General features: G+C 38.3%; 4 protein-coding genes and 1 long non-coding RNA gene across 5 annotated transcripts; 3 read left to right on the top strand and 2 right to left on the bottom strand.

Moving 5' to 3' along the window:
• The first annotated feature begins 1118 nt into the window (after positions 1 to 1118).
• On the top strand, positions 1119 to 5233 carry LOC134005501 (uncharacterized). Its single transcript, XM_062444427.1, has 5 exons — positions 1119 to 1290; positions 1385 to 1518; positions 2697 to 3614; positions 3920 to 4049; positions 4305 to 5233. The coding sequence occupies exons 1-5, from the start codon at positions 1119 to 1121 to the stop codon at positions 5231 to 5233; spliced, it is 2283 nt and encodes a 760-aa protein (XP_062300411.1).
• A 4633-nt stretch (positions 5234 to 9866) lies between these two features.
• LOC134005621 (protein mono-ADP-ribosyltransferase PARP14-like) lies at positions 9867 to 18134 on the top strand. The gene is made up of 7 exons (XM_062444548.1): positions 9867 to 10113; positions 11347 to 11495; positions 11733 to 13802; positions 14209 to 14445; positions 14623 to 14847; positions 15761 to 15821; positions 16158 to 18134. The coding sequence occupies exons 1-7, from the start codon at positions 9939 to 9941 to the stop codon at positions 17225 to 17227; spliced, it is 3987 nt and encodes a 1328-aa protein (XP_062300532.1). The 5' UTR covers positions 9867 to 9938; the 3' UTR covers positions 17228 to 18134.
• Positions 18135 to 19909: 1775 nt separating this feature from the next.
• Positions 19910 to 24990, bottom strand: LOC134005500 (basement membrane-specific heparan sulfate proteoglycan core protein-like). The gene is made up of 10 exons (XM_062444426.1): positions 24753 to 24990; positions 24187 to 24462; positions 23506 to 23808; positions 22260 to 22526; positions 21434 to 21673; positions 21116 to 21126; positions 20955 to 20974; positions 20767 to 20864; positions 20456 to 20506; positions 19910 to 20007 (listed from the first exon to the last, which is right to left on the bottom strand). Exons 1-10 carry the CDS (start codon positions 24988 to 24990, stop codon positions 19910 to 19912), a joined length of 1602 nt encoding a protein of 533 aa, XP_062300410.1.
• A 2673-nt stretch (positions 24991 to 27663) lies between these two features.
• Positions 27664 to 29881, bottom strand: LOC134005682 (uncharacterized). The gene is made up of 3 exons (XR_009927883.1): positions 29817 to 29881; positions 29540 to 29572; positions 27664 to 27696 (listed from the first exon to the last, which is right to left on the bottom strand). It is a non-coding gene; the product is annotated as an uncharacterized LOC134005682 (long non-coding RNA).
• Positions 29882 to 43164: 13283 nt separating this feature from the next.
• LOC134005499 (obscurin-like) lies at positions 43165 to 51341 on the top strand. The gene is made up of 14 exons (XM_062444425.1): positions 43165 to 43261; positions 43672 to 43947; positions 44507 to 44779; positions 45497 to 45763; positions 46339 to 46605; positions 46890 to 47159; positions 47687 to 47989; positions 48981 to 49247; positions 49834 to 50073; positions 50231 to 50344; positions 50483 to 50498; positions 50593 to 50690; positions 50838 to 50888; positions 51274 to 51341. Exons 1-14 carry the CDS (start codon positions 43165 to 43167, stop codon positions 51339 to 51341), a joined length of 2607 nt encoding a protein of 868 aa, XP_062300409.1.
• The last annotated feature ends 1817 nt before the right edge of the window (positions 51342 to 53158 follow it).

The following is a 53158-nucleotide window of genomic DNA, read 5'->3' as shown; positions in this document are numbered from 1 at the left end:
TTTCTTTAGAAATGGTCGACAAACAAGTTAAACTAGTAGAAAAGTACAGTCAAAGCACAGCTGGAGAAGAGGAGCAAAATTATGCAGCAAGGACATCAAGCAATCCAGATAACTACAGTGTTTTTTCTTTTTTTTTTACAGGGACGGTGAGTTAATTTTGCTTTATGGCGTCAACACTTAGTAATGTGCTGCGTATTATTCTGTTAAAAAGAAAAAAATAGAACAAAACCACTTCACTCCTTTTTCAAAATAGACAACACCATTAAATAATACAACAGTGACATCTACAGACTGTGGCAGTTTTCATTCCTCATTGTTAATGTACCCGTTTCCTATTATTGTCAGCCATTGCATACAGTCAGGAAACCTACTCTGCTGTACATATTCAGCAAATACCAACTACTCCAGTCCAGTTACTGCTGGTTCCCAGTTAATATTTGTGGCCCTAGTTCTGTCTGCCTGTCAATTAGGGCTTTGTTTTGTTTTTTGAGTGAGATGTTTTTTAAGAAACTGTCTTAATGTCATTTTTTGGTGAATGACATTATGACCTATTGTGTCATTTTTCTTGGGAGGATAGTCTCATTTAGTGCTGACTGACAAATATGGCAAAAGATGGTGAACATGGTAAATATTACACCTGCAAAACATCATTGTGAGCTTGTTAGCATGGTGACTTAAGCTCAAAGCACTGCTGTGCTGTGCAGTTCACAAGATTGCAATGACCATTGTTCACTATTTTGTGCTATTAGAGAAAAAGCAATGAATTGTTGAAATTGTTAATGAGCTCTTGGCAAATAACTTTCAGGACCTAAAGGACAAGCTAACACAATCAGCATCATATAAAGACATCATCATCAATGTTATTCCCATCATAATAACACTGATAGCAATTCCTGCACAACAAGCTCAACCATGAGAATATCTCACTTAAAGCTAAACATTAAATAGTTTTGGGGGTTTCCATTTACAAGCAGTCTAGCGGAGTTGAACAGGAAACCTTTATAGGTGAAAGTGAAACAAATAAAAGGCACTTCAGAGCACTTTGGTCACTCGGGAGGCAGGGTGGTATATAGCAAAGTGTCATACTTATTGAACATTTTTCCATAAGTTTAGGTAAAATGGAAGAATACCAACATCCATTATTCTTTGAAGCTAAGGAGCTGACAGATGGAGAGAAGAAGAAAATCAGGAGACACTTTCAGAAAAGGCGAGATTCTGGTGGTGGTGATTGTGGAGTGATTGAAAAGGTTAGAGACAACACCTATAAAATCTGCTTTAAGGAAAAAGAAGGTAAGGCATGACATCAGGTTAGAGTTGTGTATAGAATTTACTTTGTATTGAGCTAAAATGTATGCTTTCGCTGCGACTTTGTTATGTTTTACAGACCAGGAAAGGGTTTTGCAGAGGAAGTTTCACACTATCTCACTTCCTTCTGGGGAGCTTGATCTGATTGTGAGCCGAACCAATTCACCTCAGACCCCTAAACCCTCTGACAAGCCATCTCTTAGTCACTTACAGGTGAGCTAACTGAGTACTATCGACTTGGGGTGTAACGGTACACAAATTCAGTTTGATATTTGCCTTGCTTTTGGGGCTAGGGTTCGGTATGATTTCGGTACAGAAAAGAAAGAAAATAAAAAGAAAGAAAAGAACATTTTGGTCCTTTATTTAAAAAAAGAAAACTTTCAACAATTGCTCATTGGCCACAATTATTACTTAACCAGTTTAGTTTCACTGCAGTGGAAACTATTACTGAAACAGTTAAATTTTACTGCGGTGGAAACTGTTACTGAAACAGTTTAGTTTCGCTGCAGTGGAAAATGAAAACCACTATTTTGTTTGTTACAAGTAGTCAGGACAGCTGCTTTATGCTGATTTATGTGTCTAGCAGTGTATAAAGTTGTTGAAACTAAACCAAACCATTACTTCTGCAATACTTGAACTACATTTTGCTCTGTCAGAACTGGTTCTCACAAGTCTGACCACGTTAGAAGCCAAATGTTTTTTAATCATTTTTCTCAACAGCAGAACTCAAGGAATTTTAAAATGTTTTTATGGGTCTCTCTGTTGTCATTCTCACAGCATTGACACTACAGGTTAACTAGGATAACCAGGGTAACCAGGCTAGATGGGCTAGCATATATCCATGCTAGAGCTAAATGGTACCCTGCCAAAACAGTCTGGGTGGAATTTGCACACAATTATTGTTCCGCACGTCGGAGTAAGTGGATTATTAAACTATTTTGACAATAACTGCTTGGGTCATGGAGAGTATATCCTTACAATTACATGCACCAAACTGTAACGTCCGTACCGTGACAGTTCAGGACGAATATATGTATTGTTAAACCTCTACTACTGACCTTTGGTAACCTAAGTGGATGCTTGCATAAATATGGTAAAAACAAATGTTGTAAGCAAATGACCTGGTCATACCAGTTTGGAGCGATTTCCTTTTTTATGACATCTTTTTCTCATTTATAGAAAATCCAATGCAGCAGTCTGATAAGACTTACAAAGGCTTATTGAAAGTTAATTTGTTTATTGTTGCTTTTCTTCTTTAGACATTCAAAAAATACAACACAAAAGGCCTTGAGAAGATTTTCAAGATAGATATTTTCCTCCTGTATTACCTAAGAGACAGCTCCCAAGCATTCAAAGTCTTAGAGAAGCAGCTTTCTGCTATTAACTGCAAGGTAGAGTTGGACTTTGATGAAGAGGAGGCGGTGGTTAGGGGGGATGTTGAGATGGACCCTCGAGGAGCTCTTGGCAGTGTTGCAGAGACATGGGAGCTACAAGTGGATAAGATCTTCATCAGCCTTACTGAGACGTACCTCTGCTATCATGGGGTTGAGCCAAAACTAGGGAAAATCCTACTGCAGGACCTCAGCTTTCTGACTGATAATATCAAAGTATACACAGAGGACGGTTATGCTGTGGTTGTGGGAGAAGTTCAGGCTGTGAAGGAAAGAATTGCGATTCTGGAAAAGAGACTGCCAACCCGTAAGGAACTCCCAGTTGAGGAGAAGCATGTCAAACTGGTAGAGGAGGAGTTTAGTAGAGAAATGTGTGCACATTGCCCCGAAGTAAAAATTCTCAGAGGTAATGTGAATGTGATCATCATGAAGGGTCCTGACAAGGAAGTGGAGCTAGGAGTGACAAAACTGGAAGAACTGATGAAAAAGATAAAGGAAAAGAGAGTTAAGCTCTCTACAGCTTTGATGACCTTCATGACATCCAGTGGTGTCATCTCCAAGTACCAGACTCACTTCCAGCACAGCCTCAGAAACCCTGTTGCCCTAGATGTTGGGTCAGACCTGGTACTGTCGAGTTTGTCCTCTGATGCTCTGGATGAGGCTGAGACAGCAGTGCTGAGAGAACTGAGTGAGGTCAATGTGCAGCTGCAGGGTGCTTCAGCTGTACCTCCAGATCTGGACCAAGTGAAGGAAATCCTGAACAAAGCCAAAAACAAGGCAAACTTTCGAGAGTTCAGAGTGGATGTCAACTTCATCCCAGATACCAGTGGAGCTGCAGTGACCAAAGTACGACTGGTGGGCTACAATGAAAATGTGAACAAGCTGAAAGAGGTCCTGCAAGATTACCAGATGAATCAGGTCAGTACGCAAGAGATTCTGAACTTACCAAACCCTGATGTGATTGACGATTTTGATCAAATCTTAAACCTGACTGGGATGAAGCAGATTTCTCTGGTTTTTACACATTTCAAGTTTGGTTCTCTACCTCGAGCAGCATCGCTGAAGAGGAGCACCAAGCTTGAAATCTGTTTTTTGCATTGAACAGCTCCCATCTGTCCTCAACATGATGTGAATATATTTTATTTCAATATGTTTCCATAACACTCCTTCGATGCAGTTTTGGCAGGTTACTTCAATGTTTTCTTGTTTTCTTTTCTTGGTAGATTGACTTTTTGCAGAACGTTGATCCACCATGCCCCTGTGAAGTGCAGATGAGGTGTATTTCTGATAACAATGAGCAGGCCGGGGGAGCAGGTGAAAATGTTATGTACCACCAGACAACCCAGGACAACTGTGACTCCTCCTAAATTATCCATAAAATACATTACGTGACACAATACTTTAAAATGAGGGAGATCTCAGTCAATGATGTGTTCTGTGTTCATCTTTTCATGTGTTCATCTCTAAAACTTACTCACTGCTATGACACAACTGATAAATTAAAATTTTCAAATGGTCGTTCCAGTATGAGACTCAACATGCCAATGTTTGTCACAGAAGTAAAAGTGAAATTTATACTTTTCTAATATAGTCATTTTTCTTTTCCAGTGCCAAGGAGGATTGTCCTGCTGGGAAAAACTGGAAGTGGGAAAAGCAGCCTGGCTAACACCATATTTGGAGAGGATGTGTTCAAAATCAGCCATGGTGCCATCTCTGAAACCAATAGCTCTCACGCAGTAACCAAATGTGCAGATAGAAAAAGCATCACATTGATTGACACTCCCAGTTTTTTTGACACATGTAGGTATGAGAAGGTGCTCAAGACTGATATAGTGAAGTGTATCACTGAGTGTGCTCCTGGGCCTCATGCTTTTCTCATTGTGCTTAAAGTGGAGAAATATACTGAGCAGGAGAAGGATGTCAGCTCAAGGATAAACCAACATTTCTCAGAGGAAGCTTTCAAATATGCTGCAGTTGTCTTCACTCATGGTGATCAGCTCTCTGAGGGAGTACGAATTGAGGAGTTTGTCAATCAAAGTGAAGATCTGAATGATCTGGTGAAGAAGTGCGGGGGCCGGTGCCATGTCTTTGATAATAAATACTGGAAGGATAACAAAGACAGCTACAGAAGCAACCAATTCCAGGTGGCAGAGCTACTCAAGACCATAGATAAAATATCTGAGGCAAACAAAGGGAGTTGCTATACCAACGAAATGCTAAAAGCAGTCAAAACAGAAATAGAGAGAGAGGAAGAACAAATTAGACTGTCATTAGGAAACATGACACAGGAAGAGATACGAAATCAGACTAAAATCAGTGTTTCTGACAGATTGTGGGTCAGATTTGCGGGTGTCGCAACAGGTGCACTGTTAGCAGCTTTACTTGGCGTAGCAGAAAGAGCAATGGTTGGATTGGCTGTCAAAAAAGATTTAATAATGGGCGGTCAGATAGGATTTAATGCAGCAGAAAGAGCAGAAACTATGAGCGAAGCTGCACAGAAAGCAATTGAGGCTGTTTGCAACCAAGCTGCCAAATGAATTACGAATAATTGATAGTAAATTAGAAAATGTTATTAAAATTATAGTTTGCACATTCCCATTTTATTTTGGGGCTCTACTGGAAAATCTTCATCAGCACGGTAGAAACAAATGTTGCTATGTATTCAAAGCCTTCACTTTTAACTTGCAGGGACGATTTCTAAATGCATTAACCTCAAGCTTGGGAACTTAAGCCATTTGTAGCATCGAAATAACAAAAACAATAACATGCCCCCTTTACAAATGTCTGATAATCAAACTGTATATCTATTAAGAACAAGGTTGAAGACATTAATTGTGAATTTGACAATCATCAGACAAACTTTGACAGGACAACAACTTTGTCACAATGGAGCCAAACAGTACACAATAACATGTTCTTGAAATAATGTAAGGCAGAAATAAGCAATGCAGAATCTTGATTCATATTTAAGCAGCACTGATCTGCGTTTCATGACCTGTCAGTTCAGGGACCACTTTATTTTCTTTTTTTCCAGTTTTATTGAGTAACTGACACATATTTGTTTTGGTCTGAGAACTTTAACAGCTGTGTGTTGTGTTTTGTTTTTTTTCTTTTCGGTTATTTTTCGTTGCACCAAATAGAATAAATTCACAGACCATAAAGGTAGGGATTTTTTTGTTTTGTTTACTTCTAGCTTATGTTAATGAAAATTATAATATTGTAATGACTTCAGAACTTTAATAGAAAGATTCATTTTATACTTTCCATGACTTGGAGATGCTAAAAGATGTTATGTCTTGTGTTATGAGTTATTTAACCATTAAACAGCTTTGTGTTTATAAGTGTTTTCCAGTATCTGTTTTGTTGTTTGACAGTATACAAAGGCTACTGCTAAAAATAGCTGCTCATATAAAATGCAAGCTGTCACACTGAATTATAAACACCATTTCTACAGTTTCGAATGATTGCAACCTGTTCTTTAATGCTTGAGTACAGTAAAGAAGAAGAAGAAGAAGAAGAAGAAGAAGAAGAAGTTGTTTGTGGGACCAGAAAATGGGAGTAGGCTACAGCTGCCTTCAGTCCCAGGCTGTAGACATGTTTTAAGATGTATTTGCAATAATTTATATCTGATACTTTTTTGTTTAACAAAAAAAAAAAATCCTTAAAATTACACCTGCTCCTTCTCACTCATTTAAAAAAAATACAGTCAATAAATATGCAAATTATTTTTTCCCCACATGAATAGGCATTAATAAGATCTACATTAATATCGCGGTATTTGCATTTTACAAAAGAAAAACAGGGCAGATAAAGATTTTAATGCAGAATTTAAGAGAGAAAACAGTAAGTCTTACCTGTTCATCTGGTACCACAGCCGAGAAATAGCTGACAAACAAAGAAACTGAAGACTACAATATGAATATTAGCTCAAGAAAAGAAAAATATGGTGAGTTTCATTCATCACACACATAGAAAGTCACGAATATTTCTTTCAGGTAAAGTTTTCAGCAAAGTTTGATGTTTTCAGTCACTTCTTCTGCAGTCTTCACTTGCGGAGTCAATGAGCAGAAATACGAACAGCGCCGTTACAACATACTGTGGTCAAATGGGGAATTACATGATACCTTCAAGTGCTCCTCGTAAACTCCAAATTTACTCAGAGTCTGTAGTGTTGACGGTAATAAAAATATTGAAAAGCAGCATACTCCAATACCGTGATAGTCCAAAGCCTAGAGGATTATCTTGAATAGTTTGAGACGCTGTTTTAGAAAAGAAAACTTGCTGTTGCGTTCATTTACATGTATATAGTTTAATGCTCAGAATACTACAAATGATACTCCTTTTACCTTGTGTGCGGGTAGCAGCACAAATATCAGACCATCCACATGTTTGTGTTGATGCAATACCACACCAATCAGATAGTTTGTTATGTTTCTTTGTCATAACTGAGTCAAATACATGCACTTCATTCAGGTACCAGACACACTTTAACTGTCTGAGGTGTGGTCTGTTTTACCTTTTCTACTACCTTGTATAATTTTTAACAATCATATTGACTTATCAGTAGGTCACACCCAACAGCACTGCAGAATGCATTTACCAAACCTGACATCTGCTGGCCAAAATCAACATAGCAACAAGGGATAGTCATTGGAATATCACATCAGGCCTGTAGTACATATCCACTCTTACAATACTGGGAAGATGCCCAATGTATGTGTAATAGTTCTAATAATTGCTAACCATGCCCAAAAAAGTGTGAAAGTTAATGAACATGCTTAATTAATGAGGCCATTCTGTCCTTCACACATATAAGTGGCTAAATCAAGCTCAGATGCTTTGTTAATTTCCACATAATGAACAAGCACTTAAATCTACTGTATATTAGAAACATAATATGATATACTAAAATTGTTATATTTGTATTTCTCAACATATTTAATGAACTCTGTGATTTAAATTGATGATATCAGATATATAGTATGATTCTTATCATTCTCATTATCAGGAGGTCAGTATGGTGATTTGTGAACTACTTTTCCCATGACATAGATATCATCATTGGTATTTCTTGCTTGTAGTTTTTTCTTATATTTCTGTCTCTGTCTCATGGATTTCTCTACACAGTTTCCAGTCTTTCTCCATCCCCTGTCAATCACCAGACTGCAGGGGGCGTCATTCGTCCACAGCGTTCGTTCAAAACTGTGACTGACAAAGTGTCTGAGCTGGTGGAAGCCCAAGTATTTAGGTTGTTGTTTTTTTTAAAATTTGTTGGTGTTGCATTTACAGTGTCTGGAGAGCATTTTATTCCATGCAGTTTCACAACATATCAGTGCACTAATCATGAACTGAATGTTATTTGGTTGATGTTAATAATTTATCCTCTATCAGATTGCTGTCGTGTCGCCCTGAATGTGAACTCCATTTCAAGTAATTTCTACTTGTCAGAAGAAAACTATCGAGAGACGTATACAACCTGTGAGGTGTGTTATACTCCTCACTAAAACAGGTTCACTAGTCTCAGTCAGGTGTTGTGCAGAGAGGGTTTATCACAGCAATGTTATCACGAGGTCATTTAGGGCAGTTCAACTTGGTCTGTGTACTCTTTACAGCGGCGCACAAGAAGCATGACAGTGTCCTCCAGGATTGTAGTGCACCTGGCTGTAAAGCAGGTGTTCTGTGTTTTATGACACCATGACTCTGCATCACAAAGTCCACACCACATTGACTCGGCCTTGGGCTGAAAGGTGGTGGATCTTATTCAAGCAGTGCACTTTATACAGGACTTAAAATATTATGGTGATATTATTATATTGAGGTGTTTTTCTTTCTGTGTCAATGCTGGTCATGCTACAGCTGGCCCTCAAATATAAATAGTGGTCATATGATAGGCAAGGCAAGTTTGTTTGTACTTTATAGCACAAGAGCAATTCACGTGGCTTTACATAATTTATGACCTATACTGTGCACATAATGTATTTAAAACACGAAAAACTGAGAAAATGTGATTTTGTGAGAATTAAGCATTGTGAAATGAATGTTGAAGCCTCATCCCAACTGTAACCCTTCTTTAATTTTTAATCTGTGGCTTTTCAATTCAACCAAAAGACACAGTTGAGAAATACTGGCAACTATTTTGATGAGATATTATTTTTAAAAAATAATTTTGAACTAGGAGAAAAACATTTTTGAAGCCCTGTATCCAAAATCATTCAATAATTCACTACTCGTGTTGTAGGGAATGTTATCTACAGGACAACATAATCTCTCTGATAGAAATACAGGAAGCTGACTCATGGTAGAAACTGGCAGACACACTGTTTAGTGGTTTTGAAAACAGCCATTGTTTTTGCCCTCTCCATAGAAAGGTCGAGGGTCGAGGTCTACTATGCCCCAGGACCCAGGCCAGCAGCTTATAGAGGTTGACCCTGTTGCACTGAGGCTGCACGGTTGAAAAACCACAGAGTCTGAAACCTCAGCAGGATGCATGCTTACCAACACAGGAGTTGGAACTCTGCTCTCTCTATATCAGGTTACTCGCTGCTGAGATAGACAGAGATAGCTGCCAGTTTACTAGATACAATCTCCAGTAGCTAAAATTAGAAAAATGCCCCACTGGCAATGTGACAATGTATGAGGCAAGACTATTATTATAAGAATAACCCCTTACTTATCAATGAGCCCAGTGTCTTTATAGCAAGTTTGGCCACTCAGTCACTCTTAAGTCTCTTTTTTCTTTTAAAACGTTTTTCTTTGTGAAAGCTTGTGTGCATTTTATTGTTTTACTATTATTAATTTGTATCTTTTATTGTTACTTCCGTGCCTCTTTGCTCATCTTTGCCTTATATGTCTGGTTTTATTTTCTTTTGTAAAGCATTTTGAAATATTGTTAAGAGACGTGCTATATACACGTTTATTCTTATCACTTTATCATTATTATTATTATCAGTTGCACTTTTTATACTGCCAATGTTATAATGAGTGTTGATGTGCTGCAAGGCATTTTTCTACCTTGATGGACAAGAAAATCCTGTTCTCCCCGCATATCTGTAATGAACTACATAGACACGTGGTTGGCACCTCCCAAATGTTGCCAGTCCCTCCCATGTTATGATTTGCCTCTTCCTCTTCTGTCGTCATTCAGTGTGCAGCTCAGCTTGCAGGGGAAAGCAGGCCTGCACTGCGCTCCTCTAACTGGATACTGTAAATGTTTAGCTTTACCCATCTTTTCACAAGAGGACGATGGGTGATTTGAACAAATTTCCCGTTTTCTTCGACTGCCGCAGCTTGCCCCCAGAGCAGGAAAAGAAGATAGAGAAGTATTTCCGTATTCACCGCAAATCAGGTGGAGGCGACTGCGGACAACTGATACGAGTGAATGATGAAATCTACAAGATAGCTTTTAAATATCAGAAAGGTAGGAGACATGACGTACAATATATTCATGTTTTACATTATTTCATTTCTGTTAACAGTGCCATGTTGACAATAGTAGACAAGTAAAGGAGAGTATTATATAACTAGTCTATAAATGACAAGCCCACGATTAGACTACTGTCGTATCATTCCAACCGATAGCAATTAAAATCCTAAATAACAAAAAGGTGTTGACTGTCAAGGCGTATTTATCTATTGAAACGTTCAACGTGCAATATCACATGTAGTCAACATTATTTTCAGGGTGACCCTCCTGAGTTTCAGTTTCCTGGGAAAGTGAAACTTATCGTCAAGGCTGGCTGAGTTTTCCGTTTTATAAAGCATAGGTACAAAAACGTCCTCTTTTCGTACAAAAATGTTCTTAAAAGTTTATGTGAAGCTAATATGATGCTTCAGCCATCTGAACTAGTCAAATCATGTCAATGCCTTTCAAGTTAGTCTTTTTAGTGTCAAATTCCCTCTTTTAGTTACAGTCCTTCCACTGCAGCTGAGCAGGAAAACAATCACAGAGGTCCTCATATTATCCTCTGTAACACATCTTTGCTCAAAAGGAGTCTTTGAAGACTTAGTCGAAATGTTGGCAATTAAATAATTAATAAAAATGAAGTATGCAGCACTTTTTCCTGTTGATCCTATCTGAATTCTGCTGTTAGTACCAGCATCTCACAAAGACTTTGGTGTGTGTTTGCCGACTCTTTTACTATTTTCATGGCGTTTGTCCCCCATCACTTACATTGTTAACATATTAAGAGGACATGAACAGGAGGAATGATTACAGCAAGCAAAACACAGCAAGTTCCAAGACAGAGTGGAAAAATTGGAAATGCACTGCAGAGATATCAAAGAAATAGAGCAATAATAATCCACAGCAAAACACAAAGTAAGATCAGTTTTCATTTCCTACAATGACTGATTTGAATCTACTCATGACATTTTAAGATGAAATCAGCTTTACCTGAATACCTGTTGACACAACTACATGACGCACAACAAAGCAGGACCTTATGACTCATGATGAAGTATTGTATTATGTTGCACACTGTGACAGAAAGGGTGTTTGATGGATTCATTTTAGTCGCCAGGCAAAGCCAGAAATAGGTAATGAGGAGAGAAGTAAGAAAATAAGACGGTAGATATGACAAATGTAAGAAAAAAGAGAAAAAGAGTCTAAATAAGAGTCTCTAAATAATCTCTCCTGTTTTTTCTGTCTCAGACCAGCAGGCAGTTCTGCAGAGGTCCCAGCATTCAGTGGAGCTTGGAGATGGTCCACTGGTGTTTACTGTCCGAGGCAGCCTGGAACCTCTCTCCTCCTCTCCCAAATCCACCCCAACTCCAAGCCAGAACTTCACAACTACAGCACAGGTTAGTACAACATTTCTGTCATTCAATTAAGGTTAAAAACTATTTACATTTCCTTATTTCATGTTGTTATGTTGTGTCAGTTAGGCTGTATGCAGCTTGATAAATGTTGTATGTGAGAATTTATTATCAGATTTGAAATACAGGCTTTGTGTTTACATTTAAACTGTTTATATGCATTTTGGGGGGAATGAGAGTACACTGTTCTCATTATTATGTGAAAATCTCTCTTCTACACAGAGCTGTGTAGAGGCTGCCTCAACTCCTCCATCAAGTGGTGAAGAATATGAAGTACATTTTGATGCTTATCTCCTTCGCTACCTAAAGGAAAGTCCCAAGGCTGGGAAAGAACTAGAGGAAACACTTGCTTCTGTGGCATGCTCTGCTCAGCTTTACCCAGAAGACGGGAGGGTTTTAGTGAGGAGATTAACCCAACCTGGTGCTGTAGAGGGAGATGGAGTCAAAAAGTGGGAAGATGAGGTGGACAAACTCTTTAAAGGTTTACAGGAACGCTACCCCTGCCATTTTGAGTTTAACCCTCACAAAATGAAAGCTTTGCTTCAGCACCGCAGGTCTCAACAGATTATAGATGAAGTGAAAGTGTACAGTGAGGCTGGGATGGCTGTTGTGGTTGGGGAACGATCTCAGGTAGATGCCAGGTTGAGTGATATAGAGAACAGGCTATCTGTAAGGGAGAAGCAGATCAGTACTTGTCAACTGGTTGAGGCCAAGCTTCGCCTACTCTGGAAAGACATTGAGCACTTTTTGCGACAAGATTTTCCAGGAGTTAAGGTGACAAAAGGAAATGCAGGACAATTAGTCCTGGAAGGCTCTGTGGAGGAGATCCATAAGGCAAGAGATTCAGTCTATGAGAAGGAGAAGTTAGTGTTAGAGAGATCTGTTTCTGACATGAGTCCACATCTTTTGACCTTCCTGAGAAAGTCATATGGAGATCCAGGAGCTCTAGGTGACTTTTTAGGAGTTGGTGACAAGTTGGAAATAGAGTTACGGGACACAGAGCTACGCCTCTTCTCTCTCTTCACGGATTATCTTGATGAAACAGAAAAGGCACTGCAAGGCAAGTTCATGGAAGTAAATATTGATCTTCCTTACTGCTCTATTGTACCATCTGAGCTTCAGTCAAAACTTAAATCCAAGGAGAATGAGGTAAACCAAGGACAATGTAGGGCTCAGGTCACGTTTGACTCAGGCAGCACAGTGTGCTTACTGGGCCACACCAAAGAGGTCGAAGAACTGAGAGAAGCTGTGACACTCTTTATTGTAGACCAGTCTAATGTGCAACGCATAGTTGATCTGCCTTTCCCAGAGTTAGCAGAAAAGTTACCAGATTTGTTGCAGCAGCATGGTTTTGATTATTCAGGTGTTACCTTCCACCCTTTAACCTCTTCCTCTGAGTCCATGGTGATGTTGGAAGGACCACCCAGTAAAGTGACTGAGGTCAAGAACTGGCTGGGTTCATTTCTGGACTCCCATCTTCAACATACTGAGACATTAGTGACAGAAAGATATTGTGTTGGTCATTCTCAGTTTGAGGACCTTTATTGTAAAGATGCACAGCATTTGGCATCTTTGAGTTTGAGTGAAGAAAGCACAATATTTGCTAGCTACTGTCTTCATGATGGGCTCCAGGTGCTGGTGTGTCAGGGTGACATCACCAAACAGGATGCTGATGCCCTGGTGAACGCTGCCAATGAGGATCTGGACCACTGTGGAGGGGTTGCTGCTGCACTGAGTAAAGCAGGCGGCCCTGAGGTGCAGAGGGAGAGTAGTGCAATAGTAAAGCAGTGGGGCAAAATTCCTACAGGTGATGTGATAGTGACCACAGGGGGGAACCTAAACTGCAAGAAACTGCTGCATGCGGTTGGACCTGTTGGACGAATATCAGGTGGCAATGAAAAGGTTTTACTGGAAAAAACTGTCAAAACTGCTCTGGATTTAGCAGAAATTATGAAGTTCAAGTCGATAGCCATACCCTGTATCAGTTCAGGGACATTCGGTGTTCCTGTCAGAGTGTGCTCAGAGGCTATTGTTACAGCTGTTAAAGAGTTTGGTAGTCAGGGAGGGCGAAGTCTGAGCAGAATCATCCTGATAGATACCAGAAAAGAGGTGGTGTTGGCAATGCAAGTTGCATGTGACAGGCTTCTCCAAGCTATAAGTACAGGAAACAGTACACCAAGAGATTTTGGATTCCCAATGGACTTTGCTGACACAGGAAGTGGAGCCACTGCCGGTGGTGCTGGAGAGAGTGTCCATGTCGAGATTGTTCAGGGAACCATTGAGACCCAGCAGGTGAGAAACTCAGCTGAGATTATAAAAAAATTGGTCAAACCTGTTAAGACTAGATATTCTTATATTGATTATGCTCGTTGTTGTTCTCAACACAGTAGAATTTCAAATGTTTGGAATATTTGCAGGTGTTTTTCCATATGAAAGGAATGGCATGTTAAATGGTTTTACATCCTGGTTTTGGTATTCCAATATTACACAAAAATACTGATTTCTGAACCATACATGCCTTTTTAAAAGTGAAAGAAAAGCATCAGACAATTAACTGTACATTGTTCTCAAGGGGAAAACCTGTATTTCTTCCTGTGGCTGTCAGTTGATTAACAGTAAGCAGACATGGGAGTGAGTAATTTCAGCAAACAAACTGCAGAGTGTTCAAACCCCACCACCTCTGCTGCTCTTTTCGTAGGTCGATGCTCTGGTTTCTCCTATGTACGGCCACAATCCTCTCTCTACACGTATTGGAAATGCTTTGTTCACAACGGTTGGAGTTCAGCTGGCTTCAAGGTTTAGAGAAGAAGCGGCAGAAGAAACTCTGCCTGGTGAAACAGTCATGGTGGAGGATTTGCCTGCACTTCCATCCAAAGCTGTGATCTTCCTCAACCTGTTTCCTTGGGGTAATGACCCAAATGGGACCCCTGTCGAGGTGAAATAGTCTGTTAAATACATAAATACATTTGTGTGCATTCAGGTGTCTCTTGTGGGGGTTTTGTGTGTCAGAATACTGTCATGTCAACTGAAAATCAGACTCCCTTCTCCTTTCTAATCTAAGGGGGTGATAGATTTTAAAGAGCTTAAGTTTCCTATTTCTGACTTTTCCCAGGTTCTGAGAATGGCCATCAAAGAAACCCTGACTTCTTGTGAAAACAGGGGATTTGATTCTGTTGCTTTCCCTGTACTCGGATCTGGGATTGCCCTGCGTTTTCCTGAGAGCGTGGTCGCCCAGGTTCTACAGGAGGAAGTTCATGCTTTTAAACTGAACAGAGCCAGAAAAACACCGTTCCTGGTCCGCATCGTCATCCACCCCCATGACCAAGAGTCCATCATGGTAATACAAATGCAATGTATTAGAAACACTAATTATTCCAAATGATATTAATGGACTCAAAGTCCAAATGCAGTAGGTGTGTACAGTAGGTTTGAATGGCTCAAGCTTAAATGATAAATTCACACTTTTTCCATGTCTGTCCTTAAACAACAGTCAGCTGCCCAAATGAACACTGACACTTGTGTTCCTTGCTGTCACAATTCCTCCTCTTTATACTGACCATTAAGATATCCCTTCATAATGCACTTTCAGTGTAAGTCATGGGGGAGAAATAAAATTGATATTAGTCAAATCACGTCAATATCTTTCAAAGATTCTTAGAGTCTCTTTATGCTACGATCATTCCAGTTAACAAGGAAACAGTCTGTCAATACATAAAGAGGACAATTATTTATTAAAAAAGACTAACTGTGAAAGATATCCACTTTATTTGACTCATATTATCTTAATATCAGCTTTTAAATCCATTTCTGCTCAAAACCAGGAAAGTGGCCTTTGTCCCCCATCACTTGTAGTACCAGTCAAAAGTTTAGATACACTGCGTCCAAACTTTAAAATGTAGCTTTTTATTGAAAGTGCATGAAGTGAGCAGGAGGAACTATTACACTAAGAAAAACATGTCAGCTGTTGTTTTAGGTGAGATTTATAAAATTATGAACCTGTCGTTAAAATAGATAGGAGAAAATCTGTTGTTCCTACATTTAGTGCAACAGCAGTGCAGCAAAAGCTTTAGTCAGCTGTCTGTCATGAATAAAAAGTTTAGAGGTCCACATGTTGTCACTAAAGATAACTGGTGCCATTCATTTAGCGTATATACATAATATTGTTTTACAAATGCCACAGTTTGCTGGCCTGAAAAAAAACATGCTCTGGTTTTTTGGTATTGAAACCTGTATTTTCTTTGTGTCTGCAGGCCTTTGAGTGCTTCCAGGAGACTTTGAAACTCTCAAAACATGTTCACCAATCAGACCAAGGTGGGTATAGATTTGATCCAACAGCAAAGACGATGCCCATTTTTCACATTTTACTTCTGACCATTAAGCAAGAGAGACATGGAAAAGTGTTTCAAGTTAAAACATTTTAAATATTTGAGTTTTGTAACCAATTTAGCCATGTTATTTCTTTATTATTATATGTATTTGCCTGATGAGAGCACATCCATATTGTCATTTAGGAGTGCTTCTTTATCTGAGCCTCCATGTACTGTCTACTGTTTGTTCAAAAAGAAATCCACATCTGAAAGCTAATAGCTAAAGAGAGCAAAGGAGCAAAGAGACAAATGCACTTACCAGAGTCATATTTTCTTTTAGTGTCAACAAAGAGGATCGTCCTGCTGGGAAAAACTGGAACAGGGAAAAGCCACCTAGCCAACACCATACTTGGAGAGCAACTGTTTGAACCAAATGATTCTCCCAACTCTGGAACACAACAATGTGTAACAGAAACAAGATCTGTCAATGGAAGAAGTATCACTTTGATTGACACTCCTGGGTTCTTTGATGTAGAACGGAAAGAGGGCGAAGTTAAGGATGAGATAATGAAGTGCATCACAGAGTGCGCTCCCGGGCCTCATGCTTTTCTTATTTTGCTCAAAGTGGATAAATTCACAGAGCAGGAGAAAGATGTCATCGCAAAAATACGCCAGTGTTTCACAGAAGATGCTCTAAAATTTGCTGTAGTGGTCTTCACTCATGGTGCCCAGCTCCCTAAAGGGATGACAATTAAGGAGTTTGTCAGTCAGAATGAGGATCTGAGTCATCTGGTGAATCAATGTGGTGGTAGGTGCCACGTCTTTGATAATAAATACTGGAATAATACACAACAAAATACCTACAGAAGCAACCAGTTCCAGGTGGAGGAGCTACTCAACACAGTGGACAAGATGGTGATGGAAAACCAAGGAGGCTACTACACCAATGAGATGTTACAAGCAGTGGAGAAAGAAATACAGAGAGAGTCAGAGCACATTAAACAGTCATCAGGAAATATGCCAGAGGAAGAGATCAGAAAGCAGGCTAAACGCAGAGTGTGTGACAGGTTTTTGATCCAACTGGCAGGTACTGCAACAGGAACTTTAGTTGGAGCTTTTTTTGGTTTGACTGCAATGGTCCAATTATTTATCAGAGCTTTACAGCAGGCGCCACACTTTAAAAATATTCTGAAACAAATTCCAGCATTAGCAACTTTTGGAGGAGAAGCAGCAGGAGTAGCTGCAGCCGTGTTAGGTGTGTCTACAGCAGCCGTGGCTGTAACAGGAGGAGTAATGGGTGGTGTTATTGGACATGATGCAGCTGAGGATGCAGAAACAGTAGGGGAAGCAATAGACAGGGCAGCTAAGGCTGTCATTGACAAAGGAAACTCTACTTTAAGATTGCAATAACAATTTTTTTTTCTTGTTTATACATGGGGGAAACTGAACAAACTGAAAACTGGATTCACGTATTATCACTAATTAGAGTCACCACAACCTACAGTAGTAACACATTTACAGCATCCACTGTTTTGTGGTTATCTGACAAATTTCTATGCAGCATTAACTATCATTTTAGGTATATTTAGATCTCCACCAACATTTTTATGTTCACCAACTAATCCTTAAGTTTGTCTGTTTGTAGTTTGGTGCTGGTCAGTTACCTGTTCATTGTATTTATCAGAGCTTTTTGTTGCTGCCAGCTGAGGCTAGATAAGAGGTTGAAGAGTTTTCTGTTCAAAAAAAAAAAAAAGGTCAAAAACTAAATGGGAAATGCGCAGTTGGTTGATTATTCTCTGTTTAACAATAATTAATTCAAAAATGTTGATTAGTACTGCTTCTACTTGTTTTGTATTTGAGCAGAACAACACAGCAGACTCTTAAAGAAGAAAAACAGTGGCCTTAAAAATGGTGGAGGTAAAATGTTCTCAAAAGTCTGTTTTATTACTCACTTGTATATAACATGTACATTATGATACATATGATATGATGTATAAACCAATAAATATGTTGTACTATAAGACACTTTGCCACTTTAAACTGCAAATGCACAAAGTAAGCCTAGCAGAGTGATCACTGTCCACCAGGGGAGGATATTATAACTAATCATTATTAATACAGATCTTTTAGGTTGTGATGTGATAACCTCAATAAGTCTGGAAGATTCAGATGATTAAATGTCATTATATATCTCAAATTGGTCATCTGAATGTCCATTGTCCGTAATTCCAGGGTGTTGAAAAATGGCAATTAACTTATTTTCATTGATCTCTTTCTCTTTGTTACAAATCAGTTTTTCAACAATAAAAGGGTTAAAAACTCAAAACGCCATTCTGTCCAGTTTGTTCTGTTCATTTTGTTATATAGCTTATCTTTTTTACTGACTGCTATCCTTGGTCAACAGGGAGCTACCTAAACCAATAATGATTTGAATAAAGATGATTAGTTGAAGCTTCTGGCCAATTGCAAGAAAACCTTGTTTACAATACCCAACTTTGAAGGAAATACTTAAGAGCTAAAGAGGCTGAGTGACTAGCCTAACAGTGATCTGTGAATTAATGTGTAAAATTGATGAGCTGAGGGTGAAGGTGACATCATGAAGGTGGTCTCCACCAAGAAGGTGAGAACATATGACTCAGTTAACAAGACATTAATGCATATGATGTGATACCTGACAGCGGCAAATCGTATTAGGTGTAAAAACGCTGCACCTTTAATGACAAATGACACACCTGTCCTCTGCAGGTGACAGGAAACTGGCCGGACCAGATGTTGGTACCACTCAGTGGATGACCAGATGTCACCTGGGACTGCTGCAGGAGGGAAGGAGGGACCTACATGGGGGTTGCTCTGTTCTCTGTGTTGCCAAAGATGATGGTCCGTCTACTCATCTGGCACTTAGTACACAGGCGAGAGGCAGATGCCAAAGCTTTGGCACTGCACACACACAGCTGTTGTGTTCACTGTTGCTGTTGACATCAGCAGATGACGCAGTATGTGATGTTGGTTTTTCATCAGAAAGTTTGTAGATGTAATTGATATGATATTACGACAAACTTTTGTCTCTCAGCTACAGGAACAGGGTCTCAGCCTCGTGCTGCTGAAGCAGTATGAGCTGAGGAGGGACAAGGAGCAGCAGCAGTCCTCTTCCTCGGCTGCCAGGCTGAAATGCAGTGATTGTTCACAGCATGAAGGTACAAATGTAGGTTTCAATCACATGTTCAGCTTTTTAGGCAAATGAGATTGTGAGAGAATTCCAAAAAGAAAAATAACACACATTAATGAACTAACACAACAGTATAAACTTTGCTGAAATCATTTATTGTGCTTAATGAATTAACAATTAACACTGCTTTCTTTTTCTTGCATTACAAAAGCATTTATAACTGTAACATGTATTCTCAACATTTAAATCATACATAGGATAATTATGAAGCTGCACTATGAACATGTCGCTACATTTGATGAACAACATAACAAAAGTAGTAGCCATAATAACAATAGCCTGAAATAATACTCTGTTGCTAATACAGGTTTTGCTTTCTCTTCCATGTAGCCTCAAAAATCAAAAGTCTCTGGTAATGGTACTCATGGTTTACTGGGTTCAATTCCCTGCAGATTCCTTTCTTATTGTTGTGGCAACAACATGAGGTCCAATATTATTTTCCTTCAATTTACTGTATCCAACATCTGTCGTTAACTTTCATAACACTGGTTTCTACTTCATGCAATAACAACATGATCTATTTAGGCTGCTGAAAAGGAAAACATTTATATAAAAGCACACAATGGATGCAATACTATCTAATGATTATTGAGTTTATACACATATGTTTCTTTGTTCTATTTTCAGTCAACAGTTACAGTTTCTTCTATCTACATGTGTATTATATGGAATAAAAAACATTAACAGTAAACAAAACAGTACATATTTACAAGAGCTTTTACTATTCTCATCTTATCATTTACTAAGAGCCCACACTGTACTGCAGTTACACTCCCTTACTACCCCTGAAGCATTTCTCCGATGACCTTCTGTTCTAGATTAACGCTGAACTAGTATGGTAATGATTTTTCAGTGTCCCACTTGTCTCACTCAGGTCTCACATAGAAGTCTTTCATCACCGTTGCCGATTGGTCCATCTCAGAATTCGAATTCTGACTTTGTGCTCCAGAGTTGACATAATCATCTAAAACAAACCAAGAGCACAGATCAGTATGCAGAGTCATTTACAGTCTGTCCTTCTCATAGATGTGACTGTTAAATTCACCACGAGATAGTCAGAGACATCTATTCTGTGGCAGGTGTGCATGTAGATCAGGTCATGACTCCAAACAGCTAATGGTAGCAGCCTGCTAAAATGTGCAGATTCTTGTACACATTCACAAATATCCACATTTAAAAATCCTTCTACACATTCTGAATAAAGACAGTTTTGGACCAAAATGATGAAGCGTGGAGCTGTGAAAAGGATATTTGTTGGTTTTGTTTTGTAAATTGTAAAAAATCTGTATTACGTTATAATGTAATACGTTTTCATGTTATAACGTGATACTTATCGTTTTTTATTTTTCTGGTGTAGCAGCAATACACTTCAGTACATTTCAGTCTGCTCCATGTTAAGGTTTATACTTTACCGTTTTCAGGGTCTTCAGATCCTCTGATTGATTCATAGACACAAACATCACCTGAGAGCAACAAGTTAAAATCAATAAATTTATCATTTTAATTGTATGATGCCAATCAAATATGGCTTTTTAAACAAAAATCTTCAAATTTCATTATTTAACATAATGGTTATTATTTTTTGATGGTGTAAATAAGTCCAAAGACGGGGAATCTTACATTTTTGAGCCTTTACTGTTTTTGCAGACAGCAATAATTGTTGGTATTATAGTTAAAGTTAATAAATATGACACAATTAATCAGTATTAGTTTGAAGACTGACCATGGAGAAGAGAATTGTAGATGTGATCTTGAGTTTCATTCAGGTTGACCATGTGATGTGTGGCAGAGTCCTGATTGGTGCTCTCAGACTGGATTGGCCTAAAACATTTAACACATACAATGAATTTAATAAGTTACATAGAAGGTACTGCTGTTATGATCATAATGAGAGAGAGGAGAGTTTTGTACCAACCTGACAGAGTGAGAATCTGTGAAAAGGATATTTAATGTTACATGGTTTTGTTTTATAAATTATTTTTCTGCTACTCAACATCATGACATCAGAATACAGCTTTGTATTTGAATAATTAAATTATAAAACATTTAACATCATGAGGAAAAAGTCTCACCTTTGGATCGTCTGTAGAGATACAACAGGATCAGGAGAATAATAAATACAACTACACAAACCAGCCCAACAATTAATGGTATAAGATATGAAGAGTTTTCAGATCTGGACACTGCTGCAATAGATCATAAATGATATGTTGAGATGATATATAGATAATTATTGAATGTTCTTGATGTACAGTATAAGAAAGTTAATCCAATATGTTAAATCAGCAGAAACTAAACCTGTAAAGTTGAATTTCTGTTTGACCATATTTATAACATTTATTGCATCTAACACAGTTTACAACAAAGACAATTCTTTTAATCCTACTCACCGTGAACTGACATCCAACTCTGTGCTGATTCTTCTCCTGAGTATTTACACTTGTAGAAACCTTCGTCTGACTTTGACACTGCAGAGATATTCAGCTCTCTTCTGGTATCACTTTGGATAAGTTTGTCATTTTGATAGAAAGACACGGAAAGTAATTCTTCTCTCTTCAGTTTGCAGCCAAGAGTAACAGACTGTCCCTCAGTCACAGGATGCACAGGGCTCACCAGGATAATATCTGCTTCTGTAAAACAGTCAAAGAATAAGAAGTTTCAGTCAGAGACCAGCTGGAGACCTTTAGAACAAGGAGACATAAAACTATAAGAAGAGATCACACATATACCTTTATTTTTCTCCAACTAATAAATCTCACAGAATCAGTGTAGCTGAACAAAGACCCAACATTTCAGCTTTATTACATAACTGTAAATATAGCTATGGCTAGTTAGCTCTAAAGCTAACAGGTACACATGAAAGAAACAGTGGATGGCTACTGTCACAAAATCACCTCTGACTGAATCAGCATTTTAATATCATCAAGAATAAAGAAAGGTCTTGTTGCAAAACTGAAATTGACTCGATAAAATATTAATTTCCAGTTTTTAAATAAAATATGAAGGATTTCATTTGTTTAATGAATAATGTTTTTGGTGTGAGGCAAGCCCTTTCCTATTATGATTTGACAAGCAAACAAACCCTAAACCTAGCTTTAAGTTCTTAACAACATTTTTCTATCAAAAGGTTAGGTATATAACTTGTTTGTCTACACAGGAAGTGTAGTTAGTGACACCATGTTGAAAATAAATAAAATACATGTAATGAAAACATACTCTGTATAGTGATGTTGACTGCATTGCTGAACTCTCCTGATCCAGACTCACACCAGTACACTGCATCACTCTGCTGTGAACTGTAGATGTTGCATGTGGATCCAGTCATGGACCTCCAGTTATAACAGTCTGACGTGTAGCGGTCCTCAGGAAACCTCCTCACTCTCCACTCAGTAAAGTTTCCTTCACAGCTCAGTGAGACAGAGTCAGAGGTGAAGTGCTGCACTCTGTCAGGACTCACTTTGAGAGTCACTGCTGAATGAACATCTGAAAACATGTAATAAAAAACCAAGTTCAGAGATATTACATATAAAGACATCACAATGCAAATAATTCTCTTATTTGTACTTTTAATACTATTTATTGTTGAGAATAAAAACATCTGAATCATATAAACGGTGCATCAGATGCTGTGTTTAGGTGAAACTGAGTGTTAAGAACATACAGAGCATATGGACTGACAGTGGAAACGTGAAGTGTGCTACAGAGTGGTTTGAGCTGTTTTATGGATGTTTTGATTATTTTTTCTATCTTGAAAACTTGCTACCAAGATAACTACTGAAACTGTTCACTGTGAAGTTTACCTGCCACCTTTCAAACATACAGGAGTGTGATTTTCATACTAAATGATGCGTCATTGTTTCTATTAAAAGTACTCGTCCAAAGTTTGGTGACATCTTCCCCTTGAATGAGAAAGTGTGTACAAACTTTTGACTGGTACTGTATATTCAGTGTTTTTCTCTCATCTGTCTGAGTTTTCTCAGGTTTCTAGTTGTTTCTGTGCTTTGTCCATTTACCTGATTTGTTTCCTGTTGACTTTTCTGGTTTTTAATTTCTAGATTTTGAATGTTTTGTATGCCTGTACATTATCTGACCACGAGATGAAGTTTCATTTAACCACACCTATCCATCCTGCTGTGTCAGTAAAAGTAATGAGTATTGGCTGTAAGATGATCTCAGGTATCCAAAGCATTTAATGCGAAGAGGAGATTTTGGTTTCAATAACAAGTAAAATACTAATATCTCAGTTTTTTGGTGCTTTAATGCTTTCAGATCAATTAAAGATGCAAAGAAGGAAATCCAGCTCAGTCCAGTATGTAAAATAATTCAACATCAACATTGTGTTTGGTGAAAAACTGAAATCTGGACTTGATGGAGAAAGGTCATAGGTTCACCACAATCAATACCCAGATAATGACATCACAACTGCTTCTTGACAGAAGGAGACAAAAACAAACAAACTCACCTCCAGACCAAACAAACCCAGGTTTGCTGTATTGAGTGTAATACACTGGGTCTCCTCTTCCAGCTCTACACATATATCCTGCTGTGTGTGTCGGTCCATGAATGATGTAGGAATCCTGTTCAGTCCCATTGATGCTACCAGGTAGCAGCTCATAGATGTAGGAGTAGTATGATAGTTTGGGAACAGTCTTATACCAGTAAAACCTCCATCCTGCAGATGGATGTTCAACCTCACAGCTCAGAGTTACTGAGTCTCCAGGACTCAGCCATGATGGAGACACAGTGAGGACAGCTGCTGGTGGATCTGTTGGAAAGTGATTTTCTCAGAATGAAAATATGTTATGATAAAACTTTGGTGTCTAAACAGTAAATATATATTATCTAAGACAAGTATCATTTTATTTATTATATCTCTGTGGAATTTGAAGCGAAAGCAACTGGACTAGTAGTATAAATTAAGTTGTACTACTATTCAAATTTTCCAGAGATAACTATGACCTGGACGAATGAGAACATTCACAGACAGGTTTATCTATTAAAGAACTGTACTCTATCTTAATATATTTTACATCTAAATATGTAATATAGTCTTAGTGATATACTAAATAAATATTTACTAACAAAATGTATTTTATTGAATATTGAATATTTTCAGTGTAAAATTAAATATGATCAGACTTACTATCAGATACTGTCAATTTGATGTCAGCACTCCACTCTGTTGAAATACGTTCTGCATTTTTCTTTCTGCCTCTACACCTGTAGTTTCCACTGTGGTATGAAGAAGCGTCGCTAATCATGTATTCACTGTTATTTGGAGATGTGTAACGAGGACTCTTCCATTCATACTCCCACTCTGTGTCTCCATCATGGATCTCACATCTCAGCATGATCGTCTCTCCGCTGTATATCTCAGTCCAGTTGGGTTGCAGAGTCACAACAGCAGCCTTATTTGGGACTGTTCACATTAAAAAATTGATTAATTAAAAAAATTTAATTTTTTTTCTCTCAAAAACAACAGAAATACTTTAACAGGACAAATGTGTTGAGGAAGCTTCTCTTGTTTCACATCTTTACACAACGTGAAACAGGCCATCATCAGAAGAATAAGAGCTACTAACATATAATCACTTTTTCATTATCATTCTCAGTTTTTGTTATAAATACCAAAATGACTCTTTTTAAACTTCTGATAATAGATTTAATTAATACATGTTTTATTTTTCCACAACAAATTATTAAACTCACCAGTTTTCCTAACAGTGACTGCTCTGCTGAACTCTGTGAAGATCTCTGGGTCTCCTCTTCCTGCTCTGCAGTGATAGATGCCTCCTTCTGAGACCTTGTTAACTGGTTTAACATTTGTTATGGACTGAAGAGCAGAATACTCTCTAAACCAGTAGTATTTCCAATCAGCAGAGGAATCCACAGAGCAGGTCAGTGTCACACTGCCTCCTACTGGTATGATGGTTTCGTCTGCTGTCATTGTCGCCTCAGCTTTATTCACTGTTCAGTTCAGAGAAAAAACAATCACAACAAAACTAGTATCAAAGTATTCAGAGAGAAGAAAAAAAAACACCCAAACAAAATCAAATGGGATGAAAATTTCATTTAAAAAAAACTTTGAATATCAATTAAATAATCTATTTAATAATTTAGCTAATACCATCATATAGAAATTACAAACAGAGCAACATATGACTCTTCTTGGTTGTTGAATAATTTGGGAAACAGGAGTTGCTGCTGAACTAACTAACAAGTTACAGTTGATGTTTAATAAGTGCACTGATTTTTATTTGGTTGTTTATTTTTGATTAACACCAGACTAGTTGTGATGATCATGTGGTAACACTGGTACTAAGCCTCTGTTGTTAAGTTCAACACATGATTCACTGTCATTTATTATTATATTTATTAATATTTATTCACCTGTTGGAAGACAGCTGATATTTTATATTTTATGTTGTTTTCTGCACATTTCCATGTGAATCATTATAAATCAAAAGTACACTGTATATTGTCTCTTCTTAAGTTATTCTGTTCTCAAACTAAAACAGAGTTTGAGTCTCTTGCTGCTCATAGGAAGCTACGTTATTATAGGAAGGAGAAAATATTTACTGTTACCTTATCGAGATAGATTGAAACATAGAAAAACATGAATATGATATGAACATATTTGACTTACATGATCGTCTCAGTGTGACGGCTTCACTCCACTCTGTTGAGAAATATAAATCTCTTCTACCCTTACACATGAAGTTTACATTACTGGAGGAAGAAGCACTGATTCTATATTCTTTGTCTTTCTGAGATGAGACCATGTTGTTTACTCTCCATTCATATTCCCATCGAGTGTTTCCACCTCCCTCTATCTCACATCTGACAGTGATTGTCTCACCACTGTATATCAGAGGCCAGTTGGGTTGCAGAGTCACAAAAGCCTTGTTGGAAACTGTTCAAACCAAAAATACACAGTTAGGACACAACTAGAAATATAAAATTAAGAGAAAAATAGAAAATGAAGCACAAAAATTAAGTAGTATAAACAAACCTTTGTAATCACATGTGTTTGTCAGATAAACAGGTTTTACTGAGGACAACAGTCCTCCAGAACACCTAAACCTAAACTCTTACAGGATTCATTTATCTCACAGTGCAGAGAGACTTGACTGTTCAACATTAGTAACATAATCTCCTGTAGTTGTGTCTTTGTTGTCTAGGTTACCAAGCAGGCAGATTACAGGAAATTAAAAATCATATTAAATCCAATTTTCTTTGAAGATAGAAGAATGAGAACCTTTCATTCAACATTACAATTTAAAGTTTATACAATTAAAATAGATGTTGTTTAGATTTGGTGTGAAAAGCTTTTATTTGCACTTCAGGACAGTCTGTTCACAGTCATGTTTCTTATAAACATTCACTGTATGAAAAGATGATTTGTAGCAGGAGGAAAAAGTTGGTGAAGTAATAAACTGAGGATCACAGTACTGTCAGTAAATGTAATGATGTGTCTGATCTCATGCTGAGAAAGGAGTCACCACTCGGGGGAGCCATTGGAGTAAAGAATCTGACCTACCGTCACTGACTCTGATCATTTTAAAATATACTCAATAAAATCATCTAAAAGCCACCTCACCTATTTAAATTTAATGTAAAGAATACATGTTGTTTTATTAAAAAAATAAATGACTTAACTCACCTGTTTCACTAATGGTGACTGCATTACTCTCAGGTGTGATGACATCTGGGTCACTTCTCCATCCTCTGCAGGTGTAAATGCCTCCCTGTGAGATACTGAATCTGTCTGATTCACCATCGTCTGCTGTCTGAAGACGAGTTCTTGCAGAATCTGTTGAGGTTTGTCTGAACCAGTCATATTTCCAGCCAGCAGAGTCGTCCACATTGCAGGTCAGTGTCACACTCTGCTGTCCTCGTATGGTGTAACTGTCTGCTGTCAGTGTAATCCTGCGTCTACGTGCTGTTAAGTTTAGAAAAACAATAAACAAAGAAATTACTGTAATAAACATCAAAATGTATTTATATTGTTACAGAACACAAAGAAAACTGGATTCAAACTGAGTATAACTCAAATGAATTTAGTCTCTCTGTTTGCACATTTATGTTTATAAACAAACTTTTCTATCTAAACGCTGCATGTGTGTTTTCTTCAGATGTTTGTATGTTTTCTGCTACATTTACATGTGAATATTAAGTTGCAGTGTATTAAGCTCTCTCAGCCTCCTTGTACCATTGTGACTAAATCTGTGTGAAACCAAAGACTTTAGTAAACAGAAGTCAAACAACTGTATGAATAAAGTGAAATGCATTTAAAAGCTCAGAAAAGTTAAGTAGAACTTTTGAGCTAAGATTATTTTGTGGACATTTTTTTCATCACAGTATAACAGCTACTTACCTTCCACTTGTATTTCTCTCTCTTCTGATTCTCGTCCTCCATCAAACTTACACTTATATAAGTTTCTGTCTGACACTGATACTGAATGAATGATCATTTCTACAGCAGTGACTGATATTCTATCTGATTGATGGTTTGTGTCCATTTCAAGAGGCGATCCATCTCTGTAGAAAGTGGCTTTCTTCTCATTTCCAGGAGGACGATGGCTACAGCACAGAGTCACTGAGTCTCCCTCAAACAATCTGAATGAAGGACTTTCCAAGATCACATCATCATCTGTACAACAAAGGTGTAGTCTTGGTTAATTAATCATCTCAGTAACTGTAAATTGTTATTTCACATAAACAAAGGTTTTGAAGTGTGTTGTGAGAATTCAGCATCAAATTCGTTTAAAAAGGAAGTTGTAGTCACACTTATTTTAATAATTAATGATATGTCTAAATGAGTGTTTGTCTAAAATAAAAGCAACTCTATATTCACCTGTTTTCTACATTAGTTTCACAATTATAAGCAGAATATTGCTCATTACAGGCTAGTTCACTTTGCCTTCACAATCATTTATCACAGTTAGAAGATGATGAATAGAAACACAGCTGCAAAAATAAGTCAGGTTGTATAGAAGTCTATGAGAAAATGACTCTGCTCTCACTTGATTTATTTTTGGTCTCAATCACTAGTTACAAGTTTTCTTCAACACAGCATGATGTTCATTTAGTAAATTATGGTCCTGTTTAATTTAAATTTGATGAGAAAGCAGGGTATACTTTAGGGCGTGGCTACGCTGTGATTGACAAGTTACTACTATGGTTACAATGGTGGTTAGATAACGTAAACATGGCTTAAACCCATATTCACAGAGTTTAGGCTTGTCTGTAGCATAGCTATTTCAGCGTGTTTTCAGTTCATGAAAGTTAAATGTAAGCCTAAAAAGTCTTGGGGGGTCTAAGGAGTCCTGGGGGCATGTTGCCCTGGAAGAAAATTATGTACATTTTTAAGTCAAATGCATCATTCTGGTGCACTCTGAGAGCCACATTAGGGGTTACATTTAGAAAAAATAGTTGTGATTTAGTAATTAAACTGTTGGTTGTATAAACGGTTATTATGACACACCAACAGAGCCAGGAAATACATTTTACCAGTTGATAAATGTTCCAATCAAACCATTTAAAAAGACTAATGTCCATATTTCAGCTCTAAAACAAAGAAATCAGAAGTGATTGTCTAAGTTCAACTAGTTAATTACTTGTGTTTCTTCAAATAAATAAACTTCCAGAGAAGTGAAGGCAGACTGCAGCAGAGGAAAAAGTTAGCTGCTCCTCTCCTCTGCCTCAGTGGGGCGGAGCTGAACCCTCCATGTGCATCAGGGACAGAGAGAGTGGTGTTTTTTTGGTAGGCTACTTTAGCCTGCTCATCTGAAACTAGCATTAGCATTATCACAGCTAACTGTAGAATGTAAATGCACCGTGTTAACCAAGATATCAGCTAGCAGCTGGTTGAAAGCAAGCTTCGTAGTACTGATTATCTGGATGGCCAGTGTTAGACTCAGTGAAGCCAGCTAACAAAAAATATCCTGGGTATATCAAACTTGCTTCACAGTAGCCTACAGGCCCCAGCTCTCTACATGGACATAGCGTAGAGTCTGCCAGGACGTGTTGGAAGGATGACGAGGTGTTATTCAGCAAACCACAGTTTATTGCTGTAACGGTACAGGCTACTGTGGACCGTAACCACGACAAAACAACCAAAAACATACAGTTAGCCGTAACTCTAACTGTGCCCTTAGCTTTCTCCTCAAGCTCACTCATCCACACATGCACGCGCACTCGCACAGCCCCCATACCCATCACACTCGCCCCCTGCCCCCCTACCTACTCATTCAATCCCAAACATGTCATTAACTCACAGAACATTTGACATTATAACAGAACATTACTGCAGGGTCGCTACAATGCTATTTCACCCCTTTGGGCAGTATGTAGCCATTTCAGAAATTGTGTTGATACATGGAATTTAATGATAAAAATCTAAACATAAAACTGGGATGAGATTAAGAATAATACAGCGAATGACAAATAAGATATTATATATACATATATATATAAATTAAAAAATTAGTCACCTTCAGATTGTCCGTAGCAGAGTGTATTCATCACTAAAAAAGATTGAAACTTAATCAGACAAAATCAAACCGAAAAATAGACAAAATCATGATAAAGGCATTTAAAATGACAGTCTGTAGTATATACAGTAAGCAGGAAGGACACAGTTAAAAGGAAAAATAATAAGAGAAATCATGAAATTCCAAAACCCACATACATAAATATATCTTAAACATTGTACATGCATGGTACAGTATTGTAAAATGAATTGCTTCAAAAAACAGTCCTCCAACTTACAGAATAATCCCAGCACACAGATCAAAGTGGACCTCATCCTCACAGCCAGCACTGTCACTCTGTCACTCAGCTGCTCCCAGTCTGACAAATGTTTCTATTTTGCTTCAATAATAATGCAGCAGAAAGAGAGATTTTACACTTCATGAGAATATGAGATCATAGTTTTTCTTAAACTTGTTCTGAGTGTAGCCTTCCTGTATTTCCTTCCTTTACATGCACAGCTCAGACCACATTAGTTGGTTTGACCACAGCAAACTTTGACACATTTACACCCCCTGATCACAGCTTCTTTCTTGTGCAAAGGTTCGTGCCTGGAAAATGTTTTCATTAAAACAATAAGTATTTAACATCCATTAATGATAAAACCATCAAATTTACCATCACCATCATATGTGTTGCTGCCTGCCTAACTTTGTCAACACAAATAATGTGTTACAATAAATTCACACATTCACACTAGATCTAATGTGTTAATAAGCAGGAAAGAAGAGGTGTCTGATACTGTGCAGGATGTACAATCATAGTTTTAGGCAGTAGAAATTAAATCAAGTGAAATATGGGAGGTACTAGAAATTGTTTTGCATTTTGAACGCTTCCGATCACCCCATCACCTGCTATCTGCTGTCAACCACGTGTGAAACATGTCATCTGGTTGGCAGCATACATTTGGCTTTAAATAAAAACTCTACAGTATTACCTCATTTTAAGCTGTTCGTTGAGTCTCCCCTGCAGGACTCTTGCTCTGCAGACATGGGTCGAGCCTTTGATGGCAGGTTTGATTGACAGGTCGGGCACACAGCACACATCAAATAACAAATTTAACAATGAATGTGGCAGCAATACATGATGAATGTCAACATCAAAAAACCTCATTGAAACATCCAGTGGTGAATATAGTCTAGAGCTTTTTCTTAATTTAATGACATTATTCATTATTTAAGGAGACCAGTGGCGTGCACAGATAGACACTAGGTGGTGCTATAGCACCTGCCCTTTGCCCTCTGGACCAAGCAAGTGCCCTTTTGAAAGTTTTTTGTTTTGTTTTTTGTTTTTGTTTTTTTTAACAGTCTACTGTATGTGGCCCATGTTGACATGATAATCTATAAATGGTCGACGATTAAAAGCGTGTGATAATAATGCCCCAATATGCGCAGCCCCCCCTCCTCCTCCGCACACACCTCTCTTCCTCTGTCAACGTGAACGCGCAGAGCGGACACAAACGGAAGCGCGTTGCAGTGCACAGCTGCAGCCCACACACACCTCCTCCCCTGCCCCACCAGCCAGGTAACACATAAATCGAGTCGAGTGTATTGTTTACCCCCTAACCTAAGCCTCAGTTGCCAAGCTATAGCGATGCTAGCCCAAATCAATAATAGATATGACGTGATGACCACCGAGGAGGATGCTGCTAATGGTAATGCTCACTCTTCACTCCTCACTTCAAAATGACACTTTATACACTTCTTTTGTTCTGACAGGAAAAAACACGTTTCTTATTTTGCAACCAGTACACTGATCTATCATTGTAGCTGCCTAACTTGCTAAAAACCTCTCTCTTTACAAAAAGTATAAACATGGAGCCTCGTCAAGTTGTATCTAAACAATACAGCGGGGAGGAAGCAGGTCAAGAGGAGCAGAGATGATGGGGGAGTGAGAAAGGAGTGAAAAGCAGAAGTTAACAGAAGCAGAGAGAAACATATGTATGATGAGGAGAGGAGTGGAGAATTGGTAAAAAAAGAGGACAGAAGTGAAAATTGAAATCTGGATTTGAGGAGAGAGGAAGACAGAAGAAAGGGAGGAGTGACTGAAGCCCCTGACTGCAGACCCATCAATGTGACGGGTCTGCGGTTACAAGTTTATCCATTATAATTGTTAAGCAGCGAAGCAGTTATGTGGTGAACAGTTTATAAACTGTGGAAATTAATGACTTAAAACATATCAATCACATTGTAAATGTAGAGTTGATCGTGTGAATTAGCTGCACATGAAGGGACAGTAGTTTTAACACTAGAACTACCAATCATTTTGTCCGTTGTTGAATTTTTCAGTGTCATAACTTTGTTGAAATAAAACCCATTTACCTGTAGTACCCTGACTTTTCTTAAATATTTGAATATTTCATTTTAACATTGATATTTTATTAACATGAAAGACAAAGGAGGACTGGGTATTTATGCCCACAGACGACTGACTGCTATGCATTATAAAGTCATATTTGGTATAGGTGTCATATTTCATATATTATTATATTTCCCTCGATTGAATATGATCTGTCTGGCAACTTTTTTTTCTGGGCTTTTGTTTTACACTGCTGGAAACCTTGCTAAAACTAGAAGAGAGAGAAAAGAAATTAATATACTATATGTACTAATAAACAAAGTGGCTTTATAAGGTAAATAATAATTATCTTTATAACAATGTACATTATGTACATGTATTACTAGTACATTTGTTTTGTCATATACTCGATTACACAAGTACAATGTGCTGCAGAAGTAAATAATGAAACATTTCTGAGTTAACTTGACTGCAGATACGTTTAACCGGAAGTTTTACTTTGAAAAATCGATGTGGGTGACGTCAATGTAAACACGGGCGGAGTCCCACGTTTGGCCCCGCCCACATCCGCCTCTCAGCCTATTGGCCCATTTTACTTGCGAATCTAAACTTTGTGCTGCTGTCATTGGATGTTTCACTGAGCTCTCAAGTAACAGTCCCGCCTTTCAGCTCTCGCCGTCGCCGATTAGTGCGTCTCAGACGTCATTCAAACTTTGTGCTGCGTTCATTGGTTGTCTCAGAAGCCCCACCCTTCACCAACATCTGATTGGCTTATGTAGAAATTCAAAAAAAAAAAAGCAACGGGCGCCATTGTTTCTTTATGTGTTTCTATTTGGCCTCATGGCGTTTTGTAGTGTTTTACTTTTGTAATTTCGCTCTTAATTCCCCAAAAACACTTCTGCGTGAATGTCTTATTGTGTCTTAAGGTAACGTAAAGTTACGTTCAGTATTATCGTTTTGTATTGTTTACTATTGTATTGTATTGACAATATGGGAATCAGACAATAAAGTAATTTAATACGTTTATGAGTAAATGTTAGTAATCCTTCCTGCATTGCATATAACGTGATTCAACAAGATTGTACATGTAAGTGATTATGTTGATTGCCAGTTTCTTACATGTCCTTGTTGTCTTTTTTGTGTAGGAATGGACAATAAACCAGCTTTTGTGTTCCTGTCTGCTTCAGGTGAGTTTGTGTTTCATACAGTGTGAATAAATGCAGCAGTGTGTGTTTTTGTTTTTTAATTTATTTAAATGAGGTCAGTACAGTGGGAGGTGGGATAGCAGGTGAACTTTTTCATGCATGGTTTGTACAATAAATTGTAGTTTTATTATCTTACTTTATTTATTTGTATTCATTAATTCTTTATTTGTTGTCCACAGCATCTTCTCCACCACCAGCTGCGATGACAGGAGCAGCTTCATCTCCCGTGCCTGCTCCTCCAGCACTGGTTTGTGGGATTGTGAACGTCATACATTTGGCAGCAGAGTTTTGTTTAAAGCTGCAGGTCCATGAACTCGTGTTGTTGTTTCAGGTCCTCCTGCCTGAGGACTGGAAGCACAGCCTGCCCCGAGAGCAGTACGAGTGGGTCAGCAAGGCCCTGTTTGTTCAGGACCAGACAGGGAGGGCAGTGCTGTCCCCTCAGCTCAAGCTATGGTACCACCCACCTGGGCCCCAGCTGGTGTACAGCCAGCCTCCTTCCACTCATGACCCCTTCTTCCAGAGGCCCTTCTTCCTCTGGGCCCCATACCATATGTGGCACTACCAACTCAAGTGTCCAAACTGTGCAAACAAGCTGACTGGCTGCAGCATCTTTAAGACCGTGCGCAAAGTCCTGGACCTTGATGGCTGGTACTATATGGCCACAGAGTACCTGGAGTGCAGGTACTGATGAAAAGATATAGAAAGAAAAAGAAACCTCACAGATGATGAAAAAGTACTCCGAGGTTATATGGTGCACAGTTTGTACACATTCTTTAATAAAGTATTTTCTCCCTCAGGTACTGTAGGAAGAAGGTGGCCGGCTGGTCGGAGTGTGTCAGGAAGCAGCTGGACTTCGTACACCAGCAGCTCTTCCCTGCTGTTCTGACGTACAGGTGAACACAATGAAATACACAGGCCTCTGTACAGCCCAGTATGACACAGTGATCAAAGGAAAAGTATCACATCACAGGTTAGTCACATAAGATGAGTGTTTGTGGTTTAACTCTGTAACTGTTTTTGTGCTGCAGGCTCTCCTGTGACAGGAAGGTGCTGGGTTTGATGAAGGGGCGCACACTGAGGATCATCGCCAGCCGCCTGCACGCCTTCCTGACTGAGCAGCACACGGCAGAGTGGATGAGGCGGGGCAATCACTACCTGCACACCTGCTACATGTTAGAGGTCCCCGGAGTGAAGATGCCTCCTCCTCCCGTTCTGCCGAACTTGGAGCCTGTACCCAGCAGCAGCTGGTTGCTGGACACATATGCAAAGCAGTCTTTCACCAGGATCAAGGAGCTGAGGGCGAAGGTGACCTCGACCTTCGGCTCCATTCTGAAGATGGACTCCACCAAGACGGTGAGAAGATTTGAGCTGGTGAACAACACGTTAATGCATACCATGTTCTGATGCTGAACTCTCACCTTTACTGACAGAGGAAATGCTCTTGTTCTCTGCAGGGAACCAGGAAGCTGGCTGTGGCAGACGCTGGTTCTGCTCAGTGGATGACCAGCGTTGGAAATGAGCTGGGTCAGGTCCTGATGTCAGTCCTGACATCTGCTGAAGGCTACAGACTTCAGGACATGGCAAGGGGCCTGCAGGAGCGGTACCAGCGGGCAAAGCGGGATCCTCCTGAAGTCCTGTATGTGGACAGAGGCTGCTGCAGCAGGGACGGGGGAACCTGTGCAGCAGCAGCTCTGTTCCCTGCATGGCCACAGCTGTATGTCAGGCTGGACATTTGGCATTTTAGGCGTCGTCTGGCGGCAGGAGTGACATCTGAGAGCCACGTCCTCTACCCGGACTTGATGCAGCGTCTCTTGGCCTGCATCTTTGAGTGGGACCCGAAGGATGTGGCTCTCTTGAGGAGGGCCAAGGAGGCCGACCAGTCCAGGAGGAGGAACCAGCTGACCATCAAGGAGATGGCTCGGCACTGTCGCCGTCGCACACGTGGGGCGCAGGAGACCGAGCGTCTCCTTGATGAGACCATCCAGGCATTCATGGGCGTCACAGACACCATGAGCATCCCGCTCCTGGACCGGGATCGGATGGAGGCCATCTGGGCCACGCAGAGGAAACATGTCAACTGCATTCAAGTATGACTGCACCACTTCTGACATTTTGAAATAAATTTAGATTTTGATAGAAATAAGTCAATAAAGTATAAAAATAACAAATATTTATGTTCTCTTTGAACCACAATCCCATAAAGAAACATTTTTATAGAATTGTATTCCTCAGACCAAAACTGACTTTCTCCATGTCAACACATCCAGGATCCCCCCGCTGTGCAGCTGTACGCCAGGACTGGGAAGCTGACCAAGGATGGGGTCACTCTCCCAGTCTACTGCTGTGCCCGTGGGTCAACATCACTGGAGTCGTTCCACATGCACCTTAACAGGTTCATCCCTGGTGAGTCACAACACACACATAACTTATACTCTATATGTGTTTCACTGTTTTTCTTCTTGTGTTTTAACATCCTGACATTTCTCTCATGTTGCAGACACCACAGCCAGCAGCTGCCACTTTCAAATGTACCTGTTGGAGGGGCTGACACAGTGGAATGAAGACCGGGCACAGGAGGCGGTGGGAAAGGCTAAGTCAAGGACAAAATCCTACAGCGGCCAGGAGGTGCATACTTTAAACCAGCTGGCTCAGCATTTCTATGGGTTCCCGCTGGTTGAGAGTTACACAAACCCTCTGCCTTATACAGGTAAATTAAAACAATGGAGAAGGACAAAATAGGATGGGACGACAAACTGTTTAACTGAAGAAAATATATGGACAGAAGCAACACACACCGATCACAGCAAATATATGCATGTACTTCACATTATTTAAATTGTTTCTTCTTCAGGGGAGCTCATCGGGATCTCCTACCTGTATGACCAGAATGGCCGAACATTGCAGGATTTCCCTGACGACCCGGATGAGCCCATTGGGACTGAGGGCCATGAGGAGGAGGAGGGTGAGGAGGAGGAGGGGGAGCTCGACGTGGAGGAAGTGGTTGATGAGGGGTTTGATGAGTTAAGCTTTAACTCTTTATATCCCTCTCAGCCACCTCAGCATGTGCCTTTCTCCCAGCTGACTCCAGAAACATCGTCTGGTAATCAGGAAGAAGCAGTCAGCGAATCCACGGTTAGTAGACAATAATTACAGACTCTACATTCTCTCTCTCATTGTTCAGGTTGTTATTGATTAATCCTGAACTTATGAGCTGATTGATTGATTTTAACCTCTGATTGCTGTGTCTTTCAGGTCAGTGTTGATGCTGATGGTGCTCCTGGTTACCAGCATGTAGTTCGGCTGGCACAGAGTCTGGTGGAGCGCTGCGGGAATGGCTACATCACCAACGCTGAAGTGGAGGAAATAGTAGGTCTTTGGGAGAAGCTCCCAGATGCCGATAAGTCCCCTGTAGAGTATGTGGCCGTGTCGGGAATGGAGAGCATGGAGCGGTACGTCTTGGCAGAGTCCAGCTGTGTTCACTGTCCTGTTGTCTCAGTGTATTTTCACTCTGCTTACGTCTCTTCTTTGTGTGGTTGCAGCTGCATTGCGTCAGGTGGGAGTGGGCCCAGCATGTGGCCTGACGCCAGCCGATTGGTGGAGGCCATCTTCGTCCAGCTGTGCATCCTCCACCCTGGCAGCAAGAGGGTCTTGGGCTGTTTAGTCACCCGCTGGAAGCTGGTTTTGAGGGATTATAACGCCATTCGAAATGTGGTCAATACCCACCCAGCCCTCAAAACCAGGACCTCTCTCCAGCTCTTTGTGGTGAACCAGACTACACTCTCTCAGTGGTGAGACTCTCTTATTTGTTATAAGTTTTCATATATCTAACAACTTTCAGTGCAAATGATCGTATTTATCTTCTGAAGCTGCTTCTGATATTCACCATTGACTATTTAATGTCACAGTTCGGCACCAACAGTTCTGTGTTCACTCTTTAGGCACAAAAAGAGGACATCCGCCCAGGAGAGGACCACCCTCATCGCTACTGTTGTGCACATGCAGGCGGAGGAGAGCCAGCCTGTCCCTAGCACCTCCATGTATGAGGCCCGGTCACCACAGGAGGGGGAGGAGGACCAGTCCATAGGAGGCCCATCTTGTGCTTTTCCGGCACCCAACCCCATCGTCTCTGCCAATGCTGCTGACACCGTCACCACCTCCACCTCCCTCGCTACCACACTTCCTGCCACCATCACCTCTGTTGCAGCTCATGCCACCATCATCTGCATTGCTGCTCCTGCCGCCACCACCTCCCTGGATGGTCATACTCCCAAGTCGACCATGTTTCATCGCAAGAAGATGATGGCGTTGCAGGTGGAGGCAGAGAAGAGGGGACAGACTCTAACATTTAGAGCTCCCTCAGTCACTCGCTGCAGAACGTGTGGCCTCAGAAAAATTAAAGAGACCGGCCACAGGCGGATCAGGAAGGCAAACGGGGAGATACTGCACTACTGTCCTACAGCTGCTGGAGGACAGAGCCCTGAGGAGTGGATGGCCAGCTTCAACTAAAAATTAATATATTAAATTATATAAAACAAATATTTTGTAAATACAGTCATTGATTGTGTTTGATGAATCTAAAAAATGTTTTGTATTACAACAGCATTTATAACTAACATGTATTCCTAACATTTAGGACATGTGTAGGATAAATATGAAGCTGAACTGTATACATGTCACTACATTTGATAAACAATATAGTTAAAGTTGTAGCCATAATAACAATAGTCTCAAATAATACTCTGTTGCTAATGCAGGTTTTGCTTTTCCTTCCATATAGCATCAAACGTCTCTGGTAATGGTACTCATAGTTTACTGGGTTCAATTACCTGCAGAGTCCTTTCTTATTGTTATGGCAACAACATGAGGTCCAATATTATTTTTTACTGTATCCAACAACTGTCGTTAACTTTCATAACACTAAATGGCTCAATGAAGTGATGCAACCCAGTGTGCAGTTGGTGTAAATGGTATTTTTTCAGCACTATTTTTTGTAACAAATTATGTCAAAACGTATTTAGAAAAAAGTTTTTTTTTTAGGATATGTCCTGCTCATATTGACATAATGCTTTAAAATTTAAATGTAGAAAGAAAAAATCACTAAATTATTTTCATTTGATGTTTTAAATTTTTTTTTTTTTTTTTTAAATACACTGAAGGTGGATGAAATATGTAATATGTTTTGTGGTTACATCACTTGACATTTTCAGGAGCATTCAGTCTTATTTTTGGTAAAAATGTTGCAAATTTCATTTCAAATTAGCCTTGCTAACGCCAGACCCTACCACAATTGAGGTAAGGTATGGCAATTTATTTAGCACACAATCTATTGCTACTTCGAACAGTTGCTGCACCTCCGTGGACGCCATGCTGGATGTAAACAGAGTCGCTCTACGGTCGTCATTGTCTTGAGCACAGAAAATCTGAAAATGTTGTCTTGTGCCTGCCAAGTGCTTGCTAGGATTACATCAATTTAATACTAGCAAAAGTTAAACATACTCAGTAATTTGATAACCAGATGCACAAATGTAGCATTATTTTCTCAGTATGATATGACTGATATTTTAGTCTGAGAAAAAAGGAAAATGGTGAATGGATATGTGATGTATGCTCAGATTAACCAACCACAATAACAGTTAAACTAACCATGATGAAGTTATGTAGGCAGACAGAAACACTGTGATGTTGGGCCATAGATGGATGTGTTGAGTTCAAATATAGATTGGCTTTTAATTTAGTTTGGTTATTCATGCTGTAAATGACATAATGGATTTTCTTTTACTGATTGATGGGTTAAGATGAATCTGGTTATTTGCTCTGTGTTCTAAGATATATCAACACAATTGCTTTTCACACATTTATTAGTGAGGGCTTCTATACATAGACAAACGACACATACCTCACCACAATGCAGGCACTGTTGATGCAAGAGCACTGGGCGTGTGCTGCAAAGCATGCACAAATAAACATACAATTAAATGTTAAGCATGTATATGGTGTAATATGGATAAATTAAATGGTTTTATGGTTTATGGATGTGAAATAAATACTTATTGTCTATGGAATTTTTAATACAACATTATCCAGTCACAAACCTTTTCACAAGAGATAAGCTATTTCTGCAGTGGCCAGGAAGTCTAAAGATGTCAAAGTTTTCTGCAGTTAAACCAACTGAGGTGGTCTGATTTTGCGTATATGGGTGAAAAACACAGGAAGGCTAAATTCAGAACAAGTTTGAAAAAACCCCTCTGATCTAATTTCCACATGAAATGTAACCTCTCTCTTTCTGCTGCATTATTATTGAAGCAAAGTAGAAACATTTGTCAGACTGGGAGCAGCTGAGTCACAGAGTGTCAGTGCTGGATGTGAGGATGAGGTCCACTTTGATCTGTGTGCTGGGATTATTCTGTAAGTACATTACTGACTTTGTTTGCATGGCACAGATTAAAGAACATGTTCCTGATTAGTCACAATTACAGAGTATCACTGGTTTCATCAGTTTCTCTGAGAGCTTGAACAGAGCTCGCTTATAGTTTTTGACTACAGGTTATTTTATAGTCCAGATGTTGGTTGGTGACTTGGCTCAGTTTAGATTGGAGGACTGCTTTTTGAATCAATTATTTTTACACAAATACTGTACTGCACCATACATGTACATTGTAAATTGGCAACTGTTGGTCATTTAGACCTCTGAATAATGAATTACAATAGTCCAGACGGGAGAAAATGAGGGCGTGAATAAATTGTCTAATTATGTTGTTGGGGAGCATTGGTTTGATTTTAGCAATATTTTTCTGATTCGTAGATAACAGGATTGAATAATGATTGATGTTTTGATTAAAGTGGAGTTGTTGGTCAAAAACTTCTCCCAGAGTTTTGGCAGAGTGTCTCATGTTAGTTGTTAATGGACCAAGATAGATGGTGATACCATTGGAAATGTGACCAGGACCAATTACCAGGACTTCAGTCTTGTCTGTGTTTAGTCCTTAATAGCAACAAGGCAGAAGTGCAGAGAATCCAGGTTGTTTGGATTTTTAGGGCTGAAAGAGACATACAGCTGGGAGTCAGCAGCGTAACAGTGGTGTGACACAGGTGTGTTGAAGGCAGTTCCACATAAGCCAGAACAGTTCCTGAGTCTATTGCGTAAAATTGTATAATCCACCGTATAGAAAGCTGAATTTAAGTCCAGTAAAATGAGATAAACCAGAAGTTCTTATTCTTGTGATGATGGAGAAAGCAGAGCATGTGTTGAACCCTATTTAGCTTGTGTAGTATTTTAAGGACTGATAATCAGATTTGTCATTTGAGTATATTTGCTCTCCTGGCTCCTTTGAGACTTTGTCATTCCCCGCTCATTGTATAGTTTTATGTTTAATTGTGTTAACATGTGTTTTTAAGGATAGTGTTATTCCAAAAAAGGACAAAATCATTTATTTTTACTTTAAAACTATCATCAGGAAGTAAATGTTAGAAGAAACCAACAGTGATGTGAACATTAAGCATCATATAACAAATTCAAACTAATATTTTAAACCTCATTGATTATTAAGAGATGAAACTTATTGAGCTGTTTTTAGACAGCAATGCATCACAGTTGAGTGCTCTGCCATCAAAGGCTCCTCTCATGTTTAAAAGAGCACGAGTCCCGCAAGGGAGATTCTTGACCAACCAATTAAAATAAATAAATAGTATTTATTTAAAGCCAAATGTTTGCTGTCAACAAGATGACGTTTCACACCTGATTGACAGCAGATAACAGACTGAGGTGATGAGGGAGGGTTCAAGGTGCAAAACATAGTGTGAACTTTAATATTATATTATCACTCACACCTCTGGTTTTCTGTTAAATGATGTTTCAGACTGAGAAATGACTGTCCTCTAGCTACCAGTTATCATTGTATTCAAAGACAGTCATTAGACTTAATTTTTCTAGTACCTTCCAAAATATTTTCACTTAATTTACTTTCAACTGCCTAAAAATATGATTGTACATCTTGCACAGTATCAGGCACCTCTTCTTTTCTGCTTATTAACACATTGGATCTAATGTGAATGTGTGAATTTATTGCAAAACATCAATGGTGATATGATTCAATTTGATGGTTTTATTGTTAATGGATGTGAAATAAATACTGTTTATAATTGTTCATATAAGATTTTTTTTCAGGCACAAACCTTTGCAGAACAGATAAGCTAAGATATTTCTGCAGTGGCCAGGAAGTTTAAAGGTGTCAAAGTTTGCTGCGGTTAAACCAACTGAAGTGGTCTGAACTTTCCCTATAAAGGAAGTAAGCACAGGCTGACTACACTCAGAACAAGTTTGAGAAAAAACTCTGATCTCATATTCGCATGAAATGTTACTTCTCTCTTTCTGCTGCATTAATATTGAAGCAAAGTAGAAACATTTGTCAGACTGGGAGCAGCTGAGTGACAGAGTGTCAGTGCTGGATGTGAGGATGAGGTCCACTTTGATCTGTGTGCTGGGATTATTCTGTAAGTACATTACTGACTTTGTTTGCATGGCACAGATTAAAGAACATGTTCCTGATTAGTCACAATTACAGAGTATCACTGGTTTCATCAGTTTCTCTGAGAGCTTGAACAGAGCTTGCTCATAGTTTTTGACTACAGGTTATTTTATAGTCCAGATGTTGGTTGGTGACTTGGCTCAGTTTAGATTGGAGGACTGTTTCTTGAAGCAATTATTTTTGCATAAATATTGTGCAGTCAGGATAGGATATGAATATGTAGTTTCAAATGCCTTTGTTATGATTTTGTCTTTTTCAGTGATGAATACACTCTGCTACGGACAATCTGAAGGTGACTAATTTTTAATTCATATATATAAAATTCATAAATATTTAGATCTTATTTTGTCATCCACAGTATTATTCTTAATCTCATCTCATTTTTATGTTTAGATTTTTATCATTTTACTACATGTCAATATAAATTCTGAAATGGCTATATTACTGCCCAAAAGAGTAAAACAGCATTTTGCTCAAAATGTTAGAGAGCTGGGGTCTGTACTATGAAACAAGTTCAATATGCAAAGGATATATTTTTGTTAGCTAGACTCACTGAGTCTAACACCGACCATCCAGATAACCAATACTACGAAGCTTGTTATCAACCAGCTCAGCGAACTCCAAGTTTTCCTATCCAGAACTATGAATGAAGCACATGTAGGTATTCTTATGATTTAACTCTGATTGGCTAGACCTTTGTTTTAGGTATGAGGACTTAGGTTGGTTATTTGGATATCAGGGTTAGCCAATCAGGGGCAGAGTAGTGCAGGTCTTGCTGAGAAAAGTAGTGGGTTCCATAATAAGGCCACCTTGAATCCTAGACTTTGGCATTTTGACCGTCACTATCTTCGATATTGTGATGAGAAGTGATCATATTTAGACTGGTGGAGCTGAACCTAATGCTAGCTGCTAGCTGGTGGTTTGGTGAGCATGGTGCATTTACAGTCTACAGATAACTGTGATAATGCTGATACTAATGCTAGTTCACAAGGGGAAAATGGGCTTAAGACCATTAAAACTAAATGTATTTACCCAGAAAACTGTACACCAGACTCCTTAGAGTTATACTGTGAGAAGTCGGGTCATTTTCTCATAGTCTTCTATAAAACCTGACTTCTTTTTGGAGCCAGTAGAGGAATTGATTATGAAAGCAAAGTGCAGGACTAGCCTATATATAAGCAATATTCTGCTTATAATTGTTAAACTAATGTAGAAAACAGGTGATCGTGGAGCTGCTTTTATTATTTTAACACACTTTAAAATCTTTACATATATTTAACAGTGATATTATATTTCTTCTGAATCACTGATGTCATGTCTTTGTTTTTATGAAATATATAAAAATGTACAGTAACTGAGATGATTAATGAACCAAGACTATACCTCTGTTGTACAGATGATAATGTGATCCTGGAAAGTCCTTCATTCAGATTGTTTGAGGGAGACTCAGTGACTCTGCGCTGCAGGGATCGTAAGAAAGCCACTTTCTACAGAGGTGGATCGCCTCTTAAAATGGACAAAAACCATCATTCACGTAGAGCATTTGACACTACTGTAGAAATGACCATTCATTCAGTATCAGTGTCAGACAGAAACTTATATAAGTGTAAGTTTGATGGAGGAGGAGAATCAGAAGAGAGAGAAATACAAGTGGAAGGTGAGTAGCTGTTTTAATGTGATGAAAAAATGTGCACAAAATAGTCTTAGCTCAAAAGGTCCACTTAGCTTTTCAAGGATTTTTGTCTTTTCATTCTTCAATAAAAAAACAACTAAGTGAATGCTGAATAGTGAATTTTTCCCCCCCCTTAATCATCAGGCTTTAAACTAAAGGGAGGTTGAGAGAGCTTAATGCACTACAATTTAAGATTCACATGTAAATGTAACAGAAAACACACATGCAGCATTTAGAAAGAAAAGCTATAGTTTGGTGCAAACAGAAGCTAAATTCATTTGAGTTATATTCAGTTTGAAACCAGTTTTCTTTGTGTTCTGTAACAATATAAATACATTTTTTATGTTTATTACATGAATTTCTTTGTCCTATTGTTTTTCTAAACTTAACAGCAGGTAGACGCAACATTACACTGACAGCAGACAGTTACACCATACAAGGACAGCAGAGTGTGACTCTGACCTGCTATGTGGAGAACTCTGCTGGCTGGAAATATCAGTGGTTCAGACAAACCTCAACAGATTCTGCAAGAACTCGTCTTCAGACAGCAGACGATGGTGAATCAGACAGATTCAGTATCTCACAGGGAGGCATTTACACCTGCAGAGGATGGAGAAGTGACCCAGATGCCGTCACACCTGAAAGTAATGCAGTCACCATTGAGAACGCTGGTGAGAGAAGTCATTTATTTTTTTAATAAAACAACATTTATTCTTTAAATTTAAATAGGTGAGGTGGCTTTTAGATGATTTTATTGAGTATATTTTAAAATGATCAGAGTCAGTGACGGTAGGTCAAATTCTTTACTCCAATGGCTCCCCCGAGTGGTGACTCCTTTCTCAGCATGAGATCAGACACATCATTACATTTACTGACAGTACTGTGATCCTCAGTTTATTACTTCACCAACTTTTTCCTCCTGCTACAAATCATCTTTTCATACAGTGAATGTTTATAAGAAACATGACTGTGAACAGACTGTCCTCAAGTGCAAATAAAAGCCCTTCGCACCAAATTTAATCAACATATATTTTAATTGTATAAACTTTAAATTGTAATGTTGAATGAAATGTTCTCATTCTTCTATCTTCAAAGAAAATTTAATTTAATATTATTTTTAATTTCCAGTAATCTGCCTGCTGTCTGTTGTGTATCAGTATGATGGAGGAAAACACTAAAAGTCAAATCTCATTACAATTGTTATAGTTGTTGTTTTGTTTTTGCTTCCAGCAAATAAACCCAAACCCAGACTGACAGCAGACAAAACCATCACACCAGTAGGAGGCAGTGTGACACTGACCTGCTCTGTGGACGGTTTTGCTGACTGGAAATACGACTGGTTCAGACAAACCTCTGAGTCTTCTGCACCTCAACTCATAAGAAATGTTAACCCAAACAGAGTCATAAGTGTTTATCAAGGAGGCATCTACTACTGCAGAGGAGGAAGAGGAGACTCAGTCTTCTACACAGAGGACAGCAACAAAGTTACTATTCAGGAAACTGGTGAGTTAAGTCATTTGTTTTTGAATAAAACAACATTTATTATTTTAATGTAATTCTTAAACAGTGTCTGAAGTGAGGAAGAGAACCATATGTGGTAACAAGAACCTGAATGAATGGATGATGTAGTCCAGTACCTCTTAGCTCTCTGAAGGAAGTTTGAACATGTATTAAATCCTTTATCATGGTAATAATGCAACATTTGATTAATACTTCAGTTTGTACACAGACACAATAAAGGAGTTGAGGGTTCTTCCCTAATGCTGCTCAGTTTAACTTATAAATATCTGGAAAACACATGACTGTTTAATGCAGTATTATTTGTGGACTTTTCCTTGACATTGGATATAATTTAACTCAATGTTTCAGCTGAAATAGTTTTCCTTTGTTTCAATCTAGATTTTAAATAGGTGAGGTGGCTTTTAGATGATTTTATTGAGTATATTTTACAATGATCAGAGTCAGTGACGGTAGGTCAGATTCTTTACTCCAATGGCTCCCCCGAGTGGTGACTCCTTTCTCAGCATGAGATCAGACACATCATTACATTTACTGACAGTACTGTGATCCTCAGTTTATTACTTCACCAACTATTACTTAATTTATCTTTTTGTATGCTTTTCATGTTGCCTTGTAGTTTTTTCTGTCTTAATTGTATTTATTTATTTTATCTGTATTCATTTATTTCTAGTTGTTGTGTTTTTTTTAATGTTTGAACAGTTTCCAACAAGGCTGTTGTGACTCTGCAACCCAACGGTCCTCTGATATACAGTGGTGAGACAATCACTGTCAGATGTGAGATAGAGGGAGGTGAAGACACTGGATGGGAATATGAATGGAGCGAAAACAACAGGGTCTCATCTCAGAAAGACAAAGAATTCAGAATCAGTGCTTCTTCATCCAGTAATGTAAACTTCATGTGTAAGGGTAGAAGAGATTTATATTTCTCAACAGAGTGGAGTGAAGCCGTCACACTGAGACGATCATGTAAGTCAAATATGTTCATATCATATTCATGTTTTTCTATGTTTTAATCTATCTCGATAAGGTAACAGTAAATATTTTCTCCTTCCTATAATAACGTAGCTTCCTATGAGCAGCAAGAGACTCGAATTCTGTTTTAGTTTGAGAACAGAATAACTTAAGAAGAGACAACATACAGTGTACTTTTGATTTATAATGATTCACATGGAAATGTGCAGAAAACAACATAAAATATAAAATATCAGCTGTCTTCCAACAGGTGAATAAATATTAATAAATATAATAATAAATGTCAGTGAATCATGTGTTGAACAGAGGCTTAGCACCAGTGTTACCACATGATCATCACAACTAGACTGGTGTTAATCAAAAAAATAAAACAAAAATAAAAGAATCAAATAAAAAACTGTTCTGCAACAACCCCAAATCAGTCAAAGACCAAGAAGAGTCATATGTTGCTCTGTTTGTAACTTCTATATGATGGTATTAGCTAGATTATTTAATTGATATTCAAAGTTTTTCTATGTGAAATTTTCATCCCATTTGATACTAGTTTGTTTTTTCTCTGAACTGAACAGTGAATAAAGCCAAACCGACACTGAGAGCAGACAGCGACATCATACCAGTAGGAGGCAGTGTGACACTGACCTGCTCTGTGGATTCCTCTGCTGATTGGAAATACTACTGGTTTAGACGTGACTCAGGTTTTTCTGCTCTTCAGTCCATAACAAATGTTAAACCAGTTAACAAGGTTTCAGAAGGAGGCATCTATCAGTGCAGAGCAGGAAGAGGAGACCCAGAGATCTTCACAGAGGACAGCAGAGCAGTCACTGTTAGGAAAACTGGTGAGTTTTGTTGTTGTGGAAAAATAAAATATGTATTAATTAAATGTATTATCAGAAGAGTCATTTTGGTATTGATAGCAAAAACTGAGAATGATAATGAAAAAGTGATTATATGTTAGTAGCTCTTATTCTTCTGATGATGGCCTGTTTCACGTTGTGTAAAGATGTGAAACAAGAGAAGCTTCCTCAACACATTTGTCCTGTTAAAGTATTTGTGTATATGTTGTTTTTGAGAGAAAAAAAAAATCAATTTTTTTAATTAATACATTTTTTTATGCGAACAGTCCCAAATAAGGCTGTTGTGACTGTGCAACCCAACTGGACTGAGATATACAGCGGAGAGACGATCATGCTGAGATGTGAGATCCATGATGGAGACACAGAGTGGGAGTATGAATGGAAGAGTCCTCGTTACACATATCCAAATAACAATGAATACATGATTAGCAAAGCTTCCTCATACCACAGTGGAAACTACAGATGTAGAGGCAGAAAGAAAAATGAACATATTTCAACAGAGTGGAGCGCTGACATCAAATTGACAGTATCTTATAGTAAGTCTGATCATATTTAATTTTACACTGAAAATGTCAAATGTTCAAAAAAATTATTTAGATGGATTCATTAAATTCATATAACATATTTATATATAAAATATATGAATATAAATTATAATTCTAAAATAGAGATTAAAGTTGTATCATAAAAAATATGTATTGCTATACTGTATTCTCAATTTTTAACATTTTTATCCTACCTCTGGTGTTTCCTCACTCCAGATTAATGAATTATGATAGTGTTTCTTCATCTTAATATCGTTCAGCTACCTAATAACTCATTATATTTATATTATATATTATATTTAATTTATTTTATATCTGAAATAATCCCTAGACACTTTTGATTGGACCCAAAATGAACAGAGAAAGAGTCTAACAGCACAAGCAACACATCTTTCATATTAAGATATCAAATATATTAAGATAAAATGTATACAACTTTAGATTAAGATATATTTACTGTTAATTTTATAAGTTTTATCATAACATGTTTTCATTCTGAGAAAATCACTTTCCAACAGATCCACCAGCAGCTGTCCTCACTGTGTCTCCATCATGGCTGAGTCCTGGAGACTCAGTAACTCTGAGCTGTGAGGTTGAACATCCATCTGCAGGATGGAGGTTTTACTGGTATAAGACTGTTCCTAAACTATCAGACTACTCTTCCATCTATGAGCTGCTACCTGGTAGCATCAATGGGACTGAACAGGATTCCTACATCATTCATGGACCGACACACACAGCAGGACATATGTGTAGAGCTGGAAGAGGAGACCCAGTGTATTACATTCAAGACAGCAAACCTGGGTTTGTTTGGTCTGGAGGTGAGTTTGTTTGTTTTTGTCTCCTTCTGTCAAGAAGCAGTTGTGATGTCATTATCTGGGTATTGATTGTGGTGAACCTATGACCTTTCTCCATCAAGTCCAGATTTCAGTTTTTCACCAAACACAATGTTGATGTTGAATTATTTTACATACTGGACTGAGCTGGATTTCCTTCTTTGCATCTTTAATTGATCTGAAAGCATTAAAGCACCAAAAAACTGAGATATTAGTATTTTACTTGTTATTGAAACCAAACTCTCCTCTTCGCATTAAATGCTTTGGATACCTGAGATCATCTTACAGCCAATACTCATTACTTTTACTGACACAGCAGGATGGATAGGTCTGGTTAAATGAGACTTCATCTCGTGGTCAGATAATGTACAGGCATACAAAACATTCAAAATCTAGAAATGAAAAACCAGAAAAGTCAACAGGAAACAAATCAGGTAAATGGACAAAGCACAGAAACAACTAGAAACCTGAGAAAACTCAGATGAGAGAAAAACACTGAATATACAGTACCAGTCAAAAGTTTGTACACACTTTCTCATTCAAGGGGAAGATGTCACCAAACTTTTGACGAGTACTTTAAATAGAAACAATGAAGCATCATTTAGTATGAAAATCACACTCCTGTATGTTTGAAAGGTGACAGGTACATTTAGGTTGTTTACAGCTTCACAGTGAACAGTTGTTGTAGTTATCTTGGTAGCAAGTTTTCAAGATAGAAAAAATAATCCAAACATCCATAAAACAGCTCAAACCACTCTGTAGCACACTTCACGTCTCCACTGTCAGTCCATATGCTCTGTATGTTCTTAACACTCAGTTTCACCTAAACACAGCATCTGATGCACCGTTTATATGATTCAGATTTTTTTATTCTCAACAATAAATAGTATTAAAAGCACAAATAAGAGACTTATTTGTATTAGGATCTTTTTAAATGTAATATCTCTCTACTTGGTTTTTTATTACATGTTTTCAGATGTTCATTCAGCAATGACTCTCAAAGTGAGTCCTGACAGAGTGCAGCACTTCACCAATGACTCTGTCTCACTGAGCTGTGAAGGAAACTTTACTAAGTGGAGAGTGAGGTGGTTTCCTGAGGACCGCTACTGGTCAGACTGTTATTACAGGAGGTTCATGACTGGATCCACATGCAACATCAGCAGTTCACAGCAGAGTGATGCAGTGTACTGGTGTGAGTCTGGATCAGGAGAGTTCAGCAATGCAGTCAACATCACTATACAGAGTATGTTTTCATTACATATATTTTATTTTCAACTTGTATTTAAATTATTTTCAACATGGTGTCACTAACTACACTTCCTGTGTAGACAAACAAGTTATATACCTAACCTTTTGATAGAAAAATTATGTTATATTGTTTTCTATAACAATGAACTAAAAGCCCATTAAACTATTATTTCTTAAAATTATGACAGAGAAATATCATGGGCTTCTTCATATTTAGTTAAAACCTGGAAATCAATATTTTATAGATTCAGTATATTTGGTCCATAACAAGACCTTTCTTTATTCTTGATGATATTAAAATGCTGATTTAGTCAGAGGTGTTTTTGTGACAGTAACCATCCACTGTTTCTTTCATGTGTACCTGTTAGCTTTAGAGCTAACTAGCCATAGCTATATTTACAGTTATGTAATGAAGCTGAAATGTTGGGTCTTTGTTCAGCTACACTGATTCTGTGAGATTTATTAGTTGGAGAAAAATAAAGGTATATGTGTGATCTCTTCTTATAGTTTTATGTCTCCTTGTTCTAAAGGTCTCCAGCTGGTCTCTGACTGAAACTTCTTATTCTTTGACTGTTTTACAGAAGCAGATATTATCCTGGTGAGCCCTGTGCATCCTGTGATTGAGGGACAGTCTGTTACTCTTGGCTGCAAACTGAAGAGAGGAGAATTACTTTCCGTGTCTTTCTATCAAAATGACAAACTCATCCAAAATGATACCAGAAGAGAGCTGAATATCTCTGCAGTGTCAAAGTCAGACGAAGGTTTCTACAAGTGTAAATACTCAGGAGAAGAATCAGCACAGAGTTGGATGTCAGTTCAGGGTGAGTAGGATTTTTGTAAACTGTGTTGCTGTCTTTGAAATAAATGTGGTGGATGAGAAATTCATATTTACAGGTTTAGTTTTCTTATACTGTACATCAAGAACATTCAATAACTATCTATATATCATCTCAACATATCATTTATTATCTCTTGCAGCAGTGTCCAGGCCTGAAAACTCTTCCTCTCTTGTACCATTAATTGTTGGGCTGGTTTGTGTAGTTGTATTTATTATTCTCCTGATCCTGTTGTATCTCTACAGACGATCCAAAGGTGAGACTTTTTCCTTATGATGTTAAATGTTTTGTTTAGTTATTCAAATACAAAGCTGTATTCTGATGTTATGATGTTGAATAGCAGAAAAATAATTTATAAAACAAAACCATGTAACATTAAATATCCTTTTCACAGATTCTCACTCTGTCAGGTTGGTACAAACCTCTCCTCTCTCTTATTTTGATCATAACAGCAGTACCTTCAATGTAACTTATTATATTCATTGTATTTGCTAAATGTTTTAGACCAATCCAGTCTGAGAGCACCAATCAGGACTCTGCCACACATCACATGGTCAACCTGAATGAAACTCAAGATCACATCTACAATTCTCTTCTCCATGGTCAGTGTTCAAACTAATCCTAATCATTTTTTTAATATTTGTTAAGTGTAACTGTAAATCCACCATTTGTATTACAATATTATGATATGTGATTGGTATTGTACAATTAACATTTTTACTTTACTGATTTTAACTTGTTGCTCACAGGTGATGTTTGTGTCTATGAATCAATCAGAGGCTCCGAAGACCCTGAAAACGGTAAAGTATAAACCTTAACATGGAGCAGACTGAAATGGAACAGTTGCATAATTTAAGGGAAATAAATGTACAAAACAAAACCAACAAATTTTCTTTTCACAGTTTCACGCTTCATCGTTTTAGTACAAAACAGTCTTTATTCAGAATGTGTAGAAGGATTTTTAAATGTGGATATTTGTGTAAAATGTCTAAATCATAAAATGTAATTATTTTAGCAGGCTGCTACCATTAGCTGTTTGGAGTCATGACAGTCCTGATCTACATGCACACCTGCCACAGGATAGATGTCTCTGACTATCTCGTAGTGAATTTAACAGTCACATCTATGAGAAGGACAGACTGTAAATGACTCTGCATACTGATCTGTGCTCTTGGTTTGTTTTAGATGATTATGTCAACTCTGGAGCACAAAGTCAGAATTCACATCTGAGACGGACCAATCGGCAACGGTGATGAAAGGGGAGACTTCTATGTGAGACCTGAGTGAGACAAGTGGGACACTGAAAAATCATTACCATACTAGTTCAGCGTTAATCTAGAACAGAAGGTCATCGGAGAAATGCTTCAGGGGTAGTAAGGGAGTGTAACTGCAGTACAGTGTGGGCTCTTAGTAAATGATAAGATGAGAATAGTAAAAGCTCTTGTAAATATGTACTGTTTTGTTTACTGTTAATGTTTTTATTCCATATAATACACATGTAGATAGAAGAAACTGTAACTGTTGACTGAAAATAGAACAAAAAAACATATGTGTATAAACTCAATAATCATTAGATAGTATTGCATCCATTGTGTGCTATTATATAAATGTTTTCCTTTTCAGCAGCCTAAATAGATCATGTTGTTATTGCATGAAGTAGAAACCAGTGTTATGAAAGTTAACGACAGTTGTTGGATACAGTAAATTGAAGGAAAATAATATTGGACCTCATGTTGTTGCCATAACAATAAGAAAGGACTCTGCAGGGAATTGAACTCAGTAAACCATGAGTACCATTACCAGAGACTTTTGATTTTTGAGGCTACGTGGAAGAGAAAGCAAAACCTGTATTAGCAACAGAGTATTATTTGAGGCTATTGTTATTATGGCTACTACTTTTGTTATGTTGTTTATCAAATGTAGCGACATGTTCATAGTGCAGCTTCATATTTATCCTATATATGATTTAAATGTTGAGAATACATGTTACAGTTATAAATGCTTTTGTATTGCAAGAAAAGAAAGCAGTGTTAATTGTTAATTCATTAAGCACAATAAATGATTTCAGAAAAGTTTATACTGTTGTGTTAGTTCATTGTCTGTTATTTTTCTTTTTGGAATTCTCTCACAATCTCATTTGCCAAACAAAGCTGAACATGTGAATGAAACCTACATTTGTACCTTAATGCTGTACAATCACTGCATTTCAGCCTGGCTCTATCAGCCACTCCTCCACTGTCCTGCCAAATGAGTGGCTTGGAAGAGGTCCTCCTTGTCCTCCTGTTTACAGACGCTGTTGGTCCTCTGTTTGTGGACGTGACCTGCCACCTTCACTGAGTGGTCCTCTGCACCTTCTCCAGAATTTCCCAGCTGGATGATGGAGTCGGATCCGTGGATGTCCCTGGATCTGGGTCTTGGAGGTGGCAGCAGTAGCAGAAGTCCTGAGTCCTAAAAGTGATTTTAAAACATCTCTGCAACACTTTAAACTTCTCTGAATAGCCTAACAATAACAAATTAAAGAAAATGAAAAGCCAAACATGATGAATAGAAAGGTCAAACAATGAAGAGTCTCATTAAATAATGAATACAGAGAATACTGCAGTCATTACAAAATAAAATAAAATAAAGGTCTAGGCTATATGTATCTTTCACTACTGAATGTTACAATGTCATTATTTGATGTTGAACTTCATCATTTATTGGTTCCAAATTGATAGTTCAATATGGTGATTTGTTATTTTATGTGTGCTGTGTGCCCGACCTGGCAATCAAACCTGCCATCAAAGACACCTATGTATGTCTGCAGAGCACAAGTCCTGCAAGGGAGACTCAACGAACCAATTAAAATGAGGAAATACTGTAGAGTCTTTAGTTCAGGCCAAATGTTTGCTGTCAGCCAGATCACATGTTTCACAACTGGTTGACAGCAGATAGCAGACTGAGGTGATAGGGAGTGTTCAGGATGTAAAACATAGTGTGATCTTTAATGTGACATTTACCCACACTGACCCCTCTGACTTTCTCTTAAATGATGTTTCAGACTGAAAAATGACTGTCCACTTCCTCATGT

Source organism: Scomber scombrus, chromosome 23 (assembly GCF_963691925.1).
Source record: "Scomber scombrus chromosome 23, fScoSco1.1, whole genome shotgun sequence".
Taxonomy (NCBI): Eukaryota; Metazoa; Chordata; class Actinopteri; order Scombriformes; family Scombridae; genus Scomber; species Scomber scombrus.
This window is presented reverse-complemented; position numbering and strand designations above follow the sequence as displayed.

What these genes read in the sequence shown, in the direction of transcription:
- LOC134005499 (XM_062444425.1), top strand. Translation starts at nt 43,165, where the DNA reads ATGACCATTCATTCAGTATCAGTGTCAGACAGAAACTTATATAAGTGT. An exon ending in AGTCACCATTGAGAACGCTG is followed by an intron (nt 43,948 to 44,506) that starts GTGAGAGAAGTC and finishes TTTTGCTTCCAG; the next exon opens with CAAATAAACCCAAACCCAGA. An exon ending in TGGGTTTGTTTGGTCTGGAG is followed by an intron (nt 47,990 to 48,980) that starts GTGAGTTTGTTT and finishes ACATGTTTTCAG; the next exon opens with ATGTTCATTCAGCAATGACT.
- LOC134005500 (XM_062444426.1), bottom strand. Translation starts at nt 24,990, where the DNA reads ATGACAGCAGACGAAACCATCATACCAGTAGGAGGCAGTGTGACACTG. An exon ending in AGTCACTGTTAGGAAAACTG is followed by an intron (nt 24,463 to 24,752) that starts GTGAGTTTAATA and finishes TAATGTGAACAG; the next exon opens with TCCCAAATAAGGCTGCTGTT. An exon ending in TGGGTTTGTTTGGTCTGGAG is followed by an intron (nt 22,527 to 23,505) that starts GTGAGTTTGTTT and finishes ACATGTTTTCAG; the next exon opens with ATGTTCATTCAGCAGTGACT.
- LOC134005621 (XM_062444548.1), top strand. Translation starts at nt 9,939, where the DNA reads ATGGGTGATTTGAACAAATTTCCCGTTTTCTTCGACTGCCGCAGCTTG. An exon ending in AGCTTTTAAATATCAGAAAG is followed by an intron (nt 10,114 to 11,346) that starts GTAGGAGACATG and finishes TTTCTGTCTCAG; the next exon opens with ACCAGCAGGCAGTTCTGCAG. An exon ending in ATGACCAAGAGTCCATCATG is followed by an intron (nt 14,848 to 15,760) that starts GTAATACAAATG and finishes TTGTGTCTGCAG; the next exon opens with GCCTTTGAGTGCTTCCAGGA.
- LOC134005501 (XM_062444427.1), top strand. Translation starts at nt 1,119, where the DNA reads ATGGAAGAATACCAACATCCATTATTCTTTGAAGCTAAGGAGCTGACA. An exon ending in CATCTCTTAGTCACTTACAG is followed by an intron (nt 1,519 to 2,696) that starts GTGAGCTAACTG and finishes ATTAACTGCAAG; the next exon opens with GTAGAGTTGGACTTTGATGA. An exon ending in AAGATTACCAGATGAATCAG is followed by an intron (nt 3,615 to 3,919) that starts GTCAGTACGCAA and finishes TTTTCTTGGTAG; the next exon opens with ATTGACTTTTTGCAGAACGT.